Source organism: Phasianus colchicus, chromosome 7, assembly GCF_987193195.1.
Source record: "Phasianus colchicus chromosome 7, bPhaCol1.hap1.1, whole genome shotgun sequence".
Lineage (NCBI taxonomy): Eukaryota > Metazoa > Chordata > Aves > Galliformes > Phasianidae > Phasianus > Phasianus colchicus.
In genome coordinates this window covers 6,210,246-6,268,466 of record NC_143442.1, presented here as the reverse complement: position 1 = coordinate 6,268,466, position 58,221 = coordinate 6,210,246, and the positions used below count along the sequence as shown (strand labels likewise).

The 58,221-nt window shown below is 37.4% G+C and overlaps 1 protein-coding gene across 1 annotated transcript; it reads right to left on the bottom strand.

Annotated features, from left to right (window-relative positions):
• Window positions 1–1,162: 1,162 nt before the first annotated feature.
• DARS1 (aspartyl-tRNA synthetase 1) lies at window positions 1,163–37,845 on the bottom strand. Its single transcript, XM_031590751.2, has 16 exons — window positions 37,672–37,845; window positions 36,399–36,456; window positions 31,533–31,625; window positions 26,492–26,594; window positions 19,223–19,325; window positions 17,950–18,030; window positions 17,431–17,490; window positions 9,671–9,782; window positions 8,028–8,162; window positions 6,791–6,938; window positions 5,681–5,827; window positions 5,320–5,362; window positions 4,560–4,640; window positions 3,801–3,912; window positions 2,801–2,872; window positions 1,163–1,383 (listed from the first exon to the last, which is right to left on the bottom strand). The coding sequence occupies exons 1-16, from the start codon at window positions 37,741–37,743 to the stop codon at window positions 1,292–1,294; spliced, it is 1,512 nt and encodes a 503-aa protein (XP_031446611.1). The 5' UTR covers window positions 37,744–37,845; the 3' UTR covers window positions 1,163–1,291.
• Between the last annotated feature and the right edge of the window lie 20,376 nt (window positions 37,846–58,221).

The window sequence follows — 58,221 nt, the reverse complement described above, 5'->3', positions numbered from 1 at the left end:
AACTGAAAGCTTTTAACATGTAAAATGTTAAATAAAAATTAAGACAGGAATTAGAAGTGCGTATGAAAATGAGACTAACTCTATTGCAGGGCCTAAAAGTTGAATAGAATCTTCTGTTCTTTGTCATCTAGAAAAGCAACCATCAGATGCAGTATTTAAAAGGAAGTTTAAAGATCAGTTCCTCACAAAATGCAGGCATGCTCGTTGGGTTGGGAAGACAAAGAGAAGTAGGTTTGTACCACTGAAAAATGAGGAGGTTCAGGCAAATGATTCATTTAAGAAAGAGGATGTCTAGAAGGAATTTTAGAAGTAATCTTTCTGACTTAAACACCCTATTTCTCTAAGTGTACAACACTAAGGCAGTTCACAGCATCTATAGATGAAGAAATCTCAAAGCTTACATTACTTACTTTTCTTCCATTTGGAACAGATACTTGAAATCCTCACTGATATGCTTAGTTATCATAGAAGCATTGTCAGGAATACAACATGTGACATGCTCTTAAATTCACTATGTATTTATGTGCTGAGAACATTATATATCCTTCATGCATCCCATGAATGTACGTAACCTCCTATCCAGTCCCAAACAGCAACATAAAGAATGGGTCCTATGGGTGCTAGGCAACTTTAAGCGAGGACAGAAAGAAATTTAAACATGAGGTGGTTATTCCATCAGGTTTTGTTTTGTAATTAAATGCAACATTCCATGATTACTGTGTGAGGATACAAAGCAACAACCAGAAAAAGACAGCTACTGTATCTAGTTTGCTTAGAGAATTTTATTGGAATCTGTTATGACTTTTAATTAAGAATATTTTCCTTCTCACCTGCTTCTCTACAATTTCACTCAAGTAAATTAACAACTGGGTTGGTTTCCTCTCCTGCTTTTTGAATTGCGAGCATCCTGTTATTTCAGCTTTGAGCCAATTCTGTAATCCAGAATATTCAATCTTGCTGACGTAAGTTAAAAGTGCACGATATTTATTGCACAATTTATTTAAATGTTTAGAAATATGATACAATTTAATGACATTAGAATACTAATTCGAATTTGTTAAAAATGCGCAGCTGCCAGTACAAAGAGTCTTGATCTGTTAAAATAATAGCTTTTAAATAAATACCTAAAGGATAAAAAAAAATGTTTGTGGCACTTCAGTAATCAGATCATCTTCTTTTATTGCATATTACAATGCTTAGATCAATACACGCTCATCACTAGCAACAGATATGCTCACAATCATATCATACTTGCAGGGCAATCTCCTCACACTTTCATGAACAGGTCATGTTAGGGTGTCAGTCGTTTGGGATCCCGTGGGAACATGGAGGTCTGACGAACATTATGCAGCCCTAGGTATAGCATAGTTACTCTTTCCAGCCCTACAACAGATGGGAAAATAAAAAAAACAAGTATAATCAGTCTTCTGCTCAAAACTCTTAAGAAGCTAAATGTAATTTACAGCTAAAGCCAGCTTCACACAGTAGTGAAGAAAGGAATTAGAACCAGAAATTACAGGTTTTACATATAGTACTTTCTGATACATTACAGGTTTCACTTGAAACGTGTCAATAAAGCAATGGTACTAGAGATGCAATCCCTCTTTTGAATCATTTGAGACATTCAAGATGGCATAGAAAATTGAAATGAGAAGGGAGGAACTGGGAGAAATGTATCTTGAATATGGTTACACAAGTACAGAACAAACCAGAGCTGGTACCAAGTACTTTAGAGATATTAACTGTCATAACCAAGTACTGTAAAAAACATTCTGGGAAACTTATCCCAAACACTCTACAGTGCAAGCATGCAGATTCAGCAGTATGTACTCATGTAACTGTTTGCTGATATCTTCAATAAATGCTTCACTGATTGTGTTCTTTCTTCCTGAAACCTCAGAAGTTACGTGTATACTGTGGAATATGTACAGACTTCCTAATCCATGGGACCACACACACTTCAGCCATACTGATGTGAAACCAAGACACCTACTAGTATTCACACACTGCTCCTCCCTATGTTAAGGCTTTCAGCTAAACCAACTAGAAAACAGTTCATTTCACAGTATCTTCTGCTTGGCCTGACCTATGGGATGTGCCATGAGAAGTATTTACCCTGCAGAGGAGATGCAGCTTCAGTTTCCTTGATAGCAGCTGTGACTGGCCTAAATGATCCTGGATTATCTGCAAGTGCTGATGATCATTGATGCTAACACTTTTTAAGTGTTTCAGAACAGCCGTCACTCAAAAATTAAGATATTTTAAAACCATTTATTTTAGTGTATAAAATACTCACACCTAAGACAAGAAGCCAACAGACATCAGTGCTTTTGCTGAAATGATTATCATCAGCCAAAGTTGACATTCAGTCAAATCACAGCAAATAAAGACAGAAGCAATCACTTTTTTTTTCCTTGCTACACAACAGCTTCATCAAATGTGCTGAGATACCAGTGACATCTGGTATTATTAGGCTATCATATCCATACATACATGCAGTATTTTCTTGCTTAATTTTTCTTCTTTGATCAAATTTGAAGGTAATCTGCCAGGCTAATAAATCAACGTATTTTCACTGGTGATCACCTACCCTTTAAACTTGTCAGACTGCGTTATTAATATTTAGTCTAACCATTTTATGATTATCTTTACAGTTTATCTTCTCTCCCTAAACTCCCCCAAATAATCATTTCATACACTGACTTAACAAGACCACCGCTTGCAATTTTATATTGAGCCCTGCCTGGGATTAAGTTGAAGGCCAGGTTAACAGCAAACAAAATAAAATACATATACGTACCTATTCCACCACCAGCATGTGGAGGTGCACCAAACCGAAAGGAATCGATATAAGCCTTTATTTTCTCCAAATCTAGAGAGGAAAAAGCATACATTTCTCATCTGTTTAATGAACCCCAAGCCAAACAAATGAATACAGGACTGCACGCACAAGAAAATATTTACCAAAGTAATTTAAAAACTAATAGTGGGATTTCGCTCATTAAACAGATTTAAGTTATCCGAACAGTCTAGAAGCTATGTCCATAACAGTTTCATTCTATTATTTTGTTAATAATTTCATTAGGTAAGGAAATGTATAACTGAGGCCTAACTGTTCATTATAACTTACGGGAACTGCTGACTTCTTGAATAAGCTGCAGTGAGAAGTAAAGATTTAGCAATCTGTTTTTCCCTCTTGCTATGTTGGAAGATACTCCTTTTATCCTGCTACCTTCTTGACACTTCACTTTGTCATCCACTGAAAGCATAATTATAGTCTATACTTTACACTCCTGATCTTCATCTAATTTAGTCTTCTACTCTTTTACCATCAGCCAGCTTTATCTGCTGAGTCTTTTTTTTTTAAAAAAAACAAAAACATAAAAATCTCCACTTCTTGCTTATTTGCTCTCAGTTCAAGATTTAACAAATCATAACTAATTCTGCTGAAGTACTCCATAAGAAATTTGTGAAAAAATAGAGAGGCATGGCAGAATACAACTTGTCTACCCCCATTCTGTAGCAGGTATTTCCTGCATTACATCCTCTCAAAAGCACTTGGAAACAATCCCTCTTCATCAAAGCCTTGTTGGGAAACTAGTTAGTTTGTTAATACCACCACTCTATACTAAAACAGTTAAACAGCATTAGACAGATTAACATTATGCATGAAACAGTATCATAATTTTAGCATTACTGTCACACATTAAATTCTGCTCCAAATTCTTCCTCTAAATGAAACAAATCCAATCATGATTTATAATCTTTTAAACTAAGCTTTATTTTGTTTAACTTGTTACCAATGCCATGATGCTTGGCTCTTTCCGTCAGCAGCTGAGGATCATGAATTCTCTGAGCTCCAGACAAAATCTCTTCCCCTCTCATGAACATATCATAGGAGTTTGAGTTTTTCTGGAAAGACAAGTACTAATTAATTTCATATCTACACTTACTCCATCCTTAGGGAGCAAACATCTCTCTCTCAGTAACTTCACTTACGATATCCAAAGCTATGTAGTAAGAATGCAATATGTTTGTGATCTGCCTTAGAGTTGTAGTATACTGTTTTCTTTCATTAGTCTGGAGATGATTATTTTTTAAAAACTGAAGTTCACCAAACACACTTTGAAAAAAGGTTACATTTAAATGTACTTATCCCATAAAAGATGCTGAAAGATATTTATGCTGGATTTTGAAATAAGCTGGGAAAGTTTCTATCAATGTGAAAAAAATGTATTTCTATTTAAGCATCTGTTGCCCTCAAAGAATGTTCTTGTCTTGTTTTAGTGATGGCAGCACAGGAGATCTCTTCTGGTGACCATGGAGATCTCTTCATAAAGCTCCCTCAACTTCAGCCTGCTTTACTTTCTGGTATGTTTTTCACTGGTGAAGGGTCACTGCAAACACTTTATGGGCCATGTAGCACTGACCTACTCTTGTTATTAGGTTAATTTTAATTACAACAGAGGATCATATAAAAATACTTTATCTACTTTGTCAAATTATACTATACAGAGTGATCTCAAAAAAATCCACTGTCAACAGAGAATTTTACTTACAGGATTTACAGGGTCTGGCATTGTATAAAAAGGCCTCACAGCAAGAGGGTATTTGTCAAGAATGTAGAAGTCTGTGTCATACTGAAAGACAATGATTTCAAAAAGTTACTGCAAGTGAAAATGATATAAAAAACAAATTACAAGAAGAAGATACAACCAATGAATCTGAAATCTTAAAAAAAAATCCAAGCAACTCTGCACAAATTTGACAGTATTATCTTCAAAAATGTTACACAAAAAAGCAGTATATTACTTTTCAGCTTTCCAACACTAACACTTCTGTGAATTTAAGAATTAAAGTTTAGCAGTAAAATGTCTTGACAAATTTTGTTGTTGATTTTTTTCCCCCGATGATATAATCTTTTTCTAAAGATTTAAACAGTATCTGGTTTGCTTTTATTTTTGTTTATTTATTTGATTTTTAATTCTCCTACAATCTATTTTTTTTGAAAGCACTACCCTGTTTAGTGTGCTCAATAGTAAAACCCATAAAAGACTGAAAATGGTTTGAAAGAGATTATGAAGGATAAAGATAAAAATGTTAGTTGATGAAATAAGCTATTTCAAAATGGAAATGCAGTCAGCCAATTAAGACATGCTTCACTGATCACAAAGCCTTCACAACTTCTGCATATTGATACTGTTTCCTCAGTCAGTGCATAAAAAGTTGTTTTACATGAAGTATGTATTTATACCTACTCAATGAGTCCATGACATCTTGATTCTGATTCAGTGAGAAACATATTGCAAAATAAGTTACCTTTTCCTTTACCAGACGTCCCAGGAGCTTTTCATTAGGTGTGCTGAAAAAGATTCTCACCATTAGAATTATGTGACTTAAAATTTTACTGATTATATACTTCATAAAAACAAGTTTCTTTTATCCTCAGAAGGGTGAAGCTCCTCTCACTTCATGTCGTAAATTATTTTCTTTTGACCTCAGAGTTTATATGTATAGTCTAGAGTAGAAGAAAGGTCTATCTGCATATCCATTCAATTATTTATCAAGGGATATGAACATAAGTACTGTTTATTCCTCTCAAAGAGAATCTGCACAGCACAAAACTCATACCTTACTACCACTTTCACAACATTGAAATATTTGTGTATTGCCAAAGTACCTCAGATCTTCTTCATCCCCCATCTCAACGCCTGCTTCCCTAAGCATGGCCACAGCTTCACGGTACTCCAGCCTCAGAGTTGGCTCCAAAAACTTAAATGGCTCACATGGGAACTGTTTGTTCACCGTCTGAATTTCAGTTTGGAATCTATATACAAGAGAATAAGAGCAGAAGCAAAATACAAAGTAATCAAGAAATGTGCACTTTTTGTATGTAATAATCATTTTGCATTGGCAATACAATTCTGCCACAAGAGGTCCCTCTTGCAATATAAAAATCTATTTTATTTTAAAGTATCTCCTGGAGAAGTTCTGTATAATCCTAATGAAATATTTCATCTAAGTTAATGCAATCTACTTCAATGATATACAGGTTAATATTTTACTACTACTTCTGCTTTATTCCTTTCCTAAGAAATAATTGACTAGGTCAAATTTTCACAGTAAAACCAACTAGAAACCATCCCTTTGATTTGTAACATTTAGACAGGTTCTCCTTTGACTTAAGTAATACTCTGTTAAGAATATAGAAATTTCTTTCCAGATTGATAAAAGATAGGCATTTCTGCTGGCAAGATACTCCAATTTGTAAGCAAATGAAAACCACTTCCTAAACTTCTGGCTTGTTCTTTTAACAAGTTAGGAGCGTGAATAATGGAAAATAATATTTACTGCTGTCAAGACAGAGATGCAAGCTGTTGCAATAAATTTCCTTCAGGAAAGTTATTTTAAACAGTTAAGATTTCAAAACAGAACAATCAGTCTACCTGTAGTGGCACAACAGGAAGGATATCTTACGCTAATGATGGAGCATTTCTATTAGGAAGCCCATTCAACAGTGAACATCGTTTTTGTGGTGCAAGCTGGCATACTGTAGAAGATGCAACTTGGGCATAAAATAGACAGTTTATTAGCTTTAGTGAACTTCTAAAGTCAGTTACAAAGGAACAGTTAAGAGCAAAGCAACAACGTTTGAAGTCCTCCTGTTGTAGATCAGATTACTAGCGATTATCTGACAGGCTGAGGATGAAATGCTCACCCATTTGATACCACAGTGCAAGTGAGCTCAAACAAATGAAGTTGCTCATGAAATGGAAAGTGTTTTTGTTACCTCTCCTGAAGTCCCTTGAATATCTGCACCAAGGTATCTGCAATCTCATCTACCACTTCATGATAGTGGTAGTTAAAAGCCATTTCAATATCCAGACCAACAAACTCAGTCAGGTGTCTATGTGTATTGGAGTCCTCAGCTCTAAAAACTGTAAAATTAAACAACAAAAATTCCAACTGACCTGAAATTGTAATTCCATTTTGAAAAATAACACAGATGATCAAACACACCAGCAATTAGACAAGACAGACAACGCTGTCTCCAGACATGACAATTCTTATTGAAAAACAACAAGCTTGCTGCCTCAAAGCATCACTCATAACAAACACTAACAGCATTATTGTAGCTGTGGTGGTCAAAGGGTACAAGATAGACAAGACTCGCAGAGAGGTACTATCTCTTGTCAAACCAACAGATAGAAGAAGAAAAAAGACAGACAAGCTGTCAGGCACACAAGAATTTTCAGATTTGAAAACTACCTTTTTCAGAGACAATGGACTTCTGCACATGTGAGCTGGTTCTTTTTCAGGTATAAGACTGATATAAACATGCCTTCCTACAAAACCATGACTCATGTGTTAGAAATTAAGAAGTCGTCTAAGGCCTGAGTTACTTGCATCTTTTTATTTATAAGCTGTTATTCTGTTTTCCAGCATTTCTATCTTGAATATCTTTAAACCTGTTCTCAAGGTCTAAGAAAAAGTTGCTGCATTACTGCCTAAAAGGGTAATGTCCTATTAGCTTTTGAAGAAGAGTGAGAGAGAGGAAAATAATCCATTTGGATTCTTTATGGACAGCCTGGTGAGACACACGTATTTTCCAAACAATGCCATTTGGTACATGAGCAAGGGACAAATTCATGTTAATACACAAACCAAAGTACATCAAATTTAGCTTCCCTATTTTAGCTCCTTGCTACTGCAATGGCTTTGGTAATTACAGCGCTCTTCCAAGTTTTGCTAACTCATTCGTATTATTAATTTCCAGTGCAACTCTCTTCTTTCTTCTCACAAAATAGAAGACTCCCTCATTTCAGCATCTTAGTTCTGTTCCAGCAATGTCCCTGTCAACTTTATTCTTGTTAGTTGCCCCAGCTGAAATTTGTGTTCATTAAGTGAAACTGTAGTAAGTAGAAGCATTCAAATCTTTCAACATAGATGTTACTTTCCTTTTACCACATCTGCTAAAAGCTACCAATGTCATCTTTACAATTTGGATAAAGTAATGCTTTTCTTACCTGGTCCAACACAAAAAACTTTTTCAAAGTCAGCACATATACACATCTGCTTGTACAGCTGTGGGGATTGAGCCAGGTAGGCACTGCTTTTGAAGTATGATACAGTAAACACATTGGCTCCTCCTTCGCTGGCAGCTGAAAAGCAAAGCTTACAGTGGTTATTAAAATAAAAATATTTTTTAAAAAGTTAGAGGTAGACTGACAGACTACTGGGCTTATATTGAAAGATAAGGAAAAAAACACGTTAAAAGAAAAAGATAAATTTGCAGCATTAATGCCAAGGCAAGTTTTGTGGCTCAGGACTGTCAGACACTGTCTTGCAAACTTGCCAATTGAGTTGGGGTAGCTAAAAATGTTAATATTCCCAGCCATCCTACATTTTAGGGTGAAGGCAGCAGAGAACGCATGTTCCCCACCACATCTACTTGCAGTCCACCATTTCTGTGGAAACAAATCTTTATCAGTGATGTAAGCTTCAAAGACAGTTAATTGCAGAGACCAAGATCAAAGCACACTTCCTGTTTTTCCAGGACTCTCTCTCTCTAGCAGAGGACTGGGCAAACATCTGAAGTGTCTGAAGGCACTAATAGATCTCAGAGACAAACCTGGATTTACCAGAGGACATTTGCCAAGGATACAAAGCTATCTCCCAGTTTGAGACAATTACCATAGATAGTTACTGAAAGAATGTTAGCCAAGAACACATGCTCCCATTTTGAATGAATCTCTCATAGTAAACAGCCTATCAAAACTCACTGTACATTTCCCAGTGTATGAAATGAAAGTGATAGTTGCCTAGCACACTTATAAAAACACATCAGAGTGAGACAGTAATTAATAGTTTTTAAAGATTCTTATGATAACACTATGTGCTACTTATAATTACTGACAATTCCACTGCAATTAATCTTTCTCTTCTTTAATTACCACTACTCCCACTGAAATAATTTCATTGACTACTCAGTTTTGAATAGAGGTTAACATTGAAAATATCAAATCGTAAAACAGCTATAATATCAAAATTTGAAATTTAGTAAAGAACTGCATTGATTTAACTTGCTAATATTGCAAAACTTATCAAATTCTCCCCTTCAAAAAATAGGATGCTTGCTTGCTTTCAATAGTACACTGCACAGGAAGAGTAGCATACTTCCTCAAAGGTGTTACATAACTAAACTACTTGGGAGTCTTTAACACTTCATGCTATTTTACCAGCAACTGTAGGAAAAGTTACCTAATCTTACAGATCAGTGACATTTTCCATGTTGTAAGAATAGTTGCTTGCATGTATTTTATTAAAAAGTCCTAGTTTTAGCTCAAGAGTTGTCTTCAAAAATATAAATACAGAGGTATAAAATCCTTCTTGAAGAAAAATGCATATGATCAAGCATTTCGTGTTTAACTAAATTAAAACTTTAAATGCACTGCAGAGTACATAAATCAGGTATAAACAGCATTTGTCTTGTTCTTTTAACATTTAAAGTCAGGAGAAGAATAAGGAACAACCCTGACACCTGCTTTGTTTGCTATTTGTATCTGAATTAGAAATAGTTTCTAAAAGAAAAAAAAACATTTGTCAGATAGGTTTACTGAGAAAATCTAAAAGAAGCAGATCTGAAGCTTCTGGATCAAAAATACGTTACCTGAAATGATTTTGGGAGTCTGAATTTCCACAAATCCCTTGCGAATGAGAGTTTCTCTAAAAAGCTGACAAATACCAGACTGAAGGCAGAAGACTGCCTGACTGGTGGAAGTCTGTAAGGAGAAAAAAAAATAATGAAGCCTAAGTTAGTTTAATTCTTCCCCACTCTGTTACTTTTTATGGACAGCTGGGAGGATACATCTCTTCTCTTAGGAATACTCGGCTTTTGTATTTGCCTGAACAGGGAAAAATGCACATAATTATTTATTACAGAAAACAAAACAAAACAAAAACAACAACAAAAAAAAAAAACAGGAAAGAACAGCAAAGGAAGCAACAAAAATTCCTCATTTCAATTTGCAGCACATTCAGTTATTAAAGATATGCTATGGTCAACCCAACATTTAAACAGTCACTGATTTCTAAGTTTTGCTTCTGAAAATAAAGATCTTATAGTAAGAAAATGAATAAGAATACTAAACCTATTACAAACCTTTCAGCACACTCAACTAGAACCACTGCAGTAATACACAATGCATAACAGCAAAGCCCACAGTTTGTATGAGGTCAGGATGTTTGTGTCTACTAAGGGAGTAGGAAATGCAATGTTCTTCATGCAAAAAACACAGCCCTATGCTAACTACCTAAGTTGGGGCCACAAAAACGACCTCAAAAGAGTGTGTGAACTCTCAGCAGCACTTACAACTGTTCACGTAACTTCTGATCATACAAACTACGAATTTCTTTTCAACATTCATTCCAGATGCACATTTGGCCAAAAAACTCATCAATTCAGGTTTTATTTGTTTACATACGTGACACAGTTATGTCACTTATCTGGTTAACAGCTACCTGTGCTCAATGTTCCTGTAACACACTTGGGTTTTAGTGTGAAGAAAATAAAACAGCTTTAGTAGATGCTGAAAACATCGCAATACATCAGCACTGAACCCATATCTGATTTTGTGCTCGCAGTGTTTAAGAACTGGCAGTCAGCAACCCAAAAGCAAACCTAAAAACCAGCAAGTTCTCATAAGAAAACTAAAAGAACGTTTCTTTATGACAACCTGCGTCACAACACTGTTTACTTCTCTTTTCTGTAAGGTACCCAACTTTTCTCTCAGGGTAAGGAGAACCTTGTGGGCTTTTTCACATGACTCTTACCAAACCACAAAACAAAAAACCCAGTCAAAACAAAGTATATAAGCACCCAAATTTAGACAGTCCGCCAGTGGATATGTTGAAATAAAGCTACATTCAACATCTCTGGAAGATGAAAAATATTCCTTAACTGAAAAACTGAAAGAGAAAACATTTTTAATACTGCAGATTTGTAGTAATTTGGAATCCTTTGCAATTAGAGCAGATACAGTACTACAGAGTGCAAGTGGTTGAGATCAGTAAATAACTGCCAGCAGTTCTTACTGTCTGACAGGAGTAACCACAGCCACTACTCCCACTAGTTTCAAAATTAAGGAGAAGAGGTTATGAGCAACAAATACAAAAGTGCCTTCGAACTCTTTCACCTTTCTTCCACAGATGTTGCAGGGTCAGACATACGCTAGGACAAGAAACTTAGCTCCAGTTCTTTGTACGATTTGGCAATATTACACCAAAATATCTCAGTGATTCAAAGCGATATACAGACATGTACTTCTATTCATACATGCACACATATATACATTTTTGTTGTTTCTTCAACCCATCTCCTACTTAGAAACGTGAAGAGACTTTAGATTATAATCCAAACAGTCACATTTAAGTTTACCAGAATGGCTTTTGATAAACTCGACCAACTTCAAAAAATGCTAAGAAACAACTGCACAACATTCATTTGAAGTGAGACTCCTTGCCCTGCTGATGAACCAACACCAGTTTGATGCCTAAGTACGAATACAGTCCTAAAATACACACTCTTGTGAAAAAAAGAAATGGGATTTCAATCTGAAAGCAATTACTTGCTATAAAGTCTGAAAGCGCGCATAGAGTCAACAACTAATATATACCTACTAACAATAGTTTGTGAGCTAGTAACTCCCCCTGCCTTAGTGAGGAAGTAGAGCAAAGATGCAGTCTTCCTAACCCTATCAGTAACGATAATTCATCTTTAAAAATAGCAATTATCAAAAAAACAAACTCATAAATCTGGACGCTGAAGTTTTTGCTTAACTATAAACCAGGGAAAGAAGCAGCTGCCATTCTGTGTACCTCAAATTAGACCTGACAAGACCACTCTTCTTCCTACTACCAAAGGTAACAGAGCTTCAATGCCCATCCATTCAGAGAATGCCAACAAGTGTTGAGTATCTGTGACACTGTGGTCTCCCTGTAAGAATTAGACAGGCCCACATGATCTCAGATTAGCTCCTAAGCAACTCCAACTGTCACTGCACAGTGGAGTCAAGTGGAGGATCTCAAAAGCTCTATGTGCAACTGTAACTTTTCAAAGATTTTAAAGTTGATTCTGTGTCCATACAAAGCAAAGGTTTCAAATTTAATTACGTCCTTTGCAATGAAACATTTAGCACAAAAAGGGACTGAAGAAAATCATTCAAGGCAGCAAACTAAGGCAGTTGTGAAAAATGAATATACATTTTTAAACATCTCAGCCCTCAAAAACATTTCAGTACGTTCACTGTATTGTTCACTCTTACAAACTCTTCCATGCATACACCAGTAAATTCTTGTCTAAGACAACAGCAAATTCACTAAAGTCTTCAAATGCAAAGCAAAAACTGAAACAAACATATGCCACTTAAATGTTGCTGTTTAAACTTACTGAACAGGAAAACTCATTATTTCTAATATTTAGCCCTTCTTACAGACAGCAGAAAAAATGCTTAGCTAACAATGCTGCAATACAGGTGTCAGTTGTAACTTCACTCTCATCTCACCTGTGTGTTTCTTACATAAATGCAACAAAGGAAAATACTTTTAGAACACAGCACTTTAACACTTGGAGATTATAAAAGAAAATAATTATGCTTTATTTAGCACAGTCAGTGGCATGTAAACAGTAATACCCACATAAGTTGCCAGACAGACAAATGTATTTCAATAGAACTGAAGGCATTTAACACCTTATGAGATCCTATCTCAAAGAGGTGCAATGAAGACACAAAACTGCAAACTTCTTTTCCCTCTCACATCAGCTATTGAATTTGTTCTATCACCTCATTTATGCTTTTTTGTTAACCCACATAAAGTAGGCTAAATAAAAAGGGAAATGTCAACTACATAACTTTAAATAATACACAATAATTAAATAACAAAGATAATTTTGCAAATTCTTTATCACATGTATGAGGAATTAAATTCTTGCTAGGCAACAGGATTTGCCTTCAGTAACAATTTATGCATTCCAGATTGACTGAAATCAACTGTTTCATTCAAATTCAGTAGTACTCTATAGTACAAGTGGAGAAAGTGAAGTTTGTTGTTGAAATGATTGGGACTGTGTTATTTCAACACAACAAAATCACTACAAACTACAGCAAACACTGCATCTGGTTGTCATTACAGCTTTAAGTCAGTCAGGAGACCAACAGCTTCTGCAACAAGTAAATCAAATTGAACACAATGAAATCAAGCTTAAAGTAATCAAGTCATCAAGAAAAAAAACTGCATTAAGATCAATGTACATATAACAATTTGACAGCCATGAGCTACTAAAAGTACAGTTTAATGGTTATACACTACCCTAAGCAGTTTAAACAAGATAATATTGACTCTACAGGACTATGCTTTGGTCACAATGAGCTGTGCATTAGCAGACATAATTATAGCATCAGGACTGCTAAACACATACAACTCAAGTCAAATTTGGACAGATGCTATTAAGATAAAAACCCTGCTGGACATCAAAAAATAAACCAGAGCAAGGATATCAGTCAGGTCTATTGCTGAAACCTGATGAACCTCCATTGATTTTTTCTTCAGAGCAAGATATACTAAAAAGCAAGATCTAAAAAAGTCAGTATTTCACATGTTGGCTTGTCTTTATTGTTTTACCTTCACCACAGATCCTCATGAAATATGGTCACTTAACACTTTCTTTAGGTGTTTTTACATACATGAAAAGTCTATGTATTGCTGAATACTGCAGTTAACCATAGCAGAAAGGCAGAAATTTAGAAACACAATCAGTGCTCCAATTGCCTTTTTGAATTGTGCTAATAAATGATTAGTTAATCAAACATATCTAGAATAAAATACATTGACATTCATTGTATCATCATTAAAAACAGATACTCAGGTCAGTTTTCTTAGTCACCTACAGATATGTGAAACAAAATCTCATCTGTACAAGGACTCTCAACTTTTCATCCCCAGTTTTTCTACTTCAAGGAGTATAGGATCTGTATTTTAGGAATTAATGAATCAGGAATAGATTCTTCATAAATCATCATTCCTCAGAAAAGTCTTTTAAAAACCCCTTACCTTAAATAATAACAACTTTCTTGAATGCCTTTAGAGCAACAGCTATAGCAGCAAGGGCTCTTGGTATTTTAGTATTTCCAATCCCTACCTCAAAAACACCTCTAGGAGATTTGATAGCAACCAAAATGCAAGACTGTGCATATGTGATTTTCAAAAGTACAAAAGAATTGAAATCTTGAGGTCTCTGTAGAATATTTTGCATATTACATCCACCAGGATATTTTCTTTTAAGTTTCTTTCCTTTTTACTTGTTATTAACCATACTCATTCTACTATTCTACAATTAAACACCCTCCTTGGTATCCACCACAGTTGGATGAAGCTATGCTGTTTTGAAAATCCATCCTCTTTTATTCATGCAAGATCTGAGTTCCACAGCTCCACTTTATCATGATTTCACCCTTGCCAACAAACTCCTTGGTTAATTACTGAAGTTAGTTACATCACTATGGAACTACTTCAAAGATTCTATTTAAATGGACAAATCTAATTTTAGTTCTATATTAAGGGTTCTTTTTTTTAAATCAAAGTCTAGCCAAGGCCTGTGCATTTCATCTGTTAAATGTTTCAAAAAAAAAATCAGTATCTTTATTTTTGATACTTAATTACCTCCTTCTTCCTTAAAAAAAAAAACAAAAAAAAACCAAAAAACAAAACCAAAAAACAGGTCACTGAGGAAACCCAAACTAGATGTACATATATCTGTGGTTGGGACTTCCTCCCATACTAGTAGGAACAGATCATCACAGCAACTCCATCAGAACTATTCTGATCAAGTTTCACTTCAGTGAAACACCAAGCTGAGTGGTGCGGTCAACACGGTTGAAGGAAGAGATGCCATTCAGAGGGACCTCAAGAGGCTGGAAAGGTGGGCTGGGTGAACCTGATGAGGTTCAACACGGCAAAGTGCAGAGTTTCGCACTTGGGCCGGACGAATCCCAGGCATCCCTACAGACTGGAAGGAGCGGTCCTTGAGAGAAGCCCTGTGGAGAAGGACCTGGGGGTCTTGGTAGACGAAAAACTTAACATGAGCCAGCAGTGTGCCCTTGCGGCTCGGAAGGCAAATGGGATCCTGGGCTCCATCAGAAGAGGGGTGGCCAGCAGGGACAGGGAGGTGATTGTTCCCCTCTACTCTGCTCTCGTGAGGCCCCATCTGGAGTACTGCGTCCAAGTGTGGAGTCCCCAGTACAAAAAAGACAGGGAACTGTTGGAGAGGGTCCAGAGGAGGGCCACAAGGATGATCAGGGGACTGGAGCACCTCCCCTATGAAGACAGGCTGAAGGAGCTGGGCTTGTTCAGCCTGGAGAAAAGAAGGCAGCAGGGTGACCTCATTGCAGCATTTCAATACCAATCCAAAGGGAGCCTACAAACGGGAGGGGAATCAAATCTTTGAAAGGGTAGATAACAGGACAAGGGGAAATGGTTTAAGTTGAGGGAGGAGAGATTTAGGTTGGACGTCAGGGGGAAATTCTTTACAGACAGAGTGGTGAGGTACTGGAACAGGCTGCCCAGAGAGGCTGTGGATGCCCCGTCCCCGGAAGTGTTCAAGGCCAGACTGGATGGGGCCCTGGGCATCCTGGTCTAGCATTAAATGTGGAGGTTGGTGGCCCTGTGTGTGGCAGAGGGGTTGGAGATTCATAATCCTTGAAGTCCCTTCCAACCCTGGCCATTCTGTGACTCTGTTTTTTTCAGTCCAGTATATATTCAGTCTGTCTTTTATATAGAGACAGAGTTAAGGTTCAGAACTCAAAACAAAAGACCAAACATCGCTGAATGAATGGTGTTCCGACAATGGCTGGAACACATAATACTCACATAAAACTGTATAATTTAGGAAAGGTTATAGCAGTATTCACTTAGCTCACCAGTTGTACCCTCCAGCTCAACTGGTGACAACTTATTTTCTATGACTATACTGGCAGAGATGTGTATATGAACAGTCACTCTAGACTAAGGGATACGTCCAGGCAAATCCAGTACTTGATCTAATAAGTGATCTAGGAGTTGGCAACTGCCTGCAGCAGGAGGGTTGGAATTTGATGATCCTTGAGGTCCCTTCTAATCCAAGTCATTCTATAATTCTATATGACTCTACAATATAAGAATTTTAGCCCATCTCTTTGTTTCATGTCCTGTGTATATTCTGGCATTGCAGGTTTTTTTGGTGGTTTTTTTTTCCCCTTTCCTATTTACCTTCTTGTGTTTTACTCCATAGATGCTCTCATCTAATTACAGTCAACTAAACTTCTACACTATTACTTTCAGGTTGTATTTTAACTGTTATTTCATTTCCTATTACTCCTCTCAACCATTCAGGGTTCATAGCTCTTTCCAACTTATAATATACATATTTCATTCATTTAAATAATTTTCTTAAGTTTCTCCAGTGCTGTTAAGTATTTTTTGGCATAATCAGAAGTTCAAGCAACACTTGAACTTTTAACAGTCCAGAGTTCTCCCTTCAATTTAATACACTGCCTTACCATTACTCTAAGCTGATGATTCTTTAATTCTCACTGGTACAGAATTCTTTTCATCAAAAACTTAAAGATACAGATGAAGAGACAAGTACAATGAGATACTGAGTATCTTAAAAAGTAATCACAAATTGAAGCTGCTCAGTATCACATATGATAAGGTCAAGTGAAAAGCCATTATATCTTTGCTCCAAATGAAAAAATTTGCACAAGTAATTTTAATTGCTGAAATAAGTAGATCAGATATTCAAATGCTTTAAGCATCTCTGTGCCAGAACTTTTCCAGACTTTCCAGTTAAAAAATGATCTTTTTGTTTTACTTCTCGGACCCACAGCTTGGTTTACTGAGAATCCATCATTACCATAACTTCAAAGGCAGGACTAGATACTCCGAAAAAAGAGCTAAATATACTCTTCATTCAATTAAAACATTATTGTGGAGAGTCAAATAGGGGAAAAGACAAGAGAAAATAACGTCAAAAAGATTAAAGATAGCTGATTACATATTCATTGTTAAATTCAAAACTTCCATCTTACGGTTCTAAGCTGAGCTCTTACGACTCTGGGTATCAAAACTATATTTGAGAAGAAATACTGCCTGTAAGTTATCCTTATTCAGTCACCTTTCACTTTTGGAAATAAAAAAACAGTGTACATGGCCATATGCCAAATCCTAAGCATTCACTTAACCTACTAATATGCGTTCTCTGATGCACTCACAAATTGAAAAATGTTGTTTAGCTTTGGCCAGCAAAACATTTCCACCAAATTCAAGGCTTTTACTGTTCCATGGAACAGTGAATAACTGAACACTAGGAAGCAAGCAACAAATCTCATTCCTTACCCTCAGATCAATGACTCTGTTGTCCAGTCTTGTATCTTGGTTTACAGTAGCTCTTCCATCCTAAACAGTTGTGCAAAAATACATAGTGAATATATACACACCTAAAAGGAAAGCATTGGAGAAAAACGTCCTTTTAAAGGCCAAGAGATACTTCTAAATTCAGATTTTCTAGATCGGTCTGAAGAACATATGTGCTGGCACAGCAAATTTTAAGCTATGACTTCTCCACGGTCACAGGCAGAAATCAGCTATGAAGGTCTAGAACATATAAGACCAAAAGCCTGCTTGTTCTGACCTCATACTGCAGTTCAGCAGAAATCAAATCTGTAAAAGTTTCTAATACAGGTCTGGAGAAACATAATGGAAATAAACATAACAATGGAAGCTAATAACGAAATAATAATGAAAGCTAAACATAACAAAAAACCAAAATCGCTGTACGATGGAAGCTGCCAGGCTTTCATACTTTTCTTCAATTACAAATATAATAAGGCGTATTTGAGTATGCAAAGTTTTCACCTCCTCGCCTTCCACTTCTGGCCGAACAGCATCATCCAGCTGTAAAGGGAGTCGGGGTTCAGCTAAACTGATCACATAGATCTGAAAGCGAGATAGGAACAAAAATAGCATGATACTCAGCTCAAAAGAAGGTGTGATTTACAATAGGATATTTCTGGCATAAACATGAAACAGTGTTTGCATAGGCTGTTAGCTGGAAAACTGATTTTCTTCAAAAAGTCAACATACTTGGGTGCAGTCTCATGATAATATTGGAAACGCTTAAATCTGATTTCCTTTTTCAAAGATTTTTTTTTCTCCTTGGAAGCAGAAAAATATCAAGTTGAACAAGTACAGGCTGCCCGAGGGACAAGCTACTGGCATCAACTGCAGGTCTGAAACCACCAGATTTCACCGTTTTAGGTTCTGATTGCAGCAAGTGAATCTCAGTCTTTCTGTTGTTCAAGTACCGTTTTACTTACCATTTGATTGAATTTGAAGGAGCTATTTCAGACCAAGAATTTATGAGACAGATTAAACATGCTGAGAATGCAAGACACCCTGCTTTAAAGCCTTGTCATAGTTACAGCTAATTTCACGTTCTTTTAGAAAAATCAAGCATTTGATAATTTGCACATCTATTTCTTCAAAATCTGCACATTTTCCACAGTGCTGTTAGCTAAGATTTACCTTCCTACAATTATAATAGCCACTTTACTGTTGAGGCGACTGTGTTTCCACAGAATTGTTCACAAGTTTGTGTAATGGCTTTACAAGCAAACGAAGGTTTAAATACATATTCTGTTAACCAAATTATAAAGCCGCACTTCCTCCAGCCCTGCAACACAAGCTACGGAAACTTTAGATTTCAAGAGCTTCCGTATTGGCAAGTCAGTGCTTTACTTCTGCTGGGAGTTATACATGCCATTCCATTTCACTAAGGGGAAGACAGTAACTTCCCAAAAAAGAAGAAACTTCTCATTGCACCTAAGAAGCAGCTGACTTCTTATTACAATACCTGCTGCACTTAAGAATTACAAGCATTCCTAGCCAAATCAATCCAGTAAGATTAATTTACTTGTTAGTATATTTTAAGTGACAGCTAAAATCAGGAAATATTAAAAATCAAATATTTTAGAAACAGGAACATCTCACGTTTATGTATGATACATAGAAATGAGTAGTTTAAAGGAGTTTATTTCTCTGGTACTGGACTACAAAGTTTACATATGCAGAAAGACAAACTAAATAGATAGATAACCCCAGACAGTGTTCAGTTTGCTTAAAAAATTACCCTTTGAACATGCAGCTCAACATCTTGCTGAGTACAACCTCCGATTTTCTGATGTGCTTTCCTCACAACGCCTTCTACATCCACAATGCTCTCTTTGTTGATGCTGTCAATAAAGATAGTAGCCTTACTAAATTTCATTGCACACTGCACCAGATTCAGTACTTAACACTAGCACGTATATGTACTGTATGGACTGCTGGAACAACAAAACAGAATTAAGAATTTAGATATTTATTATACATTATCAATGAACAAAATCACTAAAACATCACCAGCCACAATAAATTCAGACTGGGATGGAAGACTTACGAGGGAAAGAATTATAATTAAGCTTAGTAATTGCTCACTGTGTGTGTATACATAAACTGACAAGTTGCATAGTTCTTTTTCTAGGCCACAATCACTCTTGCATGTGTCAGCTGACGCAATTATCTGAAAGATGGGTCTTGAACAGCAGAACAACAAATTGAAAGGAAGTCCTAGATCTAGAGGGCAAAAAGAACTGATTGAGCTTGTTTAAACTACATGACTTGTTACTGAAATATGCAAGATGCTTCTAAGTCAGTTCTTTAAAACAACTTAACTGCTCTCCACTAACAGTCATTAAGACTATATTAAATCACTATATAACATCTTTAAAATCTTTCAACAGTATGATAGAAGGTATGTGTGTTATAAGCAAACAATAACAGAAGCCTGGAGAGCGATAGATGAAAAATAATTCATGAGTAACTTTCATTTAGGTACTGTAGAAAATCACTGGCTTTAAATCCTGTACTTCAAGTGATTGCGTCTCTACTGGAGATACAGTTTCACTCTGTGTTTTTGTCAGCCTGCTTACAAAAGGCAAAAGAACAGAAAACACTTCTTTCCTCTTTATGAAAAGTAAGTTACAATTAACTCTATCTTTCACTTCTCAGGCATTCTTGAGATGACTGGAAAGCACTTTACGTACATCACTTGACCATGTAAGTCCTTCAAAAGCAGAACAGTAGGCCCATAATGCAACCACAAACAGTTAGAAGCAAGCAAACCCCAAACTTTTTTCCATAAAGCTAAATTAGAAGGCAGTAAGAGAAATGTTTTAATGAACAGAATTCATGGGCAATAATCCCCAGTTAAAGCGGAGAAAGGCAGAGTTGCAAGTAGGTGCAAGCTACTGCTGGTGGTAACTACAATCCAAATCACTTGCATCTCCATTAGTTTATTTAGCACTTCCCAGAGTCACTCTAAGAGCTGTGAGTAAAATCTAGATATTCTAAACTGATGGTCTTTTTGTACAGCTACAGTAAAACCACATGAGAAACTCATTAGGATTGAAAGGCTTATTTTTAGAAATATCTATGTTTGGGACTAGTTTCTCTCTCACTTTTTTTTTTTTTTTTTTTAACCCAGTTAAACAATGAAGCCTATCTTTTCAGCTGTTGAGAGAAACTTGGCTTTCATCTCCGACAAGCCTTTGTGGTATGACCCAGAAGGATCTGAGATATGAACGCTAAGTGCTGCAGACTATGACTACTAGCTTATTCTGTGTTCTATTATGCTTGATGCATCATAGAATGGCTTGGGCTGGAACTGATCTTAAAGATCATTCAGTTCCAATCCCCTGCTGTGGGCTGGCTGCCCCCCACCAGCTCAGGCTACCCAGGGCTCTATCCAATCTGGCCTTGAATACCTCCAGAGATGGGGCACACACAGCCTCTCTGGGCAGCCTGTTCCAGGGCCTCAGCATCACTTTCTATAGCAGCAATAAGAGAAGCTAAGCAGATCTTTGGTTTGACCTAAAACTGCTTTATTTCATAAAGTTAAGTTTAAACTTAAGTCATTCAATTGAATTTTTGAATAAAAGTTAACAAAATTTTTAAAAATCTGATCAAGTTAAAGTAACAGTTGGAAATTCAAACAATAGAATTCTCAAAACTTCACTAGAAATGAATGACAAGTAACTGAAAAAAAAAATGCCAAATGTCAGCATTTTAATTATTAGACTATTTCTTTGATGGCAATATTTTCAGCTGATAGAACTTGTCAGCTGCTCTAAAAGGTATACAGACCATAGTGCTCTATACACTTAGCCATGAGATAACTTCATAATGTATAAAACTTCTGAATAGTATGTTTTTTAAAAGAGCTGCACTTGCTCAAACCAGTATAATGAACAAAACAAAGGCTGATAGTAGGCTTTAAATCAGAACTCATTTGATGGGGATGAGAATCCATTCATCTCATTAAAGAAGAGACAACAAATTCGAGAAAGGGTGGTTGAATGCACTCTCTCACAAATGATTCTGTTTAAAACTGCTTAAAAAGATTAAGGCACAGAACACATCATGCTAAAACAGTATTAGGTCTAACTACAAATTCCCTCTGCTTTTCAAATAAATCAATATTTAAAACAAACCAAGTTTTACATTAATGCTAACGCGCTTTCCCCTCAAACAGTTCTCCTCCACTTCCCTCACTTCTTTTTTCACCAACAGCAGCATACTGGTTGAAACATAAAGTTCTGAATCTGCTGAATAAAGCCCTCATGCTAATAACTGCAAATACAAAAGTGTTGTAAACATGCTGAAGCAAGTTCTACACATTGCAAAAAATAAAATAACAGCTAAATGTAAATGTGCTGCAGACCACTGATCCCATGGCTGAGAGCCTGTGTTAGTGAAGTCACTACAGATCTACGATCAGAGTACACACAGAATTCAAGATATGCAAAATTGTATCAGATCAAAAATACAGGAAGAAACTTCTACATCCCTGTAACTGCAAACACTTGCCTAAAACTTAAAAACTTTGCAACTGTGATTAAATATGCCTTTTTTCCCCCTCTCTGGAAACTGAAACAGTGTATTTCTTGATCTAGAACACCCTTCAAAAATTCTAACATCACTTAGTATTTTTTTTAATATAATTTCATGTATTTCAGTTCAGTTCCTACCTATACAGACACCATTATCCAAATTTGCATATAACTGCCTGGGCACACACAGCACTACCAAGTTTTCTTCTGTCTATGAAGATCTTGGTGTTTACAAACACTCATAATCTACTCTAAACTTTCATCTGATCAACAGAAAACACGCTTTTCCTCATTTGGACTGCACATCTGATCAAGTTTACTTGCATCACTCCTATGCAAATAAAAGTTCATGTTTGATTTCTGTTTAAACTGAGCTCAGCAAGACCTAATGCTGGAAGAGTCTGAAATTCCTAATCATCATTCATCAAATGAACAATGTAAAGCTGAAAATGCTGCTTTGATCCCAACAGGTAATTCTAGGAACATAACTTAAATGGTAATTTCAGCTCAAATTAGAACAAGAAAGAAGATGCTTTAATTAAATAGTGGTAACTACAGCATTAAGTTCAAAGCATTCCCAACAGTAGCAGCACAATTTTTTCATTTCTTTAAGTAATTTTCCCCGTGGTAACAAAGAAGAAAACAAAAAACAAAGAGTGAACAAATAGCAGAAAAACATGTCAAAGCAACCATCACTTCCATCTCCAATTAATATTACAAAAGACTTGAAAGTAAATTGGAATGCATGTTTGATCCTTAAAGGAGTAATTTTAGTAGTAGATTCATAATGTCCAAAGCTAAACACCATATAAGAAAGTGTTCCTTTACATTATAATGTTCATTAAAGTAAAAAATAAAAAATTTAAGACCATAAATAGGAAAACATTCACTAGAGGTGTTACATCACTCACATCTATGCACGTCTATTAGCCAAGACTCTTCCAACCACAGGATTGCATCACTGTGGTTTGTATGACAACACCTTCCTGCTGCAAGCTGAACCCCTTGTGGGCCTCTCTAAGAGAATCCCAATATTTGCTTGATCAAAAGTCTGAAGAATTGGAAGAAGCTTCATTATTTATTTCCTTTAAGTAGAAAACGTTCTAATTTGTGAAAGCATCTCCAGATACTTTCTTTCTTGCCTTTTTCTCCAAGACTGTTTGATGTAAGCATACTGCACAAATCACAACACTAATACTATACTAAATCTAAAAGCATAAATAATTGTTATAAAATAATAACCAGCAGTAGTTTATGTGAATGCAAGAGAAAAATGGATGCAATACAACTTAGTTCAAAAAAAAGAAAGAATTCACTTTTAAAACAGTTGAAATTACACACACACAGGCTGTCAGACTGGGATTTACAGTACTGATTTATCTTGGATAGAACAGACAGATTTCTTTAGCCTCAAGGAAGACAGATTTACCTGACCACAAATTATTTCAGCATGCTACTTCATCATCAGCCTTCTCTGATTTGACATGTATTCAGACACAAAGACAACAAAGAGGACAAAATATTCCAGGAATAATCTAATCACTGACACATATTATATTAATGGCATTGTATTCCTTTTTCAGAACCTAATAACGGAGCAGAATAGAGAACTGCATGAACTCCTGTTAATCTGGTTATCTATCATGATCCCAAACTGCTAACTTCCTGTATTTCTGAATACTAATCTTGAACATATAGAAAATCTCAACTAACATTCAGCTAGAAACTCTCTGTCATCAAACTCACAGAAATCTCTTTAAAACAGCGGTAAACCAGTGTGAGGTATCTTTCACTAAAAGAACTCACATTCTTCAGATAATGGAGATAAATCAGTATATGAATATTACAGTTGAGTATGCAATGTTGTTGCTAGACCACAGAAGGTTGTGAAAGCTCCGTTTCCAGGTGCCCGTATCTAAAAGAGGAACTGGTTTATTATTTATGAAAATTTGTACATAAGATGTTCATCATTTAATCAGTTTTTACACTACCTTAATTTTTCCTTAAAATTCTCAAGGCAGAAGTTCACAAGCTGCTTTAAAGAAAGTTCCATAGCCACTATCCAAATATGAGAAAGCACCACATGAAACAAAGTTTATCTTATGCCCGTGAAAAAGTTTAGTTCCCATAACTGAATGAAATGTAAGGTATTAAAGTGGAATATTTTCTTTGATAAATGTTTATTTCCTCACGTAATGTGTAGGAAACAAAAGGAGATGAACAAACTGAGAAAGGCAGAGAAACAATACAGTTATTTTTAGATGCTGAAGATCAGCTTCATCTGCTAATAATAACAGCATCGTTCCACAGCACGTGAAAACGAGCAGGAAGGCAACCAAAGACACAGCACATACTGTCATTGTGCTTCAGGTGGCACTGACGTGGTAACCACAAGTGCACTTGGAAGTCAGGGAAGAGCAGCCTCTGAAGGACAAGATGCAGCTGCAATGATGGCATCAGACAGAAGTGAGAAAAAGATAAAACACTGGAAAAAGTGAGAGCGCAGAAGGATATTAATAAAGCAGGTTTGTTGGTGGGAAGGAATGACTGCACTAATAGTGTTTAAAAAAAAAAAAGTAACCCTCAAAACAAAACCCAGGAAGGCTGTAGCACAGAAAGTTTAAAGCACACTATTGTCAACATCTAAGCATTTCAGAAGCACAAACAATGAGTAAAGCACGCATGCTATAAATTAGACAGTCTGCAATATCAGGATTTATACATCAAATACTACCACGAAAGGGAACAAAATGAGAAGTCCGAACACTGTACAAACATGAATCTGGCCAGTCAGAGGAAATTTGGTCTGTCACATCAAGACAAGTGGGGAGATGACAGAGAACTAGAAAGAAATTAAGGATAGGGTTGCATCTGATGTAACAGCTCACAGCAGCCGAAAGGTATTTTATTAGCTTTGCCCCCTAGTCTTTGCAGATATCACCTCTTGCTAGCTATGGATCTCCATGGTGTAGTTTAAATCAGAATAATAATCTAGTATAAAAAAAAAAAGAGAGAGAGAAGTAAAACAAACAAACAAAAAGGTCTCAGAAGGCTTACAAGTGGAAGAATCAGTTCAAAGAAGAAAAGAGTAAGGACTAACTTTCCCTCTTGCAAGCTACTATGACAGATCTCCGCTGATCGTGAAACAGAAACAGAAATTCAGCAAAGAAAACTGAAAAACAGAGATGCTTAAGAAAACTGGAGAATAGGAGAGCAAGCATCACAACTGTAAGAGTCGTTTTACTGTTCTGTAGTGCAGTTTGTAGAGAGAGCACATGCAAACTGATAGTAGGTTACACACAGAGAGAGGAAGTGGGGAGAGGAGAAACTATGTACTCAATTCTTTTCAAAGATTCTAAGTGCTGGAGAGAACAAACTGTTTAACAAAGAACAGAACACTTCATTTTGGCTCATAAACACCTGTAAACAGTATGCTTCTCACTTGCACTGCCAACACTAAGCACCACCAAATCATGAACACTGCTGGTTCTGTTCTCCTGTTGCTTGAACCTTATCAGCAGAAGCATTATCCTAACCTTCTTAACTTGGCTTCTGGAAGTCTGCACTATAATGAATCCCTCCCTTACATATTGAAGGCTGTAGCACTTCTGCAGCTAATTAGCTAAGGCTCCCTTCCCAGGCATGAGAGCAGTGCCAAGGACTACACAGAAGCAACTCAAGTGCCACATGTTAAACATACTATTGCACTGAATTGATCCACATTTCTATTTGTGAACAAGTAGTTATACATGACTATGAAGTTCTATTATATAAGCCTCTTCATCATGCAAACATACTTAGTACTGGACAGCACAATCTTGAGGTAAGAAGCAGGGGCAGGTAATTTTTTTTAATCCTTAAGAATATAACAAACCAATTAACTCAATTTAAATTGTTGCAAATACCTTTTTTTAATTGCTAAGTCTAAATGTTATCATAAATCAAAGTATTTTTAAAAGTATCTTAACCCCTACCAACTTTCTAGTGCCAAAAGGAGGCAAGTAAACAAGATTAATTCAGTGCACAGAAACAACTCATTTCTTCAACTCAGCCACTTGCAATATGGAGCTTCCTTGCATCTGTACTAGCTACAGAACATATTAATACTCTGTCAGTCTTGTAGATGAAAAACCCTAGACGTGTGCAGACACACAGAAACATCACACAAAATGAAGTGTCCCACCAAGCTCAGCTTGCCAGACTTTTTGTTAGCCAGCTTGAAAGTAAATGTAGGTTGTCTATGGCGAGAGAATGCTGCTTCAGCAGTTCAGAATGAATTTCAAGCCTGTTCTCTATTTTATCTTTTGTCAATGTAATGTATTCAATGCAATAGTGAACTGACAATTTAAATAACTACATTTTAAAACAAACGAAGCATTGATGTTAATGTGTGAAAATGGTCCCAACCCTTGGGAGTCCTGGTTCCCACCATTGTTTACTCTGACAACAGGATATAATTGCTTACTTACTTGGCAGCAAACTTTACCATCTGCTTGCTTGCATGCTGTCCCACAGCCACAAGAGCCTGGATATTAAACTGCTGCTGACGCAGGACTAAGAAACACTGCTTCCCTGAATACAAAAGAAAACAACACAGGTGTATTAAGGACAAGTTACTCAAGGTCTTTATAAATGGAGAAAATGTAATTCTGCAATTAAGCTGAGCTTTTAATGAGTTTCTCTCTCCCCTCCCACCCACTCTAGCTATCTCTACATTCTGCTCTGCATGTACACACACACCAAACCTTGAAATAAAAACAACTAAGTTTGGTGTACATCTAGAAACCTGTGAACGAGTATTTTCTAAAACTGAGAAGTCCTCCAAGATAAGTAATACCTAGACAGAAATTAGAATTTGTAACTTTTAAAATATCTATTGTTCCTCAACTGTTGGAAGAAAATCATGCTTCAACTTGTTGCACTGCTCACTGTGTTGAGTTTTCATTGTTTTCAAATAAGTTTTTTCTCCTCTTCTTCAATGTACTTTGGCACTTCTAAAATTAAAACTGTAGAGTTCACTTGACAAAGCTGCTGAGAGAAATGGGCTTGATTTTGCACCACAGGGACTGTACCAACAATGGTCGTTCTATAATACTCTGCACATTCAGAATGAAGGGGAACAAAAGGAGTATTGAATGTGATAAATGACAAGAATCTAAAAGACCCCAGCAAAAATTTCTTTAAGAGCAACTTATTCATGAACAGCTTAGGGAAAAGGAAGTTAATGGAAATTAATAGTGATTTACAGAGAATATAATGCACTTTGTTGACTTTTAAAATCGGCATTTCCAAGTCAACAAAGCTCCTTCTAATCTGTTTAAGTGACAGTTACAATCATTTCCTATTTCTGCTCACATCTCTAATACACATTCATTGCTTAACTTACATTTAAGGAAATATGGTCATTTTAAACACTTCTTCCTCAGAGAGAGTATGAACAAATAGTCATTGTCATACCAGCACGTGACAGAACGCATCGATACCATTTCAATCCAAAGTTCTGATTCATAGTTATAACATTTTCATTAAAATGGTGAAAGTATGACGAAGCCAGCAGCCCTCATAAACACCTACTTCCCATTTACTGTTGACTTAATGTTATAAAACATTACGAAGAACCAACAGCCAATATGAACACTGATACAAAAAAGCCAACTGCTATTGCTGTTTGTAAACATGTAGATAACAATGACACATAGTTGCACATAAACAGTACCAGAGATAAACGCAGATCATTTGACATACAATCTGTCAGAAATAAAAGCAAATGCATAAAACTACTATACAATAATATCAAAATTAACATAATTACTCTAAATATCTTACTTTGTTCTATGATTGTGATTTCAGAAATGCAATAAAATACCATATTTTTAGAAAACAGACTACAACCATTTTCATATTCCAGAGCCTGCAATATGTAAGTAAAAAAACTAATATGAGATGAATTTACATATTTCCTACTGGCAAACATTAAGTCATAGATTTAAATTAGAAAACTACAGGCTTCAGAAATTAAACAGATCTTTTAAGTGGTATACATGTCTATGCTCCACATTTATACAGAAAGTGACAAACTAATGTATGAAATATACAACTTTTCCATAGGGCAGAATATGCTAAGTTTGGGGTAAGATAAGTGTATCTCATATTTAATATTTCTTTATTTCTTACTATACCAAGCACAAATCTGTAAGTTATTTCCTTGAACATTAGTATTTTTCTCTTCTTGCAACATAAAGAATTTAACCAAACATGACAGAAATTCCAAGTGCAATATTAGGCATTCAACCAAAAATACATAGCTGAAGACTACTATAATGTAGCTTAATTAATAAATATTAATAGGGAAGTTAGTAAAATAAATGAAGGAACCCGATATCATACAAATCAGAAGCAAGTCTGGCCATTGTACTTAACCCCAAATACTAGAAATCTCATCAATATTTCCATCACAGAAGGACTCATGAGCAATGGTAGCCGTTTCTATGAGAAAAGAGGATGTTTTGTAGAATAATTTCTAATCACACACAAGTTAAGTGATCAAACAAATCTCACTGATAGAAATAATTATAATATCACAGTTGCGAAAATTGTGGGAGGGAGCAGAACTTCTCTCAGAAGAGCCTATTATGTGCAAGATAAGGCATCAAAAAGATGAGCCATAACCAAATCTAGTCCATGATTACATGCTTCCTTTCTTCTTGCCTCTTGATCTGGAAAAGCATCAGAGTGAGGGGAACAAAAAAAAATTAGATTTGGGGATCTCTACATGTTTAAAAATCCTTATGGGGCATTCCAGTGAAAAGCATTAAGACCAACTTATCATGTAATTGCTCATAGTTAACAACAGTAACCTATTCAAGGCTTCTGTAAAATAAACCAATGTCTTCTATATGAGACAGTCTAAAAAAATGAAAAGTTTCAAAAGAACATTTAGTTAAGAAATGTTTAAGTCACAGAACAAGTAAGAGAATACATCACACAGAATCCCATCAAGTATTCACAGAAAACCAAACAGGAATAAATTTCCCTTCTTGGAAGTACCAAATGACACAAGACCTTGAGAGAAAAGGATGCAGGAAGGAATTTGCATAAGCTGCAAAAAAAAAAAGTGTTTATCATACAAAAGGAATACGTTGCTAGTTACAGACATCTGCCAGCAAAGAAAAATTGCATTCCTTTTGCGATCTGTGGCAGTCTTCTTTTCAACATATTGTTTTATAAAAGCTTTCCATCCATAAAACAAAACCATGTTCTGGTCTAACACATCACAGAAGTCCTAGCTGCCTGGCAGAATGCAGACTGACTTCCCAACTGCTATTCAATGATAAACATGATCAGTAGCTTAGGCTGGCTTTAAAATAAGGCCAGAAATAACATTTCAACTACCATAAAAAAACAGGGCCGCAAGCACTTTATTTTTTTGTACAACTCACAGAAATTTCCAACACCCCATTCTTTACACATCCTTCAGTTAATTTCCATCGGGCCTCATGAGTGGCTCGCTATATGAGACAGCTGGCTTCCACAGTTGTTCACATTCTTTTTTTTGTTGTTTACTGGTTAGAACCAGACAGGGTTAAATAAAGGATACGTTGGTTATTTAGAAGTCAAAAATCAATCTTCTAAGAAAAAATAAAGCTATTTTTGTGCTAGATTTTCCTGTTTCCTGCAAAATTTTCCTTTCCATAGCAGTAGGAATAGTGCCATGCAGTGTGTGGGAAAGGCTAACATTACGTCTTACACTTAAACACTTGCTTTTGTTCTAAGATTCTTCCCCCCCAAACCAAAGTAAACAAGCATACAGTATTCCCTAACAGCACTCCCTGGATGTCAGAATTGTTCTGTCCTGTCAGACCAAGAAGGAAGAACAAGAACAATCAATAAATTGAGAACATTTGGTATTCAGAATCAATTCCTTTGGTTTTATTCTTCAGGTTATTTTAAAAGTTTTGAAAACAGACATGATTATTTCATAAATAACCGTAAGTCCATCTTGAGGTCAAAGGTGAAGGGTGAAAAGCAACAGCTTCTTTAAAAGTTGAATGTTGTCATGCTGCATGTTAACCCGACTAAAGTAAATGCACATATCATGTAAGTTATCTCATATAAAATAGAGAAAGTAATAAATAACCACTGATCCTTCCATTTTGTTTTAGTAGTCTACATAAAGACACCTGTCTCTAATACACTAAATTCTGTCAATAGTCTGAACTTCTCATCTTAAAGCAAATGAAAAAGCCATGAGAATGCTCAAGAATTATGTAGCAATAGTAACATTTAAATTAGTTTTCATCTCCAGTCTGAATAATTCCAAGCTGTGGAATATAAGCAATGACTGAGGCTTCCACAGCTTTTGGGTTTATATAATTTCCATACACAGCAACGAATCACTTCCATGTAATACCACACTGCAGAACTACTGAGGCAATCTCTCTAAGTTTAAAGATCATAATACAAATTAAAACATCTATTTATACACAGCTCCTTATTTTAATTGACAGCACTATAGACAGTAATTTAAGGGAATTTATTTATCTATATATATAATTAAAAAGAAAATGAAGTCTTAAAAAGAGAAATGAATCTGGTATCTGTGTCTCTAATTCGCATTATTTCCAGTTCTAAGACTACTGTTACGTTTCATCTGTGAAGACAATTTTCTTATGCTCTCTTCTTTCAACTCTTGGGAAGACAGAGTATTTATATCCCCCTATTGAGCTGCCAAATGTAACTGAAGCCAGCACAACAGTTGTCAGTGCCTCGTATCAACTGAAAAGGCCAAAGCCTGTTTAAGTTTGCATATGGCAAACTGATCTCCAGAGGGAACTTCTGATTCCATGAAGAAACATGGCTGTCAGACAGCCAAATATGACAGTTCATGCTATTTAGAACCTACAAGAGGATGCTCCCTTTCTCTTACTTAAGAAAGATCATGGTTCTTAATTACAAGACCAAGCTGAAACAATCAGATAATGGCAACAAAGTAAAAATTCTGAAATTTTAATGTGGATTAGAAAACATACAGCAAAACTATTTGTACACATCAGAATAAACATGGCTGTCTGAAAATTGATAAGTATAATTTTTTTATCCATACTGAGGCTTAAAATCACTTATCTTGCAGCTTTAACACCCAACGCAGAAAAATTCTATATATGCATTTTAAGTTACTATTACCTACAGTTGTCCACATCCTATTTTGTAATGTGATAAAAAACAAAAATCATTTCTGCTACAGTGTGATAGTAATATCCCATCTCCCATTCAGCTGAAAACAACATTTCCTCTTCCCTGTTTAGGAAAAGTGGGTGGAAAGCAGAGAAAATAACTGGTTGAAGCAAACTCTGAGTAACCACGTGGCAAAGTTTCCTTGTATGCAAGATATAATTAGCAGATAGCAATTGCTTTGCTTCATTTCACTGAAATATCATGAAGCCTAATTAGATGTTCAGGTTACATTAACAAAATGAGAAAATACACATCCGATTCCTGGAAGCTTCTCACCTTTAGCTCTGCTTGTATGAACTCTGCCACGAACCCAAACCACCTCATCAGCCTTCTCCTCTGTCAGGTCTTTTATTCGAACTAAAACACGATCTGCATAACAGAAAAAAAATACATTACAAAACCATGGGGAGGATGAGGAAAATATTTTTCACTTTAAATTCGAGATTCATCTTCTATCACCACTAAAGTTTATGTTAAATCCACTTTATTATTTTGTGTATCCATAGCATAGTAACAGTTTTTTCTGAAAACACAGATTCTGTCTCCTTTCTCAGCAAGTTGTACTTGATCAAGTAGTTTTAAATTGGTTCACACTTACTGTTCAACTTACACAGCAGGTCAAACAGCACTAAAACAGAAGCAAGACTTACGGTTGTTCACGGGTGGTAAAACCCAGCATGACTGCACTATTTCTGATAGGGCTGGACTTACAGGTCTGGATTTCTGCTAGCTAAGGGATATCTGCCTTGCTCCACTGTGCAACGTGAAAGCTGGCATGCTGAATGCAGCAAAGCAATGCCTCAGAGAAGACAAAACTATTTTCTGTATACATGTAAGTGGGGTGAAGATCACTGTAAAATTCTAATTTAAAATAAATAAAAAAAAAACATAAGTTAATGCGCTTTCCAAATGCAAAGAACATTGCTATTTGGATAAAAAGATAAAGAGAAAAAAAATCACTGAAATTTTTATTTTGTAAATAAATCAAGACTTTACAGATTATACACAACCAGTATGAACTGACAACATGCTGGCTACATGCCATTAGTCCTTGAAACATACTTATTTAATTGGATATTTCCCTATATTTTGGCCAAAAAACTGTTTGAGACTAAAAAAATACATTTATTGTAGTATCTACAGATCAGGGAATATATTTATAGCACATTGTAGAACCTCAACAGTTCTAATTGCACTTTTTCATCTACAGCTCATAGATAGATTTCTTGGTGCAATAAGCAATGTTTTTAACTTTTCCAAGAGAAATATACAGCACAAGCAATTGACTCTATCTTACATCCCAGACATCTCCATTGTTGCTAATAACACTAAATTCACTAAGACACTTCTTCCCAACTGAACTTCTCCCAAGTTTGCCTACCCCAGCTTACCATCTGCTGTTCTGAACTCTCTCCTTCTGTCCCTGCATACCAGTCACAGCTTGCCCTGCAATCCTATTATTCTGCACAGGACTAGTACTCTGAACTCTGCAAATACCAAGGGGGGGGCAGTGGTGTTTAAATGCTTTTTCTTTTTTTCTTTTTTTTTTTTTTACCTCATGCTAAAAACAATACAGTTTTAGTATTGCCAAGGGTTCAATACGTAGACAGTTGAAATTACCTCAGTCAACTTAAAACTGCATTACAAGAAACCTGAAACATTTTCCAGGCAGAAACATAAAGACAGAATGAGGTGCTATTCCCAAGTGTTTCAGAAACCATCTGCATTATAAATATTAAAAATTATATTTTTTGGATACATACTGGTCATCAAGACTAATAAGACAATTTTCATTCAAAAAAATTTTGTAGGATATAAATTGAAAACAATTTCACCTTTCATAAAAAGGCTAACAAAACAATAGCCAGAAAGAGACATAACAAAGTGATTTATTTTTTTTTTCAGTAACAGGCAAAGCAACTTCTACATCACCTTACTTCCCTACGGAAAAAAAGTGACCCTATCAGTCCCAAATCTCTTCTTTCCTCTTATTTCTAAGATGCTGCTACTTTGTGGTAATGTCTACATTTTTTAGTGTACACAATTGTTTGTACCTCATTTTGTCTTGTCCAGCCAACACATTGTAGCTCCTACCTTCTCTCCATACTCTCACATACAATTCATTGCACAGGGAACTCCCTTCACTTTCCGTTCTTCTTTTCTTTGATAAAAATGAAGCTCCCTGTTCTCACCTTTACGGTTCTCCCACCACACTCTTCATTATACTGCCTACTTGTTCTTTCACAAATCCTTCACAAATCTTTCACAAATCACAAATCTTTCACAAAGATATATTTACATTTTCTGTCTTTTCACCCCTTCTTTCACATAAACATTTACAGATAATTAAATACTGTAAAAATACTTTAAAATTGTGCTTCAGTTGAATTGAAGACATGGGAACACAGACACTAAAAATCAAACCAAACACATCCAGCCTCTGTTCAATATTCATGCCATATCATCTTCACTGCCATTTTAAATCATGATTATCACCTATCTGACAGGTTTTTTCAGAGCTCTAACATTTTCATGGGAAAATAAAAATCCACTAACTTCTATGGGTTGTACATATCAAAATCACACATACACACATTCTCTGCCTGTCTTACCAGTCTTTTCTAAGTGCATCTAAGTTACATCACAGAAATTTGAAACGTACAATCAGTATTTCTGCAATCCAGCATCATTACATTATTGGGTAATTTTGAATAAAAGAACTGAAAGATAAGTTTAATTAAGAACCCTAAAAGCCAACAGCAGATTAATATGAAAGCAGCTTTGAGAGAGAAGAGATGAAACCAATGGGGCTGAATGGACAAAAGGGAAAGGCAAACGGAGTTTTACTAGCAATTATAGCCTCAAGAAGGCAGGAAGGATTGTAAAAACATGATGTAATGGGAAGTAAGAACACCAGATAGGTGGAGCAGCCAGCATTAGAAGACAGAAGTGGGCCAAGAACAAAGGCACAGATGTGTCTGAGATCAGTAGTGCAGGGTGGATCATCTATGCAAAAACTCTGTAACTGAAAAAAGTTTTATTTTGCCTGGGGAGAAACAAGAACCCATGAGTACAGTGAAATGACAATAAACTTAGCCCTCTGAAAGTGATTGATAACTACACTTTCCCATGAGTCCTTTGGTGAGAACTCTCCCTACCAGGAGCTCCTGAATCTTTAAGAGCATGAACCTTGAGGAAGGCACTGGGCTGATTTGTATTTCTGGCATTTTGGTTTTTATCATTACTTTATTTGGTGTTCAGTGTAACCATCTTCTAAAGAAATGGAATGTAGCTTTTATTTTATGCCCAACGGAAAGCCTAATCAATCTTGTCCATTGGCTGAGAAAATTCTTTTATTAAATGAGGATTGAGGGGACAACAAACCTAATTGCAGCACTCTGTCCTTTTCATATTATTTCCCGTAGCTTTTACCATTTGCCTTCTCAACATATTTTTTTTCTGCGGAGCATTTTTGAATATTTCCTTTGAACATGAGACAGTTGAGAAGGGAAGACTTCCTCCAAGAAGGGGGAATTTGATTCTTCATCTGAGTTGTCCAGTTTGGGGCTCATGCAGAGTTACTGATACAGAGTGTGAAACTGGCACCTGGGACAAAGCTCAGAGAAACTCTCGTGAGTCAAATGTCATTGGAAAAGAGTGCAGGGTGAAGAGATCCAACAGGACTTCAGCTTACAGTCAGCAGTGCAGTTGAACTGGTAAGATGCTAACTTTGAGAAGTTAATTCTTCCTTGTCATCACACCTTTTGCGCTGTGACTGAAGTGCTATCTATCCACACTCAGTATGGACAGCTGTGTTCCTGCTTCTTCCTGTGCTCGTTTAGACCTCTGTGAACTTCCTTCACTTTGCCAAACTGGGTAAACAACTCATTATTAGCAATTAAACATGTTGAAATGGAGCACCTGAAGACGACAGAAGCCAGCAATTAAACTGGCCAACACTGTCAGAATTTCAGCTTTAGTTACATTTCTTTGACAATTAATGCATATTTTATTCAATAATAGATGTTAATGCAGTCTCTAATCATTTTCTTACTCTGCTACAATATTGTATAATGTTTCTCTTTAGTTATTTTCAACCTATGATCGTTTTTGTGGCTTCTCTTCCCTACATTCTGCATTTCTCTGAGAGGTCACCCAAAACAACCATTCAGAGGAAAAAAAAATTATCTTGTTACAGAAGACGTTTCTTTTTCACATTCCACTACGAAAGAGTTACCAGAAGCCAGTCTGTTACCTTTTCTCATTCCTGTTTTATGAACTGAATAATGTGAAGATTAATATTTCTTGGGATGTTGACCTGGGACACTGCTCTCTAGCTGACAGGTCTTTCTGAATCCCAATTTAGTATCAGTATGAAATGAAGATTCTCCGAATTCACAGTGGTATGAATAACAATACAGCCCATAAATATTAATAGATCTACTCAGAATGAGCCGTTGCAGCAAGCCATAGCAGAACTTATTCTAAGAAACAAACAAACAACCCTGACATCTCCAAGACTTGGTATATCATTAAAAAAACCCACAATAATTTAATACAAGAAAGTCAAACCTGCAGTGTCAGAGAAAAACTGACAGGCTGTGTAGGGCATGGTCCTCACTCTCTCTATATCAACTCTGATATCCAACTATTATCATGATATTTTTTTTTCTTCTATCTTATCAGAGTGTTCTGTGTTCCAACCTGTGTCTCTATGACCTCCAGTCCAAAAGCCACACAATTTCCAGTCTTGCTTTACCTTCTCTACACTCTTCTGATAAGCAGCTTTAGATAGTAACAAGATCACTATCCCTCAACTGCCTCCTTTCCAGGATGAACAAACCCAGTTCCTTCAATCTCTCCTCACAGATCCTATGCTCCAGTCCCTGACCAATCTGGCATCACTCTGCTGGACAGACTCCAACATATTAGTGTCCTCCTTGCACTGGAGAGCTCAAATCTGGACACAGCAAACCAAATGCAGCCTTATAAGTGCCAACCATATTCAAATAAAGGGAAAGAATGACAGCAGGATCTGAATGAGAAAGTCTAGTAAATGATTTTTCAAACAAGTAGTGAACATATCCAGTAGGTAACTTTTTTGCCACCCTCTTCTTTAAATACTTTTTTTTTCAAACTGACCTGGTTTCTCTTGGGATTGTATCATTGATGACACTCCATATCTTTCTTTCGCATAATCCTAAGAAAAGGTAAGAAACATACATCAAAGAAGCACATGAAAAGGATGAACAAAATCGTTAAGTTAACTGAGGTAATACAAACCAATTAGCTAAAATATTTCAGTTAAGAAGTTGTGTTTCAGAAATGATGTAATCTCAAAGATATAAGTGAAAAAATTGTGCCCTCCAAGAAAAATTCCAAAAGGAAGGAAACACACATTAGGATCACTATTCACTACACAGAAGTTAGTACAAATGCCTCTATGAAGAGCCTACTCCTGAAAATGTAATGGAAGTGCCATGGAAGAAGATCCACTGCTGAGCACTTCCTTCCAATATTCAGGTGCACTGAGAAAACCAGCAGACTGCCATGACAGTACAAGCAAGCTTGACAGACTACTAAAAAAAGTCTGTTATGGAAGACATTAGAGTGGGGTCTATTAATTAAAAAGATCTCAATTCCATATATAGTTTCCAACTCTAAGCCCATGCACTTCTAAATAATAAAAAAAAAAAACCCACTCATTTATTTTGTTCTATCCAATAAATGAACATAACATCATTCTAAATGCTTTCGCTGGGGCTTCTGGCTGTTTTACTTTTGTTTAACCGTGGTCCAAGTACAAATTTTTTTTTACAGAAGCCACCTATGATGAGAATCCCTTGTCGCTGATACCCATTCAGCCTTTCAAAAGAAAGCAAGACTGACTTTACAGTGAAACGAACTGATTTCCATTATCTTTATTCTCGAAGAAACAGGGACCCACAGCTTTTCAGCGCTGATCCGAGACCTTCGGGCTCAGCCCCCTGCCACGCCAGCAGCAGCCATTGAGGCCCTGCAGCAGAGGCCTGCTTGTGAGCACGCAGCCCGGCCGTGCCCGCGGCTCAGCGCCCTGCTGAAGGGGCACAAGGGCACGGCGCTCCCGCGACGCTTCTGGGCGACACACAGTTGGGCCGCGGGCTCGGGACACACCGTGTGACGGGAAAGGGGCGAGGCTCTGCAGCCCAGCACCGACTGACAGCGCCCAGTGAGGGGAACAGGAGGACAAACGAACGGCGGTTCTGCCCCCGGGCTCCTCGCTGGGGCCCGACCCGCCTCCCACGGAACGCCGCCCGGCCCCGCGGCCAGCTCCGGCCCGCGCCGCACCGGGCACGGTGCCTTCACTCTCAGCGGACCGGGGACCTCGACGCCGCGCTCGCCCCTTCCCCCCCCTTCGCTCCCAAAGGAGACCCACGTCGGCCGCCGGCTGCTCTTCGTTGTCCGGGCGGCGGTCCTTGCCCTGGCCGCGACCCGCGGCGCTCGGCATCTCGCTGCGGTACCTCACGGCCCGGCCCGCCTCGGCTCGGCCCCACGCCGCTTCCCCGCGCCTAGCTCTCGCGAGAACGTGGCGCGTGCTTCGCGCGGTCGGTGAGATTATCGCGAGACTGGAGCTGCGGCATTGGCGGTGTGCGGCTCTTTGTGGGCGGCGCGAGCGGCCTCAGCGGCTGCGGCGTCCGTCAGGGTGGCGGGAACCGCGAAGGTTCTTGCGTGCTTCCCCTAAGGCGAGTAACAGCCCAAACTGTGATTGTTTCACTGCTGTCCTGACGGGGTTCAGCGGCTCCAGCAGCCACATACTGCACCGAAATCTGTCACGCCACAGCGGAGCTGCGCTGCTCTGGAGCACAGCGCTGGCGCTGGGCAGCGGGTGCGTTTGGTCCCCGTTTGCACAGCTGTGCCGGCTGGCGCCTTGTGACCTGAGGTAAAGCGTCAGGCTGAGCTGGCGAGCCGGGCACGCTGCTGCTGACACGATGGGTTTGGCTCAGAAGCTGAACCAAAGTGCGTTTTTGTTCCGCCTTAGCCCGATAGGTTATTCTCCTCTCTTCCTGCTACTCCTGGTCCTCTATTATTAGTTAGCTAAAACCCAAAGTAGCTCTGGTCATTTCAGGAGAATGAACGTAAGAGCAAATCCAGGTGTTTCCCCGCAGCTGGGTGCTTAACTCAGTGCTGCAGTTTTGAGGCTGGGGATGGCTGCAGGTGCCAGCTTTCAAAATGCCTACAATTGAAGTTGCGAGCAGCTGTTGAATCCTATGGCCAGAGCTAGTTTATTTTATGCAGGAAAAGAAGAGGGAGTTAGCGGGCCTGATTTAAGCTGCAGCTTTGAACTCACACATTTGACTAACTAATCCTTCTTGTGGTATCGATTAGGGTTCTTCATTTCCTGCCCGACAGTTGTTTATTTCACAGCGCTCTGTTCTGCATCGGTTCAGCCTTTCTTCTGGTGGGAATCCCCTCGCAAAGTTCCCCTTCTCCCTCTGTTTCACAGAATTTCATACTTCACAGCTACAAGTCCGCTTAGCTTTCACAGAGTCCTTTCTTCTCATGGGAAACGCTATTGCAAGTAATAAAGATGCAGTAACAGAAGAGACAAACCACAGTTAGTTCTCGTGCCTGCTCACCAGGAGACACAGAATTAGGTATCACGCAGTCCAGTAACTGTAACAAAGCACGTGGATTTCTTGCAGCATGTCACTTGTGTCACAAGGCTGAGCAGAACCACTGCTGAGCCTTAACTAACAGATGCAAATCTCGTGCCTCATCACTGAGGGATCAGTACCATCTGCATGACTGTACTTTGCAATCATTGGTATTTCTCTGCCTTTGTGCAAAATTCAATAACAGCAAACCAACCCTGTAACCCTTGGTTTTATGCTGGGAGCCTTGCAGTAGTGAATAGCATAATGAGTATTTCCTCCATGGACAAATAATCTGAAGGTGGTTCTGAAGGAAAAAACCCTTTTAACTTAATGGGGGTGTTAACTGAAAATAAAATATAGCCACTTAGGGGGCACTTTAATTAATTATTCCATTGCCAAACTTTCAGAAGAAGCATTTTCCAGAATTCATCCTCTTGGGTCATTTCCTTTGCCTTGCAGTGCTAAAACAGGGTTTTTGGAAAAAAAAAATCTACAATACACTGAAAACAAACAAGATTATTAATTTCCTGATAATATTAATTTCAGATTTGTTTAAATAAACCCTTCAAAATTCTTGATGTAATTTGGGTCTGTAGCAGAAACTTGTTTTGCCATATCCCCCTTGCTAAATGTATTACAACTTTTCAGTTACGGGAACAAAATACTACGTGACAGTGCTGCAGCTCATCTGCTGCACCTTCTGTCTCGCTGCACCGTTATTGAAAATCACTTAATTGGGGCAGTACCTGCAGTGAACCTTGGAGTGGTAAGCGGGAGCCAAGCCGGGCCCAGTGCGGAGGGGCTGGGAGACCTGCGGCCGCCAGCGCTGTCCCTGGGGCTTCCGAGGATTACCAAATGGAGATGACATCACCCGCAGCCAATCGGGGGGCCCCGAGGGGATGGCTGGATGGGAGCCATAGTCCACTTAAGTAACGAGACATGACATACCATGTGCTAATGCTAAATAATTTATCCCTCAGGCATATAGAGAATCGCAAAGCCAAGCTGAGACCTGGTCCACAGTTTGTAGTTTAAATTAAAACTGCTATTTCTATCTTAAAGGGAGAGAGGAGCTTGTCAAATGTTGTGATGAAAAGTGAGGTGCAGAAGTCTTGCTCCTCTCTCTGTAGCTACAATTTAATCTAATCTTATCACTGTGTAGTGATTTGTGGAATGTACTCCACACATTTCTATTAACACACAGGAAAATCTTGGTAAATATTCCATATATCCTTGAACCTTAGGCACTAACACCTGCAATATCCTAAACATAAGATATAGGTATGTCTGTCTTACTAATGTTACAAGAGTGTTTGTGTCTCACTAGGGATCCAGAGGCATTTGTTTCTGCTTACCCTGAAGATCACCATCTCCCCTGTATAGTTTGAGCTAGCAGTAAACAGTGTGGATGTGATGTGAAGCATAGCATTTCTTTGCCTGCTGTTGGCTCCTGGAACTCGTAGTATAGCCTTTCCAGTTCAGCATTGCAACTGAGCCTTGCCAAACTTTTGCCATACTTTTGTTAAAATATAGTGATGATTTTACTTAAGAGCTGGGGCCACACATCATACAACACTTCCACTGAAATCATGAGAAATTGACAGTAGGCAGCACCTTCCACAGTCTATTCTTATGTAGCACTTTGCAAAAATGGTTGCTCAAGTATTCTTTAATTTTCCAGAAATTGACAGTTAAATATGAACTGTATTGATGGGAAGGAGATAAGAATGGCATGTTATTTTTACCTGAGAAATTAAAAAGGCTTGTGGCCTATGGACTAAGTGAGAATATATTTATCTAGACTCTATGTTGTTTGGCTAGTTAAAACCCAAAGAGCACAAAGTGGTACAGAGTTAACAGGAGCATGTGGAAAAAAATACAAAACAAATTGGTAGTGTCTCTGAGAGGTCTTGTGGGAATTCAGCTTTATTGCCACAGTAGTGTACTTTCCAGTATGCAATTACTCGTTGTCATGGAAAGGGATTTTGAAGATTCCTCTTCTTTTGGATGCTACAAAGCATGCTTATATTAAGTAAGAGGTTGCACTTGATTTTTCCTTTCTATGTTAATTTATGTATCTATGTTCTTGTATGATTCTCAACAGGCCACAACCCATATTCCTCTCAGATAACAAAAAGGAAAAAAAAAAAAAAATGTAGTTCTCAGTGGTTAAAGAAAGCTCTTCTATTTATAAATTTCAACCCTGGCAAAAATGTATTTTTTAATTGATCATTCTTTTTTTACTCAAACATTTGTACAATGAGCAACAAAGGCTTTGCATCTAAATCCAAGTAGGAACAGAATTTGGCAAATCTAATTCCTTCCTGGATTTTCGCAGCTCTACTTCCTTTAGGAAGTTTTTAGTCAATGGGAAACAAAGGCTTATTGAAAGGATTAAAGTTGCAACTATTCTCTTTGTTTCAGAGGTTCAATCACGGTTTTCCTCTAGTAAACAACATTTGCAATTAATAAGACTTCTAAAAAAACAGGAACTTTGGGGAAGTACGTGATTATGATAAGCAGGATTTCTTTTAACAGAACTCTATACAAAGATGCAGTCTTTTTAAGTTAAGACAATGATAAACAACTGAGTTTCTCAATGCATTTTAAAAGGATTCCTTCTGATAAAAGCAAAACAACATGCACTACAGTCAGGGATGGGCAATACATTTAAATAGGATAAATCTAGTCAACCGTTTATTGTGCCCCAAAATGATTCTAAATAGCTGCTAACAACTCACATTTCATGTCTTGCATAAACCTAGTAATCATGTCTTTCACTATGAAATATCTGTGCCCACTGGATATACAGCACTGCATCTATTTATGAACTATTACCCATAAATTGTTTATCATTTCCTTTATATGATGCTTGAGAAAGGCGTTTGGATAGCAGTTATCCGTGCATGAATAAGAACACGTGGAATATTCAATCTTTATAATTTATCTTTTACCGATTTTATGTCAGGAAATAGCTTCTGAATATGTTCACGTCAGCTATATTTTTCTTCCTCACTCTATGTGTATTCCTAAGGAATAATTCCCGAGTGAGGGAAACTGAGGGATACTTCGTGACTTTGGTGACAGCCTTCCCTGGAGGGCAGTGTGGAGCTGCAGGATGACTCGGAATGAGTGTGCCGGGAGACGTTCCGTGAACAGCTCATCTATTGTTTTGACCCAAGTGCCCAATTCTTTTTCTGAGGTGGCTCCTGTCCAAAAGAGGCTGAAAACAGCAATCTGGAGCATAAAGGAACCGCAGATCTGATTAGCCCCTTAAGTGCAAGCCCATTGTTATTTCTTAGACGCCATTGCTCATTTACAAAAAGCATCTTAAGCCATCGTCTTTCTGATAATAATTTTTACACTTTTATCTCACACGCAGGCAGACTTTTTTCTATCAGATTTTTTGATTAAGTGTTCCTGTGCACTGAGTGTCTTTGATAACTTCTAACCCAGTTGGCTTTGGGTGAAGCTGTAAACCTTTAGAAACAGGAGGTTTCAGTAGAAATCCTGACTAAGAACTTTCTTTCAGCGGCAGGAACAGTGCTCTGTTATCAGTAAAATGTGAGTCAGGCACCCACATAAAATCTGATCTTTGAGATCATCCACTGCGAGTTCTTTGTTGCTGCCTAAAACAAACAAGAAATAGAGTCGAGTCATCTAAGTGATTCAGTGTGACAAACAGGATGGTACATGCTGCTTTTCAGACATTTTCCTAAAGCATTGTGAGCTAGTTTGTAAATAAAGTGTATTATTGGGTAAAGGTGCTACAACAGACATTGTGCATGCATGCATTGAATCAGGCTTGAAGACAGTCACATAGAAATTTGTAAGTTTGCGTAAACAGACAGGCTGATTCCTAGAGGAAATAAGCGTTAGCATGAGAACAACAGCTGAACTAAAATCCCATAAGCCAGGAAAAACAGCTACACAATTACACTAACAGGTGGTTGGTTTCAAAACAAATTTCAAGGTCTGACAGCTCTGTGCACCTGCTTTGGGCAGATTTCTTTTAAGAACTCAGATTTGGCATGAGCCAGTGATAAAAGCCATAATTCTTTGTGTCTGAGAAAAGTCATAATTACCATATAGTGATGATAAACTTCTAAAGCTTGCTAGAAGTAGCACTTAGCCAAAAGGCAATGTGGGTCATTCTGCACACTGCCATTATAGCTCAAGCTTTTCTCTACCTGAGAGCTTCAGGCAGACACCATTAGGATCAATCCTCTCCTGTAAACTGAGATAATTCCATCTCACTAGGATGGTGTGATTTGGTTTAGGTATAACTTCAGCCTTTTCTTTTGCCATCATAAGAAAAATCAAATTTTATTTGATAGGGGCTTTAGACAAAGATACTCAGAAAATTCTGTTTTAAGAGATATATTCTGAATTTCTTTTAATTGCAAACATTTTTTTTGTGGAGGACTTATATTTATTTATTCTGAGTTTATATACGATTTTCCTTTCCTGAGTTTTAAAGTAAAGCAGGTTGTTCGTTTTAATTTCAGGGGAAAAAATGAAGATGTGCTCTTATCATTTAAATGTCTGTACTGGTGATCATTTTGGATGGCTCACATGTGTCAGAAATAGTAGAAATTTAAAATTTGATAAGAACAGATTCACAAATGTAATATTTGGGGTTGAAGTTAATTAGTTTATATGGAATTCAAATATTATTTTCAGAGTGGTCTGAACACCCAGAAATTAAAGTTCTTCTCATATTCAGGTAGTGGGGGTGATACACAGTGCCAAGTTTATCACATTTCTGCAAGACCTGGGCCTTCATTTTTTGAACACCTCACATTGCCAACCTAACATGTTATGTTTTTATGTGAGGCAAGCATGAGTTCTAGAAACATTTTGTTTGTTTCTTCCAGAGAGAGCAGGGAGAACATGGTATTAATTTTCTATCGTGAGCAACCAATGTGTCTAAGCACAACTCTCACCTACAGTTCTGGGGACATAAGTGTGAGTGAGCTGTATGTTGTACAAGCTGCAGCTGCTTTTTCTGCTGTAATTCTCACCCTTGTCTGTTGAGCAAACTTGTAGACATTTATAAACTTCAGGATGTTATAAATTGTGGGGAGTGCACACAGAACTCCTAGGTTAGTTCTTTATCCTAGAGTGGATGTTTCTCTGCTACATTTAGCTGTTTTTATAGGTGATAACATGTTAAGTATATGGTTCACAGCTGGTAACAGGTACACAGGAAAATTAACCTGTGATATTCCATCTCTTTTTTACAAATAAAAAAATGTATGGATATGTACATTTTCCATAATTAATTAATATTTTATAGGGCTGTCCAGTGTCCTCTCTAAAAGAAAAAAAGTGCTTTCTCTTAAAGAAAGCAAGCTACCACATAGCTCCTGTGGTAACTTGCATTTACACCAAAGATCAATGTGAAACCACATCCTCAGACTGAACCACTGATATAGATGCACCCCTATCCATTTCAGACAGTCATCCAGGTTAGCAAAGCTCTGTGAGTGTAAACTAACCTGGTTGACCTTACTGAAACAGAACAGGAAATGCTCTAAAAAATATAGCGTAGAAAAGGATTAATATTTCCACTGGAGTGCCATATGATGAACGAATGAAAAAGAGTTAACAGGCAGTACTTGTATAGTACACCTGTTTCCAAAGGCATGTTTCTCTATAGCGTGAGTCATTCTGAGATGTGCATCTTAAGTTTTTTTTCTTTTAGAGACTGCCACTATGCTGCCTGCATTGCCATGATTAGCAGTTCTTCACCCAGCATGAAGACTATATGAGAGTTGTGTTGTATCCTAGTACATTTGTAGATTTCTAACTGCTGTGGGGTGATCCTTTGGCTTTTTAGAATGTGAATCTAAGCTTTTCAGAAACTTGGGACAGATCAGGACTTAGCTTTGGATGCTTTTCTCAGAGATCTGACTGCTGAAGAGTACTCAGATTTTAAATGGAAAGATTTGACCCACTTTGGGAAGGAAGAAGAACAAATAGAACTGGAAGTGGGGAGGTCACCTTTAATAGTACACGAACTACTTCTTAACAAGCTTTACAATTGCTTTGTTTCTTCCTCTCCTAGTGCTATAAACATGTCGAGCCAAAGGAAGACCATAGAAGACAACTGAAGGAAGCTATGAGGTCTGCTGCAAAAGCAAAGAAGCCAGCTGGACTGGTTGTATTAAACACAAGCTCTAACAGTTGTATAGTGACATATAGTCTTAAAGAAGAAATTTGTTTTTTCCCTTCAGACCTTTTTCTTTTTTAAAGAGGGAAAACTTGTCTTGAATTCTTGTTTAGATGTTACACCAACAACAGCTAAATTGTAAGATTAAATGATATGCTGTGTGCGTCTGTCCAGTTTATAATTTCAGCTGGGCCATTGGCATGTAATTATACTTCAGTAGCAAAGCCAAAACATGTAAATGTCCTGTACAACATCCTTGTCTCTAAATTGGAGAGATGTGGATCTGACAGGTGGAACATCTGGTGGATAAGGAATTGGCTGGATGGTTGCACTCGAAGAGTTGCAGTCAATGGCTTGATGTCCAGGGGGCATCCAGTGATGAATCGTGTTCATCAGGGCTTGGTATTGGGACCAGCACTCATTAACTTCTTTGTTGGTGAGACAGTCTGACTGAATACACCCTCAGCACGTTTGCAGATGACACCAATCTGTGTGGTGCAGCTGAGACTTGCTAGAGGGAAGGAATGCTGTCCAGAGAAGGCAGGCTTGACAGGTGGGCCTGTGCAAACTTCATGACATTCACCAAGGCCGAGTGCAAGATCCTGCACCTGTGTTGGGACAATCCCAAGCACAAATACAAGCTGGCCAATAAATGGGTTGACAGCACTTGTGGGGAAGGATTTAGAAGTACTGGTTGATGAAAAACTTAATGTGAACTAGCAGTGCGAGTGTGTGCTTGCAGCCCAGAAAGCCAACTGTATCCTGAGCTACATGAAAAGAAGGAGGGACAGTTTACCAGGGAGTGTAGTGACAGGACAAGGAGTAACACCTTTAAACTAAAAGAAAACAGATTTAAATTAGACATAAGGAAGAAATTCTTTACCACAAGGACAGTGGGGCACTGGCACAGGCTGCCCAGAGAAGCTGTGGATGCCCTATCCCCAGAAGTGTTCAGAGCCAAGTTGGATATGGGGATTTGGGCAAACTGATCTAGTGGACCTATGGCAGGGGGTTGAAACTATGTGGTCTTTGATGTCCCTTCCAACCCAAATCAGTCTATGATTATAGGACAGAAAACGGCCAGGAAGCTCAGTGTGTGTTTTATCTACTCTCTACTGCACTTCTGTCATCTTTTCATCATTGCAAAGTTTATTTGTGGCACTACTGGGGCAGAAAAGTGACGTAGATTTGAGTCACTCTTGGGTACAAGTTACTGTATCTGGTTGGGATTGTTTTGCAATACAACATTTTCATAATTATGTGATATCAAATCATTTTGATATCTATCATTGTTTAAAAAAAAAAAAACCAAACCCAAACCTTAGTAAAAGATTTTTAACTGAGCATTTAAAAGAGCAATTTGTTTTGAACAAATCCAGATTGATTTTTCCAGGAGCATACAGATGGGATGCTATGAAAAAGTCATTTATATTAACTTACTGATAATTTTTACCAACAACAGGAAAAAAGGAAGGTAAGAGTAAGTCGTCTTCTTGATTTTCTCTTTTTTTCCTGTTCTGAAATAACCTCGGCAGCCAGTTTAGTGGTTGGTGACCCTGCCCATGGCAGGGAGGTTGAAACTGTATGATCTTCGCTGTCCTTTTCAACCCAGGCCATTCTATGATTCTGTGATATAGGAAAAAACTAATGCATGATCACGAGGTTAACATCAATAAAGGTGCATAAAGGTTCTTGTAGTTCAAACTGTATGAAAACTAAAAAGTTGAGAGCATTAGATCTTTCTTTTATTTTGAGATAGCATAGAAACCACAGCATGGTCTTTGGGGGCATTATTACATTTTAAAAACAATGGGTCTTGTGAGCAATGGCTCCATTGCTCCAGTCTTCATCTAATATTAGCAAAGTTTGTAAGCGTTGCAGCTAGCCCATCCTAGCTAGAACCAGAGACATAGATATTAAACAAACAAATGAAGGTAAATTTAAAATATTTTTTTGCTAAGTGTTGCTGAAGCATCATTTGGCATTCTGTTCTAGTCATTTAAACTAATGCTGGGATTTGCACTTCAAAGCAGTTTTCCCATATAAGTTATAAGAGGGCATACTTGGTCCTGATAATGGAAGCATTTAATGTGAAGTGATTTCTCCACATTTCTCAGTAACTTAAAATTGCATTTTTTGAACTAGTACAATGAAGGAAGTGAGGGCATTCTCATACATAAAGCTCACTTTTTAATACATAATAATAGACTAGATTCTGTTTGTAGTCTTTCTATAGCCCTGGTAAATAGACAGCTGCTTAATCCACGATTGAACAGAAGATTTTAATACGTCCACTTCCACTAAATGGCTTTCCACTAAAAAAGACTCATTTTTCTTGGTTTGCACAAAATTATAGAGCAAGCACATTTGTCATTGAATTGGGAAATTCATTTTTTAATGCAATATCAAAATTCTTAACCTCATGTTTAGGAGGCCATAAATACAGTTGAGAATGTTGAATAGTAGTTTGTGACATTTTGTATCTGGAGAAGCAAGGAATCAGGGTAACATTGACAGGTCATAGATTAAAATTTTGAGTGAGAGCAAGTTTGTAGATATCAAATCTAACTTTTCCTAGTTTGTGGTGTGTAAAAAAGGTGGTATGGTTGTTGAATGCAGGTGGTACATCTGTACATATGATTAGAACATACATTTTCAGAATACCCGTTTCCAAGGTCACTGTAATGTTACACACCATTCTTGATCCCTGTCCCTCTTTTCTTAACCATGGATGAGGAAACAACATGCTTTTGTTGTCTAGGGGGTGTGCACAAGCATTTGCACAATGCATACTGCCTAGTGCCCTCTGACTCCTTTCTTTTCACTTTTGACCCTGCACTGGGCAGCCTGGATTGGTTTCCATAGCAAATCAAGTCTTATTTGCAGACAGACAGGGCCAGTTGGTACCTGTAGAAGAATGGCTCTGGGTGCAGGTGTTCCTCTGTTGCTGTGTTCTCCTATATAATCAATGAATATACAGATGTTATAATTACAAAATATACCAGAGAGTTTGGCTAAGCAGGTTATTATACCAAAAAGAGAATAGATAGATGCTTACCCTTGTCCTGGGCTCACTGTAAAACTCCAAAGGAGGAATTTCCAGAAAGAGAACCTTCCCTACTGCTAGTCAGCTCTTAAATGGGTCTAGGAGAGGTGGAGCCAGGCTCCACCGCTTCCTGCAGCACAGGTGAATTGCCTTCACTAGTGCTCCAAGGGCTGACTCATTGCTCATCTCAGGTGATCAATCAGAGGTTCAGGCTGTGATTCAGCAGTTCCCATACATCTCCCTGTTGCTGCAATATTTAATATCAGCTCCTCAGATTTTCACTACTTTCTATTTGAAATTTTACAGACATCTCTGATATAAATCAAAGGATGTTTTCTTTTCCTGTTTAGTCTTCAAGAGCCACGTTCTGCTTGCATACACTAACTCCCATTTGTAAATAGTAACTCTGTCTCTGTGGTTGGTTAAGTTATTGAACTGCATTTCTCATTTTGGATTTCACTTTTATTTTCAAAGAAATGGTCCAGGAATCTTAGGAATTAGAAATGAAGACGAGGTTTTACTGAATTTTTTTGCAAGCTGAAATATTTCTGACAGTAAAAATGAAATTTTTATCTCCGTTAGAGGTACAGATACATTTAGAAAATGGTTTTATCCACAATACTTTACTTGGAGGGAAATTTGAATGCTAAGGTATCACCAGATGAAATGCAATATGCATGCACAACAGGAACAAGAAGAGATGGCTCTGTATGAGAGAGAACAAAACTGAGGAAACAGGAAGAAGGAGAATGCAGATTTTGCAAAGGGAATACAAAACAAACAAGCAAACTCTTTTGTGTAATCCATGTAGCAAGCAAGAATAATAATAACAGAGAAATAAATGCAGCAAACAAGAAATGACTAAGAAAATGTTATACTCAGCGATCTGATTGAGCTAGAGTTGTCTACATACCATCTACTCTCTTGTACTTTGAAAGCAATTTGAAGTACTCTAAGAGAAATGAGAAAAATGCCAAATTAAAGTAGTTTTGACTTTGGATGTTTGAGCTGTAAAATACTCTCATTTGTTTGCCTGTGATATCATCTACAAGCGGTGATTGATTTCTTGCCATTCACTATTCATTAATTACAACTAAAGATAGGAATGGAGCGTTCAACCTTTGACGCTGAATAAGAAAATAAGCTGTACATGCAAAGAGAACATATCTTCTGTGTTACTGTTGTAGCTATTCCACTTTCTGTATGAAGCTTTTAATCTTTATAAGTCATGAATGTCATATAGCTTCTTCTACAGTAGGTTGAATAGCATTTCAAATTATGGCCTAGTGGTCAAAGACTGGAAATTAACCTAGAATAGCAAAGAAAAATAATCTTGTTTTAACTTACACTGCAGGTAATGCAGAGTCTTCTACAGCATCAGAGCGCTTGTAGTTTCTCAGTGAGAGTATTGTTCCGGACTTCTTAAACACAGTGTTCTTATTTTAAAAGCTTTTTAGTTGATTCTGTGTCTGGAATCATTTTCTGTGCAATATACTGCTTCAATCCCATGTATTCATAATTGCTAGGGGAAAACAATGTCATAAGTCCATTCATGATTTCAATTATGATGGTGGAAACTGGGGAGACTCTTCAGTGCAGCAGTAACACTTCTTTTTCTTCACTGCTGTTACAAAAAAAAAATAAAAGGATAAAACATTTTTTACGTGTTGTTCCAATTTGATACAACTCAAGCCATGATCTTATTATGAACTTCGTAGCTTTCTTCCTTTGTTTGTCACAAACAATTTTCTGCTTAGGTGGTAATTTTAGGTTTGCTTTGGAAAAATGGGCGTTCTGGCTTTGTGTCTCAAACGTTTTGGCCTTAAACTGAACAGAATACAGCCTGGAATTACTTGAAACCCAATTGCTTCCAGTAACCTTGGAAAGGCTCATGTAAATATGACATGAGTTCTGAAGAACAATACTGAGAGGTCTGTTTATGCGTGAGAGGAAAAACTTAATGTCCAGACTAACAGATTTAAAATTCATGTTTCTATTTCATAAATCATCTCCAAAAAAAAAAAAAAGTCAGAATAATGCCTGGGGTTTAATTTAGCCATTTACAATTGGTATTTTAGTTTGCTGTTATTTTTCATTGAATAGCAAATAATGTATATGATACATTTATAAAATGATTCTGTTCTTTCTTCTTTCTTTTCAACTTCTATTGATTTTTCCCCTTCTCTTTCTTTCATTTCTTTCTAGTTCATCTCTTGATGTTCTGAGTTTCTTTCTCAGTTATGCGTAGTTTCTCACAATTGGCAAAAAGATGTCAATGGAATCAAGTCAATTAGGATACTTTTATTTTAATATTTATTTTACCTTTTTTTTAGCTTTATACATTGTAGCCAGCTTGGTGAGATGCTGTATTTAAATACAGGCATCATTAGTGAAGATTTGTGTGTGCACGAGTGAGAGCAGAATTGGCTTAAAGTCTACGTCAAAAGGAAATTGTGTAGGATCCTGCCATCCCTGTTTCCCATTCCAACAGCAACGGGCTGAATCAGAAGGAAACTAATGAATTTTGGTCGATTTCCTTCAGCACACCAAAGCTCTTTAAACACACACTGAAGAAGGGAAATGAAGTAGGATTAGTCCATTTCCCTTTGAAGCCAGCTGTGTGTTCACAGTGCAAGTACTGGAACGTTATTTCACTTGCCACTTTCTGGCTGTGAGCCAAATTGTAGTATCATCTTAAATTGATGCAAGAGTTGAAAATACCCGGTGTAACACACAGACTGCCTCTGAGCAGTGAGTCAGAAATTGGTATCGGAATGGCAAATTAACTTGTGTTGTTATCCTTCAGTTCTTTGCCTCTCTGGCAAAGAACTCGTCTTTTTCTTTAGCTTTGAAGTGGCCGTATGCAGTTCTGGGCCTTATTTTCCCTTTTAGATTCCCTTCAGGTTTTTCCCTTTTAGACTTCAGACGGGACTGTGAATTTTTAATGCAGTGTTAAGACATGTTGTTGTTTTTTTGTTTTTTTTTTAGTGCTATAAGGTGTATTTCATCTTATGCAGAGTGTGTTTGGGGAGGAAGGACATTTGAGGAACTGTGTAATGCTGTATATGTGTGACTTATGCAATTACTATTGTTCTGCCTTTATATAGGACTTCTCTCTCCAGAAACTTTCAAAATATTTTGTAAATAATATAATGATTTCATAGCATGTGAAACTCTCAGGGTCTGCAATTTTCTTTGTGCACCAAAAGGTTGAGACATCACGAAAAGTGCCTGAGTACTGTCATAGCTGTGAAGGGAAGAATTGGAGCACATAGGCTGGAACTGTTCTAAAGATTTCTTGGATCTCCGTGTTCTCACAGAGCCTTAATTGTAATTTGTTCACAGGCATTGGGCTTAGCTCTGTTTGTTATGGAGCACCTGCCTTTTCCATGTTTTTCCATGCCACTGTGTTTTTTCTGTTTAGTTATGTCATATTTTTGAAAGGTGCAAACTAAGCTGACAAATGCACTGCCCTGGTGGCATAAATGCAATTGCACCAGGCATTTATTGGTATGGCAGTGTTGGCTGGAGGTTACCCAGTTTTCACAGTGTGCATTGATGTAGCAATGCTGGCAGAAATTTGTTCTGTAATGCTGACTCTAGGCATCAGTGGATGAAGATTCTTGGTTGCCCTTAAAGTAGATGCAACCAAAAGTAGATTGTATCCAAATTAGGGATTTGTAGATGAGGACTGGGACTTCAGACTCAGCTGAGAGGTGAGAGGAGAATCAGTGGAATGCTCAGAGCACCAGAGCAATATTAGACTGTGTCAGGCTGAATGCAGCACAGCTTCTCTCTGAGGTTCACCTTTGCTTGCAGATTGAGGGAGCTGCTGAGTTGGAAACAGAACTGACAAAAGGCAACTAACATAAAAACATGCTGGCAATAAATTTAAGGAAGTTATCAATAAATATAAGGAAATATTTTGACTGCAGTTTCTTATCTAATAACAGTACCATCTATAATAGCAGCAATGGATTATAGAAGAGCTGAGTTCAGATCCCAAAATCTGAATCTGTATGGCCTTGGCTTTTAAGAACATTATGCAGACCAAACCTAAATGTATGGATAAAACTGATATCTCTTCAGTCTGTGGAAAAACCAAAAGAATTTTTTAGTTAGCTTTTCTTTGTTCTCAGGAAGGCACAGTGAAAGGAGGGAAAATGAGAAAAGATATGCTTGCATTCCTAAAGAGGCCTTAAAAAAAAAAAAAAAAAAAATCAGCACAACACCCGGGTGATAAAGAGTCAGGTAGGAAACAATGAACTGCCTTGAGAATTTGCATGCAAAACTGCCCTTAAATGAGAGCTACAGGAAAGCTTGGCAAATATCAGTATGTACTGTTAACTCAGCCAAAAGAAAACTGTCAGTATTCTGCAAAGCCCAGAAAACAGTCCCAAATGTGTGCACACAGATTAGACATGCATGACTTTTAGGGGCCCTGAGATGGAAGAGGATGCACCCAATCAGGGGAGTGGGGAAAAAACAAACAAACAAAGAAGTGCAAATAATTCAGTACTCCCAAACCCTCCACTATGGAGATGTTCCCTTTTGTAACTAATACAACAGAGGTAGAAATTAGGCCACGGCATCACTGGAGCAGACGGGCAGGCTCTGTCTGTGCAGCAGCAGCATGTGCTTCTTTTCAGGGAGTTGCATGGCAACGGAATGCTGTCCGCCTGGGTAGCTGCAGGAGCCCATTGAAACCCATGGACAGCCAAGAGAGAAGGAGAGAAAGGAAGAAAGGAGTGGGGGAGTGAGCTCACCAGTTCAGACATTTCTGGCAGCAGAGAGAGGACACCAGGAATGAAAGAGGGGAAGTAAACTAGGAAAAGGGAGAAAAACTGTGGTTGTTAAAGAGTAAACCTCTCCAGAGATACCTAATTTTATTTCATACAGGACAGAGGGATGTAATGTCATTGATTTGGTAGAACATGCGAGGATAGTCAAGTCCACAGAGTATGTTATTTTGTACAAGTTGAACAGGCATGCTTCTGGAAATCAGAAAGTCCTTGCAGAAAGCTGGATATGCACACATGATGTTACTGTGGAGACTGAGAAGCATCCTCTAAGGCTTGCCCCGTGTGGCACTTTGGGTGATGAGGCTTTCAGGCCAGTAAACTCAGCTGCCACTAGCCCAGCAAAGACATGCAAGCTCCTGTAATGACATCATTAAATGCTGTGCTGAGGACAGCATCTATTGCAGTGACCAATAACTAGATCGCATGGCTATGCCAAGTGACTTATTTCTGTTAGTTAGTTTGGAAATTTGGTAAGTATCACTACAGCTGGGATTTGAAAGTCTAAGGGAGTCAAGTGTTTAACTCTCACTGAATTTCAATTGCATACCTCCCAGGGAAAATTAATGAGCTGATTCCTAGGAAACGTTGCCATTTCCAGAAGAGCCCGCATTTATTGCTTGCTGTCCAGTTGTGTTTCCCCCCTCCTTTATAGATATAAAGTATTCATTTTTACATGCAGAAATGTTTATCAGAAATCTCACTCATTATTAATTTTGGAAATACAGATTCCTTGCTCTTATGTAACAAACTTTCAAATGGCTCCAATTAAATTCTTCTGCCAGAATTGTGAAATAAACTGCTTCAAAGACTGACACTCTGACCACTCTAAGTTAGGAACTCACTGATCTATCTGGTTAGTGCTCACTCTCTCTCACTCACACACACACACAGACTCAAGATCAGATTCCAGAAATGAGCACTAAGTCAGCCTTCACCAGAGGCTGTTGCAGCATGCTTTCTTAGTGAAAACTCAAATCCTGAAGAAAATGTTGGAATTCATTGAGTATCCAAGCAGGAAACATTCTTTTAAATTGGACCAGTATTCCATCTAATATGAAGCCAATCACTGACATTTACCATAAGTACAAGGATGTGTATGATGAGTAGTTTTGAAAAGGATTGCCTGTAAATAGAACTTCTTTCAATCCAAAAATTGTTAGTGGTGGGATTTTTTTTTTTTTAATATAAAAATATAAAATATATTTTAAAAAGGCTAAAGAAAACTTGTCTCGGTCATTGTAAGAACACCAAATGAGCTATAAGACCCTGTATGGGAACTGCTGAACCATGGCCTGAACCTCTGATTGATCACCTGAGGTGAGCAATGAGTCAGCCCTGGGAGCACAGGTGAAGGTAATTCACCTGTGTTGCTGAAGCCTGGCTCCACCTCTCCTAGACCCATTTAAGAGCTGACTAGCAGTAGGGAAGGTTCTCTTTCTGGAAATTTCTCCTTTGGGGTTTTACAGTGAGTTTACCCAGGACAAGGGTAAGCATCTATCTATTCTCTTTCTGATATAATGACCTGCTTAGCTGAACTCTCTGGTATATTTCATAATTATATCATCTGTATATTCATTTATTATACGAGCCCTTTCAGAAAAATGCAACTGTTGAGAGTTTGAATTATTGTTTCATGATAAACAATTTCAATATTGCATGCTGCCAGGTGTACCTGAAGTTGTCCGTTCTTTGGTTTTCCTCTAGGTATGTATAGGAGTTCAGCTAGTGGTATGACTGTACTTAATTCCTTCATATTAAGGAAAGGACTGTATGGTCATTATTGTGCATGAAACTGAGGAGATGTTAGGGATTAAAGATACTCTCCAGGAGTATGGATGTGGTGGCAGATTGTCCTGCTGTGTGAAGGCCACTCTTCAGCAGCAGCCAACCACATCTGAATTTCACGAGTAAAACTAACAGACTCAAATAAAAGCAGCCTGGACCTTTTCTCAGTTACGTAATTGAGTGATTTTCCATGGTGAAGACAGAGATTAGGAAGCTCTCTTTGCAAAAAATACCAGAAAATACTGTGTGCAGTTCTAAATTATATCTGAAAGATTCTGTTGTATGTGTTAACAGAAAATTCCAGTTTCTCACATTGTGAGATATAAAAGAAACCGTAATAAAATAAAAGGTAGACAAAATAAGTAACTTCTTTCAAAAACCAGTATGTAAATTACTGGTTAACTTTTTATTTTCTTGTTGACTTCTAGTAAGTGTTGCTTTTTTTTTTTTTTTTTAGAAAGGTAGGATGTGTGGGGAGAACTAACCATCTAGATAATGGGTGGTTGTGCTAGGTACAGCTGTAGCTAGCATATGCTGCACTCAAAGAAGCAAGTCTTTGTGGATCAAACATCTGATGTACTGCATCTATGACATTCGTACTTTAATTCACAAGTGCAGACATCTAGGGTCTTTTTTGTAGATTCTATGTTGCTGCTGTCATCTAGCATATCATTCCTATTACTCTCAGTTCACTAGGTTGTGCAAGAAACAGTTTTTCTTTCAAAGCCCAGGAAATGAGCCATGTTGATTGTTCATCAGAGAATACAGCTGAAATTCAGCTTTGTGTCTGACGGCAGGAGAATTTTTTTCTGTAATCAAGAACCATGTATCCATTCTATGCCTGAAAGTAGGATCACAAATTCCCAGCTTTTCCAGGATATGTGAATATTTCAGCCATTCTGATACAATAGTACTGGGCTCAGCCTTTACTTTTCTCTTATCAGATTTGCCATACTGCACAATACAATAAAAGCCCATACAAAAAACAATGTTAAAACAAGGTTAAGGTGAGGACATATACTCGCTAAGGAAGGAAGTTCTGAAATACTGTTTTCATTAAAGTCTTCACTCAATGAACATTATCAAAAGTCAAAGGATCTGTGGCTGAGAAGGACTGAAAGTATCCTAACACTTTTATTGCTGTATTTACTGTGGTATGAGCTTTATTGTACAAACTGATTCTTCAGTGATCTGCTCCATCTTGGTAATCCCATCCACTATTAAAATGAAAAGTTACTGCAGTAGATTAGTTGCAGTGCTTGCTGCTGTACATTTTAATGCAGCAGTAGATTTTTTTCTTTGATGCCCAGAGAAGACATTCAGAACAGAGAGCCTATGTTCAATTCTGAAATTCTCCTTTTACAAACTTCCTCTAATCATCCTGTTAAGTATATTAAGCTCTGATATACCAGCTTGAGTAGCTGATTTCAAGGCTGGATTTTCTGTGTGCATTACTAATTGGCAATGGATAGTCCATGTGCAAACCCACATGGAGCTTTTAAATTTTGCCCAGACGTGGTTTTCTGAGCACGTTTACTCAATTTCACTCAGATATCACAGAAAATATTTGATAAAAATCTCACTCACTTTGATGTGGTTTCCACAGATCTCAAAAATAGAATTTGACACATAGATTTCTTTTTTTTCTTTACTGACTCCCTCTTATGCTTGCTTGCATTTTGGGCATGGTATCATTCTGACATATCATATCCTGTACATAATTTTTAAATGACGTGGGGTAATTTAAGGAATTTCATGGGATACCACATTCCAGTGGCAAAATATCAGAAATCATCAGTCAGCATTCTCAGATTTTTTTGTGATAGCAAGAGTGATTTTTTTTTCAATTAAGTTAATATAATCTGTAAGTATATTGTGATGATAAAATAGAATCGGCTGGTAGTAAATAAATGTCAAGTGAAAGCTGCAGTTTGCTGATTCCAGCAATGAGGATGCATGGAAGTAACAGAAGGAAGCCATAATGACCATAGTAACATTGAACATTCACACTTTTCACAAATATTCTGTTCCTTCAAAAGAATAAAAATAGCGTTCACTGAGTAATCCAAATGGTGTAGGAGGGGCTTTGGTCAATTTATCAGAAGGTTTGTGCATACATCACAAGACCCGTGGGTTTTAATGGAGGGCAGTGGGGAGCACTGCAGCGTTCAGGATTCTGCTGTGGTTGCTGCTCAACTTCTGAATACACTGTAAACAATAAAAACAATTCTGGTTCTTTCTAATTGCCTGGCTACAAGCATGAAGATGTGAACACTTTTGCAACATGATTTATGTGTAAAGGAACCAGACTAATCTCAGTTTTTGTTTTGTACCAGGGAAGATTAGGATTAGAAGGGGTGTTTTTTTTTTTATTTGGTGCACAAATAATTAATAAACACTCTTAGGTCAAAGGAAACAAAAATTTCAAAAGTGTGTATATTTAATTTCCCTTCTATATTAGAGACAGATCATTAAGCATATCGAAACAAGCTCTGAGGATTTTACTGTTAGTGTGAGTCACTCGTGGATTTTATTCAAGAAAAAGAATGTCCATACATTGACTGTTGGTGTGTTTAAGGTGTTCTACTTCAAACAAATATATCGTATTTGTATGACAACATTAGACAAGACCTTGGCTTTTAAGAAGATATCATTCCAATATACCCAGGTTTTTATTGCAAAGTGCTATGGAAAGATACAGTGCAACGTAGAACATACTCAGTTTGAAAATTCTGGAGGAAAGTCTGATCTTATGTAAGATGCTCTGAGAAGCTGTATATTTTTTCTCATTTTATGATTGATCTTCTGTTTATTTGTTGGTTCTCCATTTCTTTCTCTTCTCTCTATATTTAAACATTTCTTCTTGCTGACAGACAATAAAATCAATGAATTAACAACTAAAACATGAGGTAAATGATTAAGATTTTCAGTCATTGTGAATGCTTTGTTTATTGTGAACTAGGCTATGTTTCTTAAAACCAGTTGTCAAAATGATGGCTATCAAATTAAGAACAAATCTCAATTAATTTCTTTTATATTTAAGTACAGATTCTCAATTGTCTATGTTGTCACTGCTGATAACTTGTTGAACTGTGATACATTACTCCAGCTGGGGAGTGGCCAGTATAAGTATACCAATGAATCAATGGTTCCATTTTTCTTTCTTCCCTCACCCCCTCAAATTTCATCAGTCTTACCCTCTTGTGCTTTCCTTTGACTTCTTCTCAGTTGTGCAGTTACTTAGAGAGCAATCCTAGTGTATATAGGGTCCTTTAATATAATACATGTCTTCACATTTAATTTGCTATAAAATTTACATATGTTTGGCAATGCCATCTCAAATGAGAGTAAATCCTAAGGAGGTGCCCCTTATTTAACCCAGTATCTTGTGTTATCCAAAGAATAACTTCAAAGCTGATTATTTTACCAAGAGGCACCACACAGAGCAACCCTTTGATTCTCTCCTTTTACTGCTCATGAGCTCTGATAAAACAAATTAAAATAAAATTTCTCAAAGACTTCT

Excerpts from the sequence above, each read along its gene's own strand:
- DARS1 (XM_031590751.2), bottom strand. The coding sequence starts at position 37,743 with ATGCCGAGCGCCGCGGGTCGCGGCCAGGGCAAGGACCGCCGCCCGGAC. Across the intron at positions 36,457-37,671 it reads AAGAGCAGCCGGCGGCCGAC|GATTATGCGAAAGAAAGATA; the intron begins GTGGGTCTCCTT and ends ACCTTTTCTTAG. Across the intron at positions 1,384-2,800 it reads ACATGCTGGTGGTGGAATAG|GGCTGGAAAGAGTAACTATG; the intron begins GTACGTATATGT and ends CATCTGTTGTAG.